At 44.9% G+C, this 72,089-nt stretch overlaps 1 protein-coding gene and 1 pseudogene across 2 annotated transcripts; one reads left to right on the top strand and one right to left on the bottom strand.

Annotated features, from left to right (window-relative positions):
• Positions 1–16,954: 16,954 nt before the first annotated feature.
• LOC122032521 (transmembrane protein 53-like) lies at positions 16,955–37,415 on the bottom strand. Of its 2 annotated transcripts, XM_042591826.1 has the most exons (6): positions 36,701–37,415; positions 35,872–35,974; positions 35,496–35,701; positions 17,800–17,881; positions 17,556–17,702; positions 16,955–17,464 (listed from the first exon to the last, which is right to left on the bottom strand). In XM_042591826.1, exons 1-5 carry the CDS (start codon positions 37,339–37,341, stop codon positions 17,694–17,696), a joined length of 1,041 nt encoding a protein of 346 aa, XP_042447760.1. In that variant the 5' UTR covers positions 37,342–37,415; the 3' UTR covers positions 16,955–17,464; positions 17,556–17,693. The 2 variants fall into 2 exon arrangements, with proteins under 2 accessions (XP_042447760.1, XP_042447759.1); XM_042591825.1 differs by having other exon boundaries at positions 17,556–17,881.
• A 27,551-nt stretch (positions 37,416–64,966) lies between these two features.
• Positions 64,967–67,270, top strand: LOC122032216 (annotated as a pseudogene).
• Positions 67,271–72,089: the final 4,819 nt, after the last annotated feature.

Here is a 72,089-nt window from a genome sequence, read left to right as displayed (position 1 = left end):
CACGCCCGTGTTCTCTGGCTCGCTCCGGTGCGTCGACAAACGCTGTTTTCGATCCGAAAGTTGTTCCTGTCAATACAAAACCAAACAAAGAGCAAATATCTGTACAAAAGAGTATATATAATGAATACATGATAAAAGAGGCGATCATACAAATAATATGCACGTATAAAGCAAGCGAATGTGTGTAAAAGCATGCATAAAATATCGTAATATTTACGCACATCAAGAGTACACTGACGGACGAGAAGGAAGCACACGACGGTTTCGAGAGATCAGAAGTCGGAGCGAAAGATTGCTCAAAGGCATGAAAATGGGTTCGGATGAGTCCTATTTCGGATGGCTGAAATCACCTAAGCGAACAGAGCTGGAGCGGAAGACCCTAGTCCAGGCGCTCAGATCACCTAGGTGCCCCCGAGGCGCCTCGGCCCGGGGGAGCTAGAACAGCACAATTCGGGCACTCAGAACCCTTCCGGATGCCCAAAATTGAAAGTTTATCGAAACACATATTGTCGGGATCCGGTGCGACGCGGATAAAATTTTATCCATGTCCAGACACCTGGAATCCTTCCAGGCGCCTCGATTAGGGCTATAAATATAGTCTTGATCCCAGAAGTTAAACAACAACACTTGTAATCAATTCTCTTTCAGTTTAGCTTTGTAATTGAGTGATTTAACTGCTGTAAGAGATTTCCCCGCCTGAAAGAGACTTTTAGTGAGCTTTACTTGTCTTGGATTAACAACTACCTATGTTGTAACCAAGTAAACTGTCTGCTTCTTTTTTTCTTTAATTTAGTTTCTTTTTATGTAAGTGTTTCTTAATTTAACTTGAAAAGATGAAAAATATTTGCCAAGAGACCAACACCGCAAATGGTCTTTCACACTAATAACTTTAGGCTTCAAACTCTCTACAATATCATCTAAGTTGATTGGTTGTTGGTTGGTTCCTAACCCACCTCCAACTCCAAGGACAGTCGGCTGAGATGTAATTGGAAAAATGATTGACTTTATATCTTCTAACTTTTTGTTCTCTATTGCAGGTGGAGCAGAACAAGAAACAGATTATGATTTCATAATGAGTTGAACACTATAAAAAAAAAATTGAACTACAAATAAGAATTTACATCAAGTGTCTCATTTACTCTAATAATGACAATAAAAAAATAAGTAAACTAACCTTGATAGATCCTCTCATGGTTGTTATAGTAGATTTATTTGTGCACTATGCAACATTGTGAGTTAATTTTCCACCAAGTTTATTATTACCTTTTGCATTCATTGCTTGTGCAACACCCACAGATTCTATAGACTGCATTATTTGGTTCATGTTAGACTTTATGCATAATGATTGAATAATATGAAATAGAGCTCTCACCTTTTTCTCTGACATTAGGGTATATTTTCTCTTATTCTGCAATGTTGGCTGAGAACCAATTGGAAAAGGAGGTGCTTGGAGTCCAAACATGTCATATTTTTCTTTATAATATAGCTTATCAAAGGCTAAGCCCTCTGTAACCTATCATTACATAAACATTGATAAAATAATACTAAAATTTTAAAAATTATTGTAAAGTAATATGACATTGATTTGCACCATTGTTTGTTCCACTTTTCTCATTTTTGACATCTTATGCTTTGCATTTGTGTTTTAAGAAGCTTCCAGATTCACTTTACAATTATCTTCATGCAATGTGCCCTGCAATTAAAAAAATCAATTAAACTCTGAGTGATCCTTAATTATTACAGAGGAGATCCTCTGCACCGCAAAATGCGGTGCAGAGGATGCTCCACCACCATGCATTGGTGGGAATACATGATCCTCACCTATAAAAAAGGTGGGGATCATACATCCCCACCAATGCATGGTGAGGGAGCATCCTCTGGACCACTTTTGTGGTCCAGAGGATCCCAGCTCTAATTATTATCATATTCCATACAGAATTGAAAGCACTACCTGATCACTTCCAACTTTACTATCAATGTCAAATATTCCACCCAAGTTCGTGTCTTGGACTGTAGCACATCCACACCTTTCATTGTTGGTTGTTCATTTTGCTGAGTTAACTATGCCCAACTGCTATTCATAGCTCTTATCTTCATGGGCAAAAATGAGAGTGTTCTTCCTGAGCTTGCATTGTAGGAGATCGGTGACTGATTTGAAGGGGGGTTGGATAGTTGGCACCCCTAAATCGATTGCTTCCTCCACTATGTTAGCTTGTGCAGCGGAATAATACAAATAAAACAAACAAGTTAAAAACTAAAGGAAAGAACAAGAAACCAAACCGCTAACACGTTTGTTTACGTGGTTCGGAGATAACTTGCTCCTACTCCACGGCATGTCCCCACCACAACTCCAACCAAGACCTCTTGGCACACAAAGATCTCTTGAGCACAAAAGACTACTAATTAGACTTTAACCAAGTCCAATTTCATCAACTATAACTAAGCTCCCAAGGTTTAGTTATATAGGTCTGGGTTGTTGAATTGCCACCAACGATCGATGCATGACCTTCAGAAATTCTACATCTAGCCTCTACGATGATAAGCATGATCTACATCGAGCAAGTGAATTAAACCGCGGGTACTCGCCAGTTCACTGATCAATGAATGCGTACAGAAACGCTACGATCTTACAAGAATACATTATAGTGTCAGCAGACGCCAATAAATCCTAGAACTAGAATTTTACCTCGAGTAAATAGCACCCGCATTCGTCCCCTCACCTTTATGAATCACTTGACGCTTCTTCTGGCCTTGACCTCCGCAAGCTTACTTCCTTGGCTCTCGTCCCTTGGATGCATGCGGCTCCCTAATGTCATCCTCTGGCACAAGTATGCGAGTCGATCACTAAAACATGCGAGGCACATAAACAAACGATACATGCAGTTGTCGTTGTTGCCATCAGATCACGCAGTAAAACTTAGAACCAGATTTACTCCCAATCTCAACTTGTACCCTCACCCTTATGACTCACGCTTCTTGTAGCCTTGACCTCTTGCCTTCAAGCCTCCTTTGGCTCCCCCCTGATGCATTGAAGCCCGGCCTCGTCCCAATGCCATCCTTGCGTCTATGCCTCAAGTCGCCTCGACCTCTTGCCTTGTCCACGGTCCCTCGAATGCTCCATCCTTTACCAAACCCGAAGTCATCAACCTTAGTCACATGTGTATCCTACAAACCTGCACAACTCAAATACACATATCAAATACAAGGGTGAACTTAACTTAAACCCTTTGCCCAAATACCAAAATACATGGTCACACGGACCATTGGGATTGCTCCAATAATCTCTCCCTTTTTGATATTTGACAATACGTTTAAGTTAGGGAAAATAATAGCAAATAAATATGCTAAAACAAATGAACTTACATACTTAAACCCTTTGCCTAAATACCAAAATACATGATCGCACGGACCATTGGGATTCCCCCTTTTTGATGTTTGACAATACGTTGAAGTTAGGGAAAACAATAGCAAATAAATATGCTAAAATAAATGGACTTACGTTGCCAAGGCTACACACTTGGACTTACACCACCGAAACGAAAATGCATCGTGCATTGGAACCTATGCCAAGGCTCCCCCTACACCTAGGCTCTCCATTGAGCTAGGAATTTTTCCACAGGAATTTTTAAGAACCTATCCCAAGTCTCCCCCTACGCAAAGGCACTAAGATTTTCCCAACTAAACCTTACTTCTCCCTCTTTGCCTAACATCCAAAAAGTTTTTGAACAATATCCCAATTATTGAAAACTTAACATCCAACTGACCCTAAACTCATGTATTTATCCCCCATGGATCCCATACATCTATACGAGCTGATCCGGTCAAAATCCAGTGTTGAAAACACTTTCAGACTGGTATCAGTCGACTGCCATTGTCGAAATGAGCTTACAGAGACATTCTGTGCTAAAAAATATTGTTACCAGTAGCAGTCGACTGCTAACTGTAACAATCGACTGGTACACTATTCATGTAAAAATCAACCTTTCTGAGCCAACTTCAGAAATATACCAGAAATTCTACAGATCTCCAAATATTCTCAAATTTTGTGGAGAGGTCTATTTTATCAATGTCTACTTGGAAAAAATATATATAAAAATATATTTATCACAAATCCCAAGATTGACACAAAATACAAAACTAGCTAAAAAGTTTAATTGAACATTGACCTAAAGTCCTAGTTTTGACTTCTTCTTAATGTATTTGCCCATACTAACCCATAATGCATCCCTAGCATTGGTTTATATGACATCTATACATCCAAAATCAATTATCATGCAATATGACCCCAATGTCATATTTCTTGCATGAAACACAACCCAATTGTGCTAAAACCCTAGGTTTGAGATTCAAGTCTGTTTCCAAATCACTTAGCGCATTCCATGACTCCCCTAGACTCCCAAGTAAAATCCACTTGAGATCCATTGGCCATGGGTCCCAAATTGACTCTTTGAGCTCCCCCTAGAGCTCTTAGCCTTAGCCACCTGCCTAGGTGACTCATCTACAATGGCTAGGCTACATCGGTGCACCTCCGGTGACACTTGGCCTACAAACCTAACTTTCTTAACTTTGGACACCTTGTCCTAAGTTAATTTCTCCTTACCTTTAAATGGATTTCCCTCGCCATTTATTGGTTTCTCCTTGCTATAGTCATATGCAACCCTAGCATAAGACTTTCCATTAGCATTGGAAACCCTAGATCGGTATCCTAGACCCGATATATTATTATTGGTCTTTGACTACCCAACATCATACCTAAATCCTTAGATCCAGCATTGAATCTTTCTAGGGTTTTCTCCAACTTATCAAGCTTTGCATTCAAAGCTTGATTTTCCCTTTCTAGGTTCCTAAACCTAGAGTCAACATATCCACCATGGACATTCCTAGACCTACCCATTTTTCTAGGCATATGTCTCCCCTTCTTGGGATTAGTACCTTGGGTCTCCTTAGGTCTACCATTTCTAGATTTATCATATATTGGTCTCCTAGGGTTTTGATCTACACTTACCCTATCCTATCATGATATTTAAATCCAAAATTTTGCATAGGCATATAATGATTAACATTATTTTTCCTAGCATGCAAGGAGGAATGAAAATTTGAATTGCATTTCAAATTAGGGTATACCTCCTTTACCCTTGAAGCTCCTCCTTGATTTGAGCCTCCATTCTTTCTCCACTTCTTCTCCTCCTTCTTCAAATGCGACAACTTTTTGATCTCTTTCTTCTTTGGGCATTTGGTGTGGTAATGACCCCGTTCATCACACGTGAAACACACTATGTGCTTTTTCTCCTTCTTCTTCCTATAACTCGAATTAGATTCAAAATAAATTGAATTAAGTTTAGGAGATACCTCTTTCTTACTAAATGGACATCTACTCTTGTAGTGCCCCTTTTCATTGCACCCGAAGCATACAATGTGGTCCTTTGACTTTGCTTTGGTGGAGGTGCTTGCTAGGTTGACGACTTCCAAGACCTTTTCTTCATCCTCTTTACTTGTCTTGGATTCTTCAACCATTGAGGATGTAGATGCTACCTCATCTTCCTTTTCCTCCTCAGATGTTGAGTGTGACTCAACTTCCGTTTGCTCCTCCTCAACTTGAGCAATTAAACTCATCTCCTTGGGTTCTTCTTCTTCTTGTGTAGGCATAGGTTCTTCCCATTGGACCTTCTTTATCTTGTTCCACAAATCATGGGCATTCTCATATTTACCTACACGACTCATCACGTGATTAGGTAAAATATCAATTAATATAGATATTACCTTGTCATTTGCCTTTGACCGTGAGGTTTGCTCCTCCGCCCAATGTCGTGGTCGAAGATTCTTCCCTTTCTTGTCCTTCGGGACTTCGAACGGGTCCTTGATCACTATCATGGTGTCCCAATCTGTGTCGAAGAAGACTTCCATCTTCATCATCTAAAATGCCAAGGCTTCCTCCTTCAAACTTTGGAGGTGCAATCAAGCCAGTCATCTTCTTGTATTTGCTCTTCTCGGCGATTAGTCCGGTGGCCTTGGCTCGATACCACTTAGGGGATCTGTTGAAGGGGAGATGGCACCCCAAATCGATTGCTTCCACATTATGTTAGCTTCAAATAAAACAAACAAGCTAAAGACTAAAGGAAAGAACAAGCAAACCGCTAACACATCTTTTACGTGGTTCGGAGATAACTTGCTCCTACTCCACGGCGTGAAGGTGGACGATCCTCAATTCAGTGGATTAGTCCGCGCAAACTAAACCCGCTAGCTCAACCTCCTTGTGGTGGAGGAACATTACCATAACTCCAACCAAGACCTCTTGGCACACAAAGATCTCTTGAGCACAAAAGACTACTAATTAGACTTTAACCAAGTCAATTTCGAACTATAACCAAGCTCCCAGGCTTGGTTATATAACCCACCTAACCCCGCCTCCGTTGCCAACATGCAATGACGCCTCTGGATGGAAATTCCAACTCGATCACATCATTCTGATACTCAATTGCTAACATAGCGATGATCCATACTAACCTAACGATAAAGCGATCACCGCATTCAATCGCACGTCGGCGCCCCACCTCATCCATGCAATCTGAACGCTGCGCATTTAAATGACAGATCAGTATAGCAGATATCTTAAACTAAAATCCAGAACTTTACCCGGTACAATCCTCACACCCCCCTCACCCTTATGACTCACTTGACTCAGCTCCTTTGCCTCCAAGTCTACTCCTCGGCCCCTCCTCGCATTCAAGCTGCTCGTCCCTCAATGTCATCCTCGCGTTCTGCCTTCACCTACCTTGTCCTTGCTACCTTGTCCACGGTCCCTTAGATGCTCCATCCTTCACTGAACCCAAAGTCATCAACCTGAGTCACATGTGTATCCTGCAAACCTGCACAACTCAAATGCACATATCAAATACAAGGGTGAACCTAACTTAAACCCTTTGCCCAAACACCAAAATACATTATCGCACGGACCATTGGGATTGCTCCAACATGCATGACCTCCTATTATAACCCACCCCTTTGCAAAATGTACACTTTCCAACCTACCCCTTTTTGCTTACTTTCATGGCCTTGTACCTACTCTCAAAGACTTTAGCTTGTGATACCCTTTGTAATTTCTTAGGTCGCCCTACATGTCTTTCATTTAATGGTGGCAAAGGGACAAATTAGCTAGATTTCTCCCATTCATGGCATCCATTAAGAAAGAGAATGTCATATTCATAGCATTGGATATATTTCTCAACACTATAACACTCATCCACAAAGTCCAATGACTCATTTCAGCGGCCCAAATAGCTGAAATGGCATGAATGCATGGCACCCTAGTCAAATCCCATATTTTGCAACCACAAGTTCTAACATCTAGGTTGACTGCATATTGTCACCATCACCACACCTCAAACAGCTCATCTTTAGACTTGTGTGGAGCACACAAGGTTGCTACTTGACAACTTTCCTTGATTTCTTGAAAATCCTCGAGCATATAGCATTATTCCCCCACTTAGACCTAACCCTATCTCGATTGTATTGCATCCTTTCCATCATTTGTAACCTCAAACTCTCAAACATTGATAGTGTAAAATACTGAAAAATGACGAATAATGATAAGGGAATTTTTAGAAATTTTTCTGGAATTTTTCGGAGACCGTATGGACGAGTCTACGGGGATAAATTTGGGAAAGTTCCCCTGCTCAAGACCGAAACCTTTGGTTGTCCTCGGCCAAGATCAGGGAACTCTTCTTCCTAACAAAACCCGCTGCCATGAGATCGCCACGGCCTACCTCTCTGAGGCTTGCTCGCACGCCTTCTTCCCTAGCACCGAGACGCATCTCCTTCCTCCTCCGGCCGTGCGAGCCTTGGGATGCGAGATCCCTTGCCGGCAAGGCACCATCTGTCCTCTGCCCTAGCTTCCCTCTCCATCACCCGACGCAATCTTTCCTCCTCATTTTCTTGCTCGGGTCGATCGCTACCGCCCTAGCACTATCGCCGGCCACCAGATTTGACCTAGTGCCGCTGTCCGTGTGCCCTAGTACAACCACTGATTCCTTCTTTCTATCTGGCTGTTGGCGATCTGGAGATAGGCGCTCTGCCCTAGTTTGTCAGGGTGTTTGATTGGGAAACAAAGGATGCGGTTGGCAGAGGGAAGTGTTGTTCTGTGTGATTTCTTGATTCCAGCAACAAGATCTTTGGCAGTGAATTGATAGAAGCATACTCAATTCGGGTAAGATTTTGTTGGTATTAGATTAATAGGGATTGGATTTCATGTTTCTAGTTTGGAAACTTGGTTTGTAAAGGGAATTGCTGATTAGGGTACTCATGTGGAGGTGGGCGGCTCTACCTAGCTCCGGCCAGCATATCCGACAGCAACTTCTCCGGCTACGATTCAATAGAGGAGGGCTAAATTGGGTAAGTTGTGCCATGGATTTATTACATTTAGTGTTGGTCTAGATTAAGTTGTTGTGATTGACTATGCTTTATAGCAACTCCTAACTGGATTGGATTAGTTGATTCAAAATTATTATGTTAGCAGGAAAAGAGTGGGCAACAGTATATCGTCTTTCGATGGTGAAACCCTTTCAGTCGTGAGCCACTATTAGCTATGACAAATTTGGTGAGTTTGTAGGATGATAGAGGTTCATGGATTGAGTTAAACTTAATTGGACTAACGAGAATAAATTCCTAATCTGATTAGGGATAAGTTAGCTATTTGGTTTATGATATATTTAGCTCACTAGTTCATATTTGACCTAGTTGTACCATGCGTTATGTGGTTGCAGGACTTTGATCCGAGACGATGTCTCGGCGAGGGATCTATTACGGATATGATCCTTTCTATTGGAGGCGGGTACCTCTTGACTTATCTTTTATGATATTGTCAATTGGATATGCATAGTATTTTATAGCTACAAGCAATGATCATGTTTGCCTTTGGTATGTCACGGTTTGATACCCATAGCATGTTCTATTTTGTCGCTTGTTATGTATCCATGTTTATACCTCGTGATTATTGCCATAAGTACCTTAGTTCCTAGAGTAAGTGACATACCATGCTTTATTGAGTTTAGGACTAGATTCTGGAATTTTATTATCTGGCTTTATATATATATCATATCCGTACCTGTAAGACCCCCTTTGCTTTGATTCATGTATATTGTTGGTACATATTTTATGGAGGTGGATATGTTCGTAACCTAGGTTGTTATACCATAGACACATAATGTATTCTATATTACATAGAATTATTACATTATATATATATATATATCGTCTGGTGGGATGTACATAGATCGCGCAGCATTGTCTGTATGCATGCTATCATCGTCGTTTCTCCATTGAGCATGCATACACCGGTGCGGTTGGTAGTGGCGCCGGACGCGCACGGTAGACTTGCGTGGCACGTCAGTCGGTGGTGGGTTTGGCGTTCTGTTGATTGCTCCATTGGTCGCATGAGGGTGAGCGAAGGCGCGTAGACATGACCTCCTCCGTCATGGTAATGGGATTTCGGCCTCCCATTTATGATTTCGGGTGAGAGTGTGTGGGAATCCGTCCGTCACTGATCGGTGAGGCGATCGTGTTGCGCATTCACAGCTCCCAACAATTACTACTCACACTCGGTCTGATTACCGATGAGACCGGGGTCAGCTGTAGCCACTCTAGCATGTCACAGCTTGTCTTACGTCCGACGACGGTGACATCATTTGCACGTGTGTCACTCTCGTCATTTCTAGTGGTCTTCCGATTGATTCGACTCGAACCACGTGTTCGTACCGGTTGTGCGCCCCGCCGCTTTCGAGTCATAAGTTTTTAGGCATGCCATATATTATGAATCTCTAGGCGAGGTCTATCACTTGGGTTAACTGCTACTCTTTTTCTGTCTTGTCCCCAGCATATGAACTTTACGCCAGTTAGTTTGGGAGGTTATCCCGATTCTTATAAGATATCTTCACTGGTCCCCATTTCTCGGGATAGCTGTCATTCACATCGTGTACTTTCTTCGTTTTGTCCGCCGTTTGGTGTCGCAGGGAATTAATGTATTTGTTTTGTCATTGCTGGGAGTTTCGTACGCATATATATGTTCCAGTATTTGTCGGTATGTTAATGTTCGGTATTAGTCTGAATATGTGACAGCTGCGTGGTTGTGTCCAATGTGCGCTATCGGTATTGCCATCACTCATTACGAATGTTTCTTGTGTCCGTACCTTGGATGAGGTGTCAGAGTGTGGGAGGTAACATGAGGCGTTTGTATCCTGTTCCCGGGCGTGTTAACAGTTTTCTTCGTTGGGAGTCGACAGTTGCAGGACTCACAGGACACAGCAGATAATCAGTGGTTGCCACAGCAGTTTCCACACAGTTAACATTATGTGATCTACCGCAATTTTGCTTCAAATTGTGAATGAGTTGTTGACTTGGCTGTTGCCCAAAAAGCCTTTCATAGAGGAAAACCCTAAAACCCAGCACTAGACCAATTAGCATGTAAATGTTTCGCACAAAAGCTATGTTCTACATTCGAGAATGTCATGTCACAAGCTTGAATTACTCCCTTTTGCTTATCAGACATGATGGTTTAGTTATGATCATCCACAATTCTGAGGTCTTGCTTTAAGTGAGATAAAAACCAACACCATGAATTTGTATTCTCACCCTTTGTCACAGTATATGCTATTGGATATATTCCATTATTTGAATATATCTCAATACCTATAAGCAATAACCCTGCATATTGTTCCTTTAAAAAGGTTCCGTCCAATCCAAGCCATGGCCTACAAGTTCTTATATAACTCTCTTTAACCCCACTAAAACAGACATACATTCGTTGAAATCTACCTTGGCCAGTCTTTGGATAGCAGAAGTCATCCTCCAGTTTAATAACAACAGTGCTTCCTGGGTTGCTTCTTTGAATTTCAATTGCATAATCATACAATTGACCATACTGACTTGAATCTAACCCCCTTACTATTGCCAATGCTTTCTTTTTTGCTCGGTAGCCTTGACTTTTGGACAAGAAAAACCTGTTTTCATGCATCACTTGATTTTTGAAATTTTTAGCATCTAATTTAGGGTTCATCCTAAACCTTTCTGAATACTTTAAAGCAATCCAACCTGATTTCACAGAGCTATTTCTATAAACATAAGGGCACTTGTGTTGAGATCTAAACATTATGATTTGTACATATCCACCCTCATCACCAATTTTAGATGCGTAGATCTCCCAATCACATGGTTCTTCAGCATTATTGACTTGGGTACATTTGGCTCTAGCTCGTGTTTTATCACTTTTAATAAAACTGAAAGTTCAACCCCTCGTAATGTTCCACACCCAAATTGTTTCTTTGAATTTCTTAATGGAGCTAAAGATCATCCCACTCTCTAATGGTGGATCAGTTGAGTGCAATCACGGGATATATGTGACATGTTTTTGTCGTTTCTTATTATCAAACCCCCATCTTCATCGCAATTGTCATCCTTTTTATTATCTCTAACATTTGCCCCACTAGAACCTCCTTTCCTCTCTACACCTACTACCTTCCTTCTCTCAATAGTTTTACCTACTGCCTATTCATCCTCATCATCATCGTAGCCAGAATCACATTCGTTCAGACCAATCTTTATCAAAACTCTCACTCTCACTCTCCTTTCCATCTAGCTCATTTGGGTCATATGTTGGATCAAGTGTCTCATCATATGGTTCATTAAACAACCCATCAATGTTTATAACCTCTACATACCATTCTAGTTCCCTCTTTGAACTACATGCATCCAAACATATTTGTCTTAATTTAGTATCACTCCCAACCATATGGAAATCATGTTCTTCTACTACTATATAATATTTTTTTATCCCCAAATACTCCCACAGTCTCAACTACGTAGTCTAACTCAGCAACACTAAAGTTTTTTTTATTGATATATCTGTGAAATTACTTACTTGCCCCCTTTGTAATATGAGACAGGATCATTTTCAAATGTTCCCCAGTAATGAATCTTGATGTTTACCAAATTATGACCATCACGTATAAACAATTGAATAGATGAAAAAAATAAAAACAAACTACATTAGACTCAAATTATGCAAATAATTTACAAATCAATGATTATGAGTTATTAAAATAACAAAGACATAGCAAAATCAATTTTAACCCTTTCATTTTTTATTATGAAAATTTAACCTCCAATACAAAATGTCTGCCCACTATTATTGTTCTACTATTTCTAGTCAAACCATATGCAATGTAGGACAAGGACCACATTAGAGCAGTAATGGAACCCAATGAATCATACAAATTCATTATACCTCACATGGGAAAAAATAATCAATAGGACCACATATTTATAGTCAGCCACCAATCTAATAACAGTGAAGTTATACAAATAAAAAATAAGACTATAGTGGAGTCTCGCCTGAAAAAAGGGGGAAAAGGACCACATAACATAGAATATTCAACAATAACAATATCTTAATATACACCCAAATAGGAAAAATCCCTAAAGCTTATCTTTTGAACTTGGGAAGACAACCCACAGACAACAACTGACCGTATATATTACACAAATCAAAATCATTTTTAAAACATTCAGAAATATAAGGTTACCTTGTTCTTGATGTTCTACTTCTTTGCCTTTTATTTCTTTCGTGCTTCATCCTGTCGACATTCCATTGTGAAGACAGTTTTGGTTTCAATATATCTGGGTTTCAAGATTTGCTTTTCAACTGATTTTCCCAGTCTTTGGACAACTTCAGTGGTGTCGTTAGGATTTACATTTGGAGGGATTTTCCATTGCAATTTTATTCTTTACATCAGAAAGAGTTTGGGTATAAATTCGTTTTTTTGTTTAAACTTAGTTCGGCATATGAAATTTTGTTTATCTCAAAAGCTCCACTCATATTTCTCTTTTTTCAACAAAAGCCCAAAAAACCATTGATTTGTTAATCAATCAACAAACACTGGTGGCTAGCCATGAAAAGGACCAAAAGCGCCAAAAACAACAAACACGCAAGGCAAAAATGCCAAACGTGAAAGAAAAATGACCAAAAGTGTTACCACCCCAAATATAAGGAACCAAAGTCGCAATCTTGATTAGTCATAGACTTTTTGCTTGTATTAACGAGTCTCTTGATTTGTTTGTTAAAACTTATTTTAATAATAGACGTGGAAAATATGAAAGTATGTAGGGAGAAAAGCTATATTAATTCTATATATATCAAATAATAGTCAATTACAAGAATATATACAACTTCTCAATACATAAAATAAGGAAACTATGACCTAATTTAATATGAATTAATTACATAGAATATATTTAGGAAACCACATTTAATTAAATTAATTTGGTCAATCAATCAAAATCATTTCGCCAATCAATTAGAATCATTTTTTTAATACTCCCCCTCAAGTTGGAGCGTGGGTGTCAAGAATGCCTAGCTTGTGAACAAGTGTGTGAAATGGAGATTCACCCAATGCCTTGGTGAATATGTCTGCGATCTGATTTTCACTTAGCACATAAGCAGTCTTAATTTCTCCTTTTTCAATTCGCTCGTGGACAATGTGACAGTCTATCTCAATGTGTTTTGTCCTTTCATGGAAAATCGGATTGGCAACGATGTGCATAGTTGCTTGATTATCACAATATAAAAGTACTGGCTGTTGATGATTAATGCCCAAATCTCGTAATAAGTACCTTAGCCAAGTTACTTCACAAGTAGTGGAAGTCATGGATCTATATTCTACCTTAGCTGAAGACTTAGACACAGTGGCTTGTTTCTTACTTTTCCATGAGATAAGAGTTTTTTCAAGAAAAATTCATCCCAGTGCAGACAAAACTTAAATCACCTTTTGAAGGAAAGAATAATCCTTGTCCTGGTGTACCTTTTAAATATCGATGCAATCGATGAACTGCATCAAGGTGAGGTTGTCTAGGTTCTTGCATAAATTGACTAAGAGTATTGACTGGAAATGAAATTTCTAGTCTTGTGATGGTTAAGTAGATCAACTTTCCTATCAATCGTCGATAATGCATCGGATCTTTGAGTAAGTTGCCATTATTTGAGGTGAGCTTCAAGGATTGTTCCATGGAAAACTTAGCAGATTTTGCACCAAGCAATCCTACTTCTTGAAGAAGATCGAGTGTGTATTTGCGTTGGTTGATGGAAATACCCATTGTAGAACGAGCTACTTCAATTCCAAGGAAATATTTTAACATTCCAAGGTCCTTCAATTTAAAGCAAGTTGCAAGAAAAGCTTTCACATTGTTGATGGCCTTTTGATCATTCCCTACTATAATCATATCATCAACATACAGCAAGATGATTGTAAAGGAATTTTCACACACCTGTGTGAAGAGTGAGTAATCAGCCCGTGATTGTTGGAAACCAAACTTGGTATTGGCAGAAAGAAACTTTTGAAACCATGATCTTGACGCTTGTTTTAATCCGTAAAGGGATTTATGAAGTCGACATACAAGTGACTCCCTCTGTCGACGAAAACCAGTGGGTGGTTGCATATAGACTTCTTCCGCAAGGTCACCATGTAAAAAAATGCATTCTGAACATCGATTTGGTGAAGGGTCCAACCACGAACAAATGCGATAGCTAGTATGCATCGAAGAGTGATGAGTTTTGCAACTAGAGCAAATGTTTCATTGTAATCAATACCTTCTCGTTGGGTGTATCCTTTGGCAACCAGACGAGTTTTATATCTTTCAACAGTACCATTAGAGTTGTACTTGATCTTGTATACCCATTTGCATCCAATGGAGCGATGTCCTGTGGGAAGAGGAACAAGGGACCAAGTTTTATTTGCTTCCAGTGCAGAAATTTCAGCATTCATCGCTTCAATCCATTTTTGATCTTTACAGGCCTGCTCATATGTTTCTGGCTCGACCAAGTGAGAAACATTATAGATGAAAGTACGGTGTGAAGGAGAAAGATTACAATATGACACATACCTTGATAATGGATGTTGAGTGCTGGATTTAACCAGAAGAGACGAGGTAGTGGCTGGCACATTATTTGGACTTGATATATTCGAAGGAATGGGATGATTTGTAATCTAGGAATCCATAACTGTGCGTATTAAAATGATTCTCTTGTAGCCAGAACAATTTGAGCGCTCTAATTCATAAATAGATTATGAATTAATTATTCACTAGTGAATTAATGATAGTTAGATTTTAGCTACAAATAGAGAGATAAAATAGTAATTTCACTTAGCTCTATTTGTAAAAAAAAAATAATTATATTGCCACATTAGCGTCCCTCTCATGACTGCTCCACGCCATTGAAAGGAAGTACAACAAGAACCCAAATTGGTAAATGCATAGGCGCAATTTCGAGTTTCAATGGAATAATCTAAATTAGATAATTAATTAAAGAGTTTTATTAATTTATCTAAATTCATTGGAACTTCAAATTATAGATCCAAGATTCCCAAATCATCTTTGTGTAATCACGATGGATACTCTTAAATAACTAATTTGATTAATTATTTATTCTCATAAAATTTATTAAATAATAAAAGTAATTATTATTTAAATCATAGGAATATTCTATTTGTAATTTGATTACAAATAAAATATAAAAGGAAGAAGAAATAATTTTAAAAATTTTAAAAATCAAATATTTGATAATTATATTATCAAAGGAAAATAAATAAAAGAACATCTCTCTCCCACCTCATAAAATACGTCTTCCTTTTTTTTTTGCATGAGAATTTTAATAAAAAAATTCTGTTATTAATTTATGAGAAAAGTTAAAAGAACTAGCGACACTTTTGTTCATCGATTAGGAAGATCGTGGTATTAAATTGATTCCGATGACCTGCGAATTTTAAATACGAACTCAGGATCAAAAGGTTTTTGGTAATATTTCTAATCTCTTTTGTAGAATGGTAAAATATATCATAATATTTACATGTTTAATTATAACATAATTTATAAAATTTTTATAATTAAATTAGATCGTTTGTTCCATCTTAATAAAATTATTTTGTTGTGAAAAAAAATTAAAATTCGTTTAATCTAATTTTTCATACTTTTCTTTGCCCATCAAATATTAAAATCCAACAGTAAGGTCTCCCAGAGAGAAAGGAAAAAATGATACAAAGCCCTTTTTGCGATGGCTTTGACAGGATTAACTAGAATCACTTGTGAGCTTTAATTACAAAACGAAAATTGCACCTTTTTATGTGATCAGATATGATTTGACATTTAGTTGAAAGCCATTTAGACTTGTGATGGAAAATAGACCCACAAACTTATTTAGTGAGAGATTGGTTTTCCTGTCCTTAAAATTTTCTATCCCTGTGCCTCATTTGTCATCCTACCCACAGCTAGTAGCCTCCGATAGCTGGCCGATCAAAATTATACCTTAGAGGAAAGGTGTGAATCCAGAGACATCACTGTCGGCGTGATCGGTACTTGAATTCGATCAGATCTGAGCAAGATTTTCTCTATCATCAATCTAAGTTCATGTTTAGATTTGACCGAATTCCAATGCCGATCGTACCGATAACAATCTCATTAGATTCACCTTCCTCCTAGGGTATAATTTTAATCGGACCGACGACTAACCAAAACTGGTGGCGACCGACAGGGGACTGCAGACGATGAGTAGGACATGAGGAGGGAATTTTAGAGAGGATCCTGTCTCATTCAGTGAGACTATAATGTAAAAGGCGAAAGAAAGAAAAGGACTTCCACCACAAAAGACCATTGATAAGGGAGAATAAGTATTTAAGTTGAGCGATTATTAAAATTAGCTCTTAATACTTCCATTCTGTCCCCCTATTCCCACCAAAGAAACAATAAAAGACGGGAAAATGGAAGAAAAAAGAATGACTGAACAAAATTTCACTACCTTATTTTTATCTTTATTTCCTTCCCATAGGAAACATGGTCTAAATTGGAACTTAACCCGTTTATTTGGACAGAAAGCAAGGAGACAAACTTACAAAATTATATATGAAACAATAAGCTATTGAGGATGGAAGCTATTCACAAATCAAAATGTTCCATTTTGTGATAGGAAAAAAAAATATATAAGAGTAGAAATGTTACTGCAAAATCCAGAATAACGGATACAACAATTTCAGTGCGAATTAAGCAGATCCCAAGTCCGCCAGTTGCAGCCTGCAAGACATGAGATATGCCTGACATATTGTGAATTGCAAGACGAGATACTACGGCTGCAAGCTTGAACCTGTGTTCACTGGCCATAGTTTCTTACAAATTTTGCTAGACATGAAACATGAATAGGAAAAACACACAAGTGTTCCAGCAAAATGAAACAGAAAGCTACAAGAGCAACATCATTTTTGTTCAATTCGTAATTGAAAATTCAAATTGCCAGCCACCAAAATTGGCGGGGAATAAGCAGGCGGAAATGAATTATACTTGCATTTTGAACAAGTTATCAATGAACATGCACTCAAATGTGCAAGGGCATTTATTCTTGAAATTGCTAACGGGGTTCAGAGCTGAAAATACACTGCAAAATAAAAGGTCGTAGCATATAAGTTTTATGTACGAAGATGGCACTTGACGAACCAAAAAAACAATCACATTAGATTGAAGACTACCTCTGCAAAGTTTGTGTTACTTGAGCTGCTGGACAGTCAAGTACATATGTAATATCTTGTAACTAGTTCAGACTACTGCAGAGTAACACTCTCTGAGAAACTCATTAATTTTGGTAGAATATACTTGTGGATAATTCCTTAGATGGTCTACATGTGGAGATAAACAAAAGTCAAATGCATGTACGATTCTTCCCAATGACTTCTGAGCCTGGATAAAGTTTTCCACTGATTTCGATGGAATTACCTTGTCAGCTGAACTATAAAGATATAGCTGAGGACAGGATGGCTGTTTGTTTGTCAATATGGAGATGATTTTTTTCAACCTCCTGCCAGAACACCATTTTGTTAAACAATAGACAGCAAGGAAAAATTCTTTTTGTGTTGATCTCATAGCATTTCAAGACATCCAACCATGTTAAACATTATTATTTTCACCAGAATATTCCAAACATATATTGCAAAATCAAAGAATGATATTAATATCATCAAATCACAAAAATAAATACCAGTCTGATAGGTTGGGTTGAATTGACAAGATTGGAATCAATTATGAAAACTGAGAAAAAAATTATTCAAAAAACATGATAGAAGAGAATGTGGCAGTCTGATACGGCTGGTAATGGGAGGCCCCCCAGAAGGAAAGGGGAGAAAAGTCAAGGCCATATGGCGGTCAAAAGTCAAGAGGATGTGGCAGTCAATAGTCAAGATAACTTGGCGGTCAAATAGTGAAGGCAGCAGGCAACAGGCATCGGGTTGTTGAGCAAGAGGGTGCCAAGTAGGCCGACGCACTTGCCGAGGCTTGTGCTTTCCGAAGAGAGGCTGCGCGCAGGCTATCTTGTCAGCTCCCGGTGCAAGGCCAGAACTCGCTCGACTGTAACGCTCCTGGCACCGTGTGAGGGCGTGCCCCGCATGGGAAAGGACACGGTCGTCTGGCAGGGAGTCATTCAAAGGATCGCTGCAGGTTTGGTTCGGCACGATGCTCGTGATCAAAGGACCTAGATGTGTCGTCGGTATCTAAGCCGTATCATCATGGACTCCAACTGTGAGTCTACACGATCGAGCTGATTGGTCTGGGAGGTACCGAGCAGCAGACCTGCGCCGAAAAGTTCCAAAGGGCGAAAGAAGTCTCAGCAGGTCGGTTTCGGTGTCGTAGCGTTTCGAAATATCCGCCAATCTCGTCACACTAAATACTGTAACTGAAAACCACCGATTGCAGATCCGGGAATCATAGGCCGGGATCCAGTATCGACCAACCCATACTCTCACACTAGAGGCTGGCTAAGGTCGGAAGAAGGCGTTTTCAGCAGAGGCAGAGCCGCGCAGACAGTCATGGACTGATGAGCTGAAAGCAAGAAAAGCGTGGAGAATCTCTAACGATCGCTGGCATAACATACCAAGCACGCGGTATGTGCTCTGTAATAAGACGCAAACAAGCAAGACCATTTTTGCAAGATGCGACTTCCGAAAACCATGTGCAAAACCATGGCATAGCGCGCGACGCGACAGGGTAAGATGCCTTCCATGCGACAATGGCGTAGTGGTGACGTTTTTCAGGATGCTGACCCAACGATCAGATGGCAGTGTAAAGAGGACGGGCACAGCAGTACGTGCATGCATGCGGCAGTGAGTACCTTTTCCCAGCACTCTTCCCTTGCTGTTCGCTTGCTACCGGGAAAGGACCCTCACCGCCGAGGGCCCGAAAGCGCCGTGAAGAGGATCGGTTCACTGGTCACAGTCCTTGGTCGGTCTAGCTCATCTCTCTATGCAGTGTATGTGCGAGTCGACAGGTAATCCTGTCTGTGGATCCTAGTCACGATTTCCGCTCCGGAACTCTTCTGCCAAGACCACCACACCACCTGACGATGCCGGTGGGGATCAGCGTCGTGCCTGGAAACGGTGACGACCGGGGGACTCAATGGCAGTTCAATAGGAGGATTAATGTCACCGAGCTACTTCAGCAGCTTCAGAAGAGGAGCGCCTAGCAGACGAGGTGCGAAAAACAAGGACGTTTTCTACGCAAGCGCATCTAAGAACGGCCGGCTCAAGCTCAGCAGGATCCCGAAGAAAGGAAGCAAGCAGAAGAACCCTGCACTTCATGCATACTTTTTCCGCATACTATCTATCTCGCCCGGCTCAGCCGGACATGTAGTCATGTGGTGCTCCCGGGCACATGTCGTCTACCTGAAAGATCACCAAGACGGGGATGGAGATGCTGATGCCTCTTTCTTGGGAAAGCGCATCGCGAGGGCGCGTAAGGCTATGAGCTCCTCACAGACCAGAATGAATACCGAGCATGGATATGCAAGGATGCAAGCGGACGACAGTTTATCTTTGTCTGCATAAGATGCGTGATAGTCACATTGCTCTATGCACCCAAACGTCCGGCAGTAGCATTCGTCTGATTTGAAGTGGTTCGAACAACCACCCTGTCGATAAACGGACGGATGGTGCGTGTTTCGCGGTATCAAAACGCCACCACCGGAGCCGGAGCCCTTGCGAGATGATCAGAGCGTTCCGGGAGCATCAACCGGGAGCTCAATCAATGTTTCGGATTCGGTCGGTGGTCAACGTAGTTGGACGGTTCGGTCGGTGTCCGATCGTATCACGATGCGCCTTTCACCAATCCTCGTATCGCGGATAATGATGGCCCTCCGCCACCTTCTCCCGGAACCGGACGCTGGCGACGTGAGAGCCATCTGGAAGAAGCTCGGAAGCTCGCTGACACGGTTCACGCGGGCTCAGAGCGTGCACGACAAGTAACCGAGACCGAGGAGGAAACACCCCTCGGCAGGTTCCATCTCTTCCAGCCCTTCGGCGGGCTGCTGCGCTGAGCGAGTCAAGGAGTCGCGACCAAGACGACGATGAGTACGCATATACTGACACGGACCGCCGCATACCAGGGGCTGTTGGCACACCGCTCAGGTCCGATCAGAGTCTACTTCCACCGATAGCCCATGACTCGCAGAGGCTCGCCTCAGCAGCAGAAAGTTGAGAGGTGGCTCGGAGTCACGCAATCAAATACAGATAATGACTCGTTGACCCGATCTGGCGCAACGCCGGTTTGGCCCACACTGTGAACGCCCAACAAGCCGGAAGACCAGAAATCTTGGGGCGGAGATGCTTGGCAGGCAAACGGCCTTGGCGAGACCAATTTGTTGTCCCAGATCCGTGAGGGCCCGACGTGCGCGGACTTAGCCGAGGGCGCAGTCGCAGTCAGAGTCAGTTCGTTGAATGATGCGCACGCACGCCGGAAAGACTCCAAGACAATATTAGCTTGGGGCAAGGGCAGACTGACCTAACCATCACGTCAAAGCGTTAACGTAAAGGTGGCCCCGTTCGCAGGATCTGCCAAATTCTGAGCCATCGCCATGTCATATTTTGTTCATGGGACGGGACGCGAGCTCAACCGACATGCCTTTGTCGTCCACAATGTCAGTTGAGCGCGTGGAGTGGCCGGTGGCTCTATTCCACGTGTCCACTCCAGTGCGTGTAACCCTTTATATTAGTTCCTCCTTTCTCACTGGATTCGTTAGAAGGGACATCGCGCCCATTTCAGTCTTTGCCTGGTGCGCGCCTGTCCTCATCATCTCAAGTTTTGCAGGTCGAGTGAGGCAGTCGAGTCGGGAAGCAAAGAGAAGAGCATGCAGTTTTGGTATATGAGGACTGCAGTGCCAGTACCTTTAAGCTCGTAGGGGGAGCAGTGTGCGTAGGAATGAGCGATGGGCATTGTAGGCGATCACTCCGGAGTGGAGAGTCGAAGATAGTCGGGCCAGGATGGCAATAGACTCACCGCTAAGAGCGCAGGTAAGAAGTCCGAGCACAAGGTAGATCGAACCCGAAGACACAACTGATGCCGCTAGCGGTAGGCGTGGATCGAGATCCTGTGATGTTCGATAAGTCGTGGAGCCCGCGAGCCCGTCGAAGCCCCGTAACGCCAAAAGGAGGTGCGGTGAGACGTAACAAGGAGCGTGCATTTACATGTGACTCCGATATGGAGGGGCCAGAGGCACAAGGACTTTGCGCGACGGATCGTGTGATCACGAGCTCCGCCGCTGATAGAGGATACGACGACAAGCCGATCCCGGCGCAGAACCAGAGCTGGCCACGGTATCGGGACTCGGGTAGACACTCTCTTTGTCATCAAAGTGAGCTACGAGCGTAGTGTTGTGGGTCCTGGACAGTTTTCGATACTACAGTCCCGATCCAGGCCAATAGGACAAGCCTAGGGAATATGAAGAGATACATATGGTCCTTGTCTTATTGTGCGACCCCTGTGAGCATGGGAGGGGATGAAGCTAACCCGATTCCTCACCGCATCCGCCGGATTTCCTCGTTAGCTCCCGATCGGCTTCTGCGCAGATGCTCAGGACCTCTAGAAGTGGTCGACGAGGCACCAAGTAAAGCAAGCTAAAGCAGGTCCAGTGCGTTGAGATGCAGCGGCCCTACTTGCCTTGAGGGCAAAGTGCAATACGCTTAGTCTGAAACCCTTTAGGTTTAGGTAAACAATGTATAGGACAGTGCAGGGGCCGTGTTAGCTTTTTCAATCTAGGTGTGTTTTGATCATCATCTAATGATGCTGTGAGCAGATGACTGGATTCTCAAACAGCGCCTCCGCAGTAATTATTTTTCCGATCCAGATTGACAAATCGTCCCGATCCGAAACAAGATTACAATGAGCTCTCACCACAAGCGCGTGCGTTTATCAATGGGCGTACGGGGAATGACCGAGCTATGATATCGATATCCGACGATCGCCGGTGATTTTCGATCGGTGTATCGGCTAGACTCGAGGAAGTGCGCGGAAGATTTATGAGATCGGATCATCAGCACAGGAATGAAACGTGTGCTAATATCTCCGCAGAGACATCTGTTGACATTGGTCGACTGGCTGTCGCTACACAAGTATGAGCTATGAGGCCTTAATGCAAGGCGTTCGCATTGGGCTAAGCAAAATAAGTAACTATTGGATTCTGGATTCATTTCGACAATTAACTCCACACCCATCGACTGCAGAGCGAACTAAAAGATGTGTTACAAGGAAGCCCATGAGAGAAGACGGAGAAAGATTTTAAAGAAGTCAGCCACCCACCAAGATTCCCGTCTGAAACGAAGAGAGTATAAACTGGCCTAAATGGCGACTACTGGGATCTATGACCCTATGAGACCTTCCTTATAGCTCGAGATCGATCAATCCATAATAAAAAATGCCTCAAAGTTCCATGTGTACACGCCTCCTACTGAACCAGGCAGCAGTAGGCCGTGCCGTGACAGACAGGCCGTTCTTATGTTATGATTCGAGATCAACAGAATGTCTTTCCGCACTCCTTCGAGCTCGCGCTCGCTCAAGTGTGGAAGCATCGCCTCATTGCAGGAATACATTTGGATGCCGAGGAAGGCTGCCCGTCTTGGGAAAGTGCTATCGTCGGCCTCGCCTTGAGAGGGCCCCACCAGGCTGACCTACGAGATTGTCGCACGCAGAACGATCACCGGCACCAGTTGTGACGCTTCTGATCTTGCTGAACTTCGAGAACTGGTCTTGCCCTTTTATTTGATGGACGAGACCTTCCCGGCTACGACGAGGCGGTTTCGTCTTGCGATAAGAGATTATTACTTAGTGGAAGCGGACGGCCAAATCGAAAGATCACGCGATCCAAATGGGAAGAACATCTGTTCAGATGACTTGCTTGCCTTGCACCCACATTAGTGCCTCGCTGGCGACACGGCACAGCACAATAATTCTTCAAGGGCCTAGCCTAATAATACAAAAATTGCGGTTCGCCCTGTGGCTTGTGGCTCACCGCATGCCGACGCAGGTGCATGTCGAGGTAGTGGTCTCTGATCGAGATCAGTGCGGTGCGGGGCTGGGGCTGAGTAAATGGCAGGCAACTCTTTGCCAGTGCTTCATGGATTTGTGAGCTGTCGTCGTGACGAACAACACAGAGCCTCAGCGCTTTTCCATTTATACGGCAATGGAGCAACCTGAGGTGACGGTGTGAGAAGATGTGAGATGAATTAAGTTGGAGGTCGGGTCTAGCTAGATTTCACTCTGTTGATGACGCGGAATATTGGAGCCTAGCGGCGATGGAGCTATAACGGACAAAGAGTGATCCTCGCTTTTTCGAAGAAGACCTAATGATCTCGAAGAGTTAGTGACAAGTGACACCGACCGCAATACACCACCTGAAGTAGAGTGGCATGAAGGGGGCAGCCTATTATCCAGGATGCTCAAGAATCTAGACAGGCACCTAGCCCAGGTGCCCAGAGTGCTATTTAACACGCATGTACTTATACGTCAACTTTGGGTATGGTGATCCGACCGGATCGGTTAGAAGCACGTATGATAGTTTCGAGTTCGAGAGAGACATGTCAAAAAGACATGCACATGTAACAATTTCGCTCGCCATGGTCGGTACTATGACTATTCTCAAAGACAAAATCCCAAAGCTAATGATTGTGATTCAAAGTACGGATGAGAGCCGACTGGAAGTCTCTACTTGCAACAACCGTCGCCGGCCCGCTTATAGCGACAGACGAGTGCTGAGCCCATAAAAATGAGGGCTCCTATAGACCGATCGAGTAGTCGACTTCTTGATGCCAGGGATGAGAAGCCTTAAAGCCGGCCGCCCATCGGCCCGGGACCGATGGTTCACCATCCTCAACTGCTTTCAGGCCCCGATTGTACAAACCTTCTCAGTTGTTGTCTCAAGAAGATATATTCGTACTTTCTCGAAGCCTCTAGATGAGCATGAATGCCGTAACCGCACCTGAGCAGCCTAGCCTCAGCGCGCCGAGATGCAGCTCATGCGCTTCATTTCACACTCCATGCGGTTCCTTCGCTCCGCCCGACATCAGTGCTTATTTGGCTTGACCCTTTCAAAGAAAGATGGCATAAAGCGGCAGAAGCTGGGCTTCCTGGCCAACACGGAGACTCTCCCCTGAGAGTTTTGCTTTGCACGACGACGGAGGGTGTGGAACGATTGGTTGGCACGACAGATCTCATACATGAGTCTAGATGGAAGAAACAACCTTCACCCTCACCGAGTGTAAATAACGGTGGAAGGTGAGAGAAAGTACTTACCGACTGAGAACCATCCATCTGGCTAACGGTGACAAAACCCATTCGATCCACCCCACCTGGGCAACTTGCACCATCGAGAGAAGGCCTGACGGATCACGCCATTGACCGCGGGCAGACTTGACGACTAGCAGCTGGATGGTGGTCTAACGCGTGGAGGAGGAAGGTTGAGAAGGGCGAAGGAAGGGCGGCCGAGTGCGAGCGGGAGCGGAACGCAGGCCTTCCGCCTGAACGGGCCTAGCAGCGCCTGGGCCGATTAGCGCTGAGCGGGTTTGACGATGTCACATCTCCGCGTGTAGCAGACGGAGATGTCCGGAGATCGTCCCACGGGGGGAGAGTCATCCACACAAAGCAAATGAAGTGATGTCGAGAGGCTGCCTCATGCGTAAGACAAGAAGGGCAATGTGTAGTATAAGCACAGAATGTAGTTAAAGTTAGTTAGTCGGGCGCCGCTCAGTGTGGCGCGGAAAGTGGGCTCAGTCAGTCGACGAGTCCGGATGAAGGAGGTCGGCGGGCCGGCCGGGCCTGAGCCGACGCGCTACGGCGACGGAACCGCTTGTTGACGGGCCCGACCGATGATCACGCCCGCTCTCAAGACGCTCGGCGACCACTGACGGGCGCACCCCGGCTCTCGCTCGACGAAGCGGAAGGTGTGAGGACACACATGAGGGTGGGGCGGGGTGGGACAGTCAGCGAGAATGCGTTGCCAAGAGAGGAACCAAGTCAAGGGGAGATAGTAGCCTCTATCCAAGATCGCTCCGTGCGAGCCTGTCATCATCGCAAGGCGTAGATGCACTTACACGATGCAAATCAGTGAGTAAGCGCGACACGAGAAGGTCATTCAGAAGTGATCGGGAAAGAGGCAGACTTACCTTACGCGCGCAGTGCGCAGTGGAGTAGAGGGCTCACCAAGAAAGAAAGAAAGTGGGTTCATTATAGCCTGTCTTATAGTTCGTGTGAATCTCCATTCCAAGGTGCAAGGTCAGCAGGGCTCCAGTCGTACCTGGGTTGTCTGTTGTCAACGGGTTGTCAGCGACTCGTCTACTGCTGGCGGTCTGTTTCTCGGAAACCGCTTAGCCAGCAGAGAAGAGGAGGAAAAAGATTTTGTAGCTGAGCATGGAGCCAATAAAGACCAGGGTGGAAACGTGAGCTTAACCGAGCGAGAGCAAAGGAAAATGTGAAGGTGTGAAACGGCGAAACCTACAGAAACCTTCGCGAGAGTATTCTGATTAAGGCCAGCATAAAATCTTTATGGAATGGGAGTTAATGTACTAAATCTTAGCAACACGCCTACAGAAGGATGAGGAGGCAGGGCGGACACAAATTGTTCAGTAAAGGTACAGAGCAGACGGCCAAGAGGGATGACTCAAGTTCACGCGGATGATGGGGTAGGGTAGTAGCAGTAAGAGCACTGTGGTCGTCCTCCATTTAGCTAAGGCGCGTGTCTGAGGTATTGCAGCCAACAAGGACCAGAAGAAGGACTCCGTTGCAAGCAAAAGGAGATCTCTCGTCAGATAGAAAGAACAAGGAAAGAAGAGGTGAAGAGAAGGATCTGAAGAAACTCCTCGAGAGGAAGCCCCGTAGACCGGGCGCCTGGGTGGCGGCGATCCTAAGGGAAGGCAAGAGGAAGAAGATACTTATAGGTACGGAGGAAGGATATTTTAAATGACACGTTAATAACGGTGGATGAGTGAGATACACGGAGCGCCACTACCGCTTGATGGACCGACATTATAGGAAGGCACACAGGCGCCCCAATGCAGAGGTAACTAGAAGAGAGAGTGAGAAAGAGGGAGAGGGAAGGGGGCACCTGGGCTCACCACACCGGTTCTGTCGCGCCCCTCAGTGAGGGCAAAAAGCCCCCCCAGGAAAGGTGGAAAAGTAAACGAGCAACTCACGCTTCATGGACGTGTGTCAAACATGCTCCTCAGTGACTGAAAGCTCTCCTTACTATGTAGAGAGCGGCGTGCGCAAGACAAAATAAGCAAGAGTGCCGGCAGCCCATTCACAGTCAAAGTTCAGCAGCGAATGAATGTACAATCACGGAAGGTTCTTGATCAACACAAAGAGGAGAACATTACAACACGCGCCATCATACATCGACATCCAGAAAAGTGGCCAGAATCAACGAAGGAACAACGGTCAGCTAACAGTGGCCCCGGCTGGGTTGCCCTGCACTACTTAGATCCATGGAGCAGCCGAGAACAAGCTTGAGTGCCGTGAGGCGCGGCGGCATCCATGGGAGGCCCAGTCGCAGAGAGGAGCCCGGAGGAAAAGTCCTCATCCGCTTGCTCAGAAGGGAAGGTTTCAAGCAATTCGCAATTCCACAGTTAAAGGTGTGTCCAAGAAGGTGGGTGCAAGAGTGGGGGTGAGAAACCTTGCTCAAAGCTGTCCAACACTCGGCTGTGACACGACTATCCAACCACAGCTGAGGAAAAAGAAAAGGAGGACATACAGAGGCCTCCATGAGGCCTCGCCCGACACCCCACGTACCTCCAAACAGCTCGACCGGGCAGGACCACCGACAAATGCGGCCTCGAGACACACCGCCTAGTGGCCGATAACTCCTTGAGTTGAGAGGAAGTTGGAGTCATGATCAAGAGAGATCCATGCTAGGGCAAGATTAGTGGCGTGCGGCCAAGATTCACATTTAGGCCCCCCATTTCAAAGAGCCTCACTCGAGCTGAAAGAAAGCATAGAGCCGCATGGCCACCACCTACTATTTTCTAGGAGGAGAGCATGCACCGCCATCCGATGCCATAATGGCGATGGCGCTGATGATGACGACGATCCGCTGAAGAAGGAGGACTCATCAGCCTTCCAAGCGCCTTGAAGTTCAAGCGGCTGGGCGAAGTGGCCCTTGGCACCCAGCGGATTCTTCTTGGGCCCATAAACCAGTCAAGCTGTGAGAGAGGAGAGAAACCGCAGAGTTCTTAAGAGCCTAACCAAGAAGACGTCTCGGCCCGCTGCTTCGCCTCTCTGGGCTGCGGTCCACGCGCACTTCTCGAAGTTTAGAAGTGAAAGGAAGTCCGAATTTAAGTCCGAAGGAGTTTAGAAGGAGCCGCGTATAGCTAGCTACTGAAAGAGCAATACCGCTCTGCTATCTCTGGATGCCTCCAAACCGTATCGAACTCTCCAGGCTGCTCTCCAGGCCGACCATCGGGCCGACGCGATTGAGGTAGCAAGTCCCGAAAATCAATTCTACTACCATAAGATAGATAGTCGGCAATGCAATGTGTGTGGCGGGTCCTCGAGGGAAGCCCAAGAAGCCTCCAAGGCCAAGTCCGCACGGCTCCATGTCCGCCCAGTTCAGCAGGCAGCGTTCATGTTGTGCATACGAACTCAGATAACGTACACGAGCGAAAGTTACGCGAAGGTTGGCGAGTTAGCTGAGCAGGGGGTCAGGAGGGGCGCACCTAAGCGGGTATATACTGATTGGCAAACAATAAGCCGAGTCAGTCAGTCAGGGTGAGGTTCCCTCCGTCGAGGAGGCCTCTCCTGCCAAGTTTGTCTCCGGTCGAGCCGTGTTCTGAGGACCCGTGGGGAAGAGATGCTCACCACCTGGCGTTGCTGCTGATTCAAGGAGAGATTGCGGCCAGGAAGGGCTCGTTCTCTGCCCTCTAGTAAGGAAGTTCAAGGCGTGGAGAGGGGTCTCTTGGCAGGTCAGCTGGGCGCGGTGATGGCTCGGCCAGCCACGGGTTGACTGCTTGACGAGGACTCCAGAAGGTCGCGGTGCTCACCCGAGTGCTCAATCAGGGCGCCCTCAGGTCCTGCGAGGCCGAAGCTCGGGACCTAACCCGCAACGCAAGAGACCGACCTTGCTCCTCATTCGGATTCGAGCTTGCAATAATCCAGAGTGTCCGGTGGTAGGCGAGCGCAAGTAAGGAGGATGGCAGCCACTACAAAAATAAGAAGAAAAAGCACCCCGCCCGCTAGCAGGTAGTAAAAAGATAACTTACCACGAAAGCACTGCATCCGCATCCGAAGGACTAAGTAGCAAAGGTAGTGCATCGCATCGCAGACAACAACCTTCTCAGGCTGTGCGCAGCAAAGTGTGTGGTTCATGGACATGCAGGAAGTCCCAGGGCGGCGCCGGAAGGCAGCCTAACTAGGGGACGGGAGAAAAAAAAGCGAGAGACACTTTATAAGAGAGGGTAGGTCAAAAAAAAAACTTATGGGTCTCCGCGTTGTCTCGCCGCTAGAAGAATGAGTGATGGAATAGTCTAGCGGTCAAGGGGATTTGATAACGCGCCTGCACAAGATGATGATGGTTCCGAACAGCTTCGGGGTGGATGCCACAATCACAATCAACCTTGAAAAAGGATGCAAAGGCGAAGACCACCTCAAGATTTGATCCAAAATCAAAACAAGATAACCCTTCTGGAGGAGGAAGAAGGGATGTTCATACCATAGAGGAGAGACTCGTACTGATGCCGGCGCAGCCCGGATGAAGTTGAAGCGGGATGAAATGAGAATCTGATGGTCTACTACTGAGATGAAGAAGAGTCCTACCCCATGATTACGAGGAGTAAGTAGTGAAGGAGGAAGACAAGAGAGGTCCGTGGGTCTGTATGAGATCCTGGACTGATCGTGACGACAGGAGATGAGCTAAGTCCAAAGTAGGACTCGCCTTAGGGTTTATAAAGCCATTCGTTCCAAAACATCGAGAGTCGTATCTGGGGCGAAAGTATCTGGTGTAACGTGCCCACCCCAACGTCGCCGTACGATTCGTCGGATGGAAAAGTACCAAGGATGCAAAATGAGCAAGAGAGGCGCAGCGGGCCGTGTCCTCATGCGAAGAAGCACATTAAAGATCGAGGCAAGTAATCAAGGCGCGGACTCTACAAAAGCATTCTTAAAGGCGAGGTTAGGCGGGGTTTTGTAGCTGCGAGTAAAGCCGGGGTCGAATATGCAGCGCGTAGTTTGCGAAACAGTTCTCGGTTCCCGACGATCCCTACCAAGAGAGAGAGCCCCCGAGCGCACAACAGGAGCGAAGCAGGGTGCCGGGTCACCTCAAGCACCGCGGTAAGTTTAAGGGCACTACGCCAGGTAAAGGCGCCCCTCCTCTTCTTAATTCTATCTGATGCAATTGGCAGAAAAGGAGGGATATGCCAATTGTTAATAAGCGCAATCAACTAAAGTAATCGAGTCGGCAACCGTAAAGAGACTCTGACTGAAGTCGGCAATAGATTTAAGAGAGACGAATGGCTATGGTTTGGGGTTCCATTCTGCCTTTGCCGCTCTGCATCTGCGCTGAGCCAACACATTCGCCACCGGCCTCGGGCCCGGTCGTCTCGCCCCGCAGTCCGACCGACCATCTCGACTAGTATTACCGTCGGTGATGCCACTGTCACCATCGCAGTCCCGACCGAGTCACAGCACCTGCGCATCGCCGCCGACATACCGCCTGCACTCTGATAGTGCATCTCTCTCACCTTCGCCCTCTCGGGCATAGCATGAAGCTCCAACCGCCCAACCGCGCCCCAGCCGGTCAGCTCTGCCTCGTATTATAAGTGGCCTTGCACACTCACGCACACGACGTGTTGAATTGCCCGCCCAGTGATAAGGTCTCCTTCGCACTCGTTTTATAAATCTGCTGACGGCTCCCATCCTGCGTCGTGCCCGGCCCCAAGATGTTAATTATAAAGTGAGCCTCAGGCTCACATGCACGTTCACATGCTTTAGGTCAAGGAAGCCTAAGGCTCAGGCTCTTGTAAAAGTGAGTCGAGAATCATAGTGAAACCACGACCTTCCTCAAGTGAGTTCCACTTGCACACACGGTCGGTGGTTCGAACAGAACTCCACCTCCTGCCGCCCCAGCAATTAAGTGAGACAGCTCCAGCGCGGCCAACACTCCCACGCAATTAAAAGCTCATGTTTAGAGTGATTACGAAAGAGTCCAGGTTTCTCTCATGACCGACCTTGTGCTTCGAGTCACGTCCCGGTCGGTAACCACCTTTAGGTTCCAGGGCCTGGAATCCCAAAGCAGTCCGGTAATCAACTCTAGTAGTTATAGTGGCGACCTACTTGGCCCATGCATGCGATTGAACGCCCACGTCGCTCAGCATCAATCCCTCGCTCATCCCATCCCAAACTGCACGGGTTATAGCTGAATTTCAGTTCGGCCACTGAGAGGTGAGCTTCCGGCTTTTAATCCCACGCCAACCACGTAGTCCCAGTCCGCCAAGCAGGACCACTTCACGACTCGGCCCAATTCCCTTCCGACCTTCCCGTCTTGAAAATTAAGTCGGCCAGTAGTGCCGGGTGATACCTCCGTAATCAAGCCCGTCCATGTAAGGTGAGTCTCCCGTCTGAGACGACCTTTATCGCCTCCCATGCCCGCTCCCCATGCGAATCCAAGGAGTCTCGCTCAACAGAATAGCACGGCCTTATAAGCAGACCTTCGTTGGCCCTACGAATATAAGAGCCCAGCCCTCTTGCCTGGGCGGTGGCGGCTTGTTGGTCACGAGATAAGTTATGTGGCGCCGCCTCTCACGCTCACCAAGACCACGCCCCCCGCCATTAGCATCGTCTCACTGAGAGCTCCCACGAGATATAAGAGTCCTCTCACGCCCAACAACACCTTTAGGCTCTCCACAGCCAATCAGTCGGGTAGCACGACGAATTGGAGTTATAAGTCAGCTCACGGCGACTTTTAACATTTAGGTTATATAGGTAAGTGACCGGCGCGCCGCCCACAGACTCGCACTTCCCGTGCCGGCCCCAATGACGAAATGGAAGCTTGGATACGTGAGCGATGTGTCAGTCGACATTTTAGGTGCACCGCTCCCTGGTCACGCGGCAGGTCATCTCAACCCAACGACCCAAACCTCGGCGAAGACCGACATCAACGCGCGACCTGAAATTGGCCTCACCTAACACAAGTACAAGGTGTGCCCACTGGCACGTAATCGGTTGCTCACGCCCGTGAGTCGGCTTTTCGCGTGAGCCTGGGACTATCACGTGACGCCACCTCACGTCTGGCACCCCCAGAAAGTGAGCGAGGTGCTCTCCGGCTCAGCCGCGAAATGTGGGAGCAAGAGAGCCTTGCCCAATATCCTGCAAGATGAGCGCTTTTTAGTTTGCCTAGTTCCGCGGCTCGCAAAGTTATGCGGGTGCTCCACCCCGGTCTCAAGTAAGTGAAGAGCCGCGCGCCCACCACGCGCTCACAGCGTGGGTCTCACACGCATGAAACGGTTGCCTTTAGGTCGCCCGGTTCAGCCTGCACTCGGCGAGCTGCACTCTCGCCCCCCGGTGTCGAGCCGGCCATGTGACCACGGCTGTCGGCGGCCGCGAGAATGAATGAGGTTATCCGCCCATTTTAGCTTTAAACACTCCGCCTTATCCTGAAGTAAGTGAGCCTCACCGTGAAACGACCTGTTCGACGAGTAGAGTATAAGCTCGTGCTCAGTAATCATAAGGGACGTGAGCAGGCACCTCGGCTCTTCAGGTCAAGAGGACCTCTGCTGGTGGCGTGCCCACCTTTGACCTTTCGGCCTCAGAGAATCTGCACGCCAACAACGACGCAGTCGCGCCCGATGATAAAAAATCAACCTCGAATCATGTGGCGAACCCGGCGTCCGCCTTACCACTCGCCCTCTGCCCTTACGCCTACGCCGGGGTTGCGCTTTCAAGGTTTTATAATCAGGTCGGCTATTCCTACACATTTAGCTTTATGCTGGTGCAATGCGAACAAAGAACAAGAAGCAGGCTGGGGACCACCATCTACCTACTACTAAAGTTATCCCATTGAATCAGTGTTTCACTCATCATATGTTTAATTTAAAGCTTTATATCGATCGCTTTTATTATTCAAATACATAAAACGTCATGGCTCATGACCACGACTAGGCTAGGTTGAATTTTAGTGCGAGATAGATTGACGGAGAAGATGTAAAGTAAGAAGCGCCCGAGCCTAGATCAGCCGTAAAGGACTGAAGGCAGAATGATGCCATGACAAGCTTTATGCATAGCTCATGAGCAGCGCAGAGCCAGAGAGATCGGCCTCGATCCACTCCTGACTGCCTCGGACATGGATGGAGAACGCAACTGCATGCTGACATCGCGAAGACGGTTCGTGGGGCTCGGGCTCTCAAAGCAACCATCCGCCAGGAGGAGTGAACGATACTTGTTGTTCGGGCGGGCGATCGGGTCGGTGCTGGACATGGAGAAGGATAACCTGTCCGTACAAGCGAGGCGAGTCGAGTGCACCGAGAGGTGGAGTTGGCGGCGGCTTGCTGCCGCATCTCCTTCGCCTCGCCTCCGTGCAATATGTCCATGCGATCGGGCCTACGTGTGGCGCGTCTGTGAAGAGTGTCATTCACGCGATCCTAGATCCTAGACACACGCTCGTCCTAGGACACACACGCCTGCGCTGACACACAGCGGTTGATCGGCATTTGGGAGGGTTGATCAACGGAGAGGAAGGAGAATGCATCCTGAGGAGGAAGCTCTCGGGCTGTGCGAGTGTTAGTAAAGTAAAGGAGAAATAGAAGCAAATGAAGATGGGTGAGTGGCAGCTCTTTATAAGAATGCGGGTCAAGTCAGTCAGTCAAGCAAAATGCAAGTTGACCGGCCACCGGACGAATGAAAGTATGTGAGAGCCTAGGCGGGCGAGGGTCATGGAGCCGAGGTGAGAGACGCAAAAGTCGACGCTGCGGCAGCCCGAAAAGGACGTAGAGATTGATCTTGAGGCTTGAAACACGAGCGTATAGAGAGGTCCGATGAGGTCCGGTGCGCCGGCAGGGCCGACCGCCGTAAACACGTCGTTCGACCGACTCTCACTACTCTACAGAGATAACGAGCGAAGGTCTAGATCGATCACGCCTGACTGCCTCTGTATGGCTGAGAAGTTACGTACATCAGATCGTCATCAGAGGATGATGGCAAGGGTGGCACTCAGGTAAAGTCTGAGGACAACACTGTCTGTGACCTCAATGTCAAATTGCGGTCCATAGGGCCAAGCCGAGCGCCAAGCGCCGAGACTGCATGCTGCTTGTTGAACAGCCAGTCAGAGAGAGAAACCACAGTGGCACCGGCCCGTGGACTGATGTATGCGACATACAGCAGGCAACCAGGTGTCCACTCATTGAACAAATCACAGGTAAGAGTCCACAATCCGCAGAGAATCTGGGCTTGTACGACGAGGCAGGTTCCGCAGTGCCAGGCGTGGGTGCAAGTGCCCACCAGGCCCGCGGTTGCAGTGTCCCGGTCCATGGTCAGATAGATAGTCGTCGAGTAATCAGGAGAAGGCGAAGGCTTGATCCAGACGCGCATAATCGATGCGTCATGACCTGACTGATGCTGGCCTCGGAGCAAGGCCTCCTGGGCAATTGCGAACCGAGCAAAGTCGTGAGCTGCGAGCAGAAATGACCGAGGCTATACTGTAAGGGCTCTGCGTACGGCTGGTTGTCTCCGCTGCAACTGCGTTGAGACCGATCGTCGAAATACAAAGTCCGAAGCATCGTCGATTCAAATTCAGTGCGGTCGGATTCGTCCGCGAGTAAACAGCCGCAGTCCGCGATCATTAGCCGCAGCGAGAGCCGCCCACGCCATCTATCGTGACACTTGAGAGTAGAGGCGACAAGGAAGGCCGTCTGAGTCCACAATGGATCTTGATGAGCTAGGCGGTCTTGGTGGTCGGCGGGTGCGGAGATCATGATCCGTGCTTGCGGAGGACGGCGTGGTGTTCCTAGATAACTGCATTACGCTACCTGCGTTGTCGTCACTCACAAAAAACCATCTTGAGGTTCCTAGTGCTCACACGACAAATAGCAACACGACAGTGTCCGGATTAGACGACAAAGCCCAATACTTAACGTTCGGCTGTGATGGCGGTGTTCCAGGAAGGACTGCCTGACAAAGGAAATCCTCGCGCAGCACGCGACACCCTCGCCTTTTCCACAACCGCTTCAAGAAGTACTATTTCTTCTTTCTTTTCTACTGGGGAAAGGACCTGACTGGAAAGGCCGAGTACCGATCCTGACTTTTCCCTGCTTTTGGCCTCTAACGGGAGGGGATTGTCCAGCAAGCAGTGTCCGTGAGCAGGCTACCACTGTGGAGCCGAATCACTGCACGGATTTCCCGCCAACGATCAGACCACTGCGATCATTCACCCAAATGACGATCAAATCCATCAAATCCAAAATAAATACGGTCTGATAGGTTGGGTTGAATTGACAAGATTGGAATCAATTATGAAAACTGAGAAAAAAATTATTCAAAAAACATGATAGAAGAGAAAATTTTGAGAAAAAAACACAGATTACAGAAAGAACATAAGAAATAACAGATTACGGGGAAAAACAGAAACAATTATACAGTACGATTTCCTTGAATACTTGTCAAAAAATATGATCTATAAAGTGTAAATTATCTTTGTTGATCTTAATAGTTGTTTAAAAGTATTTTTTATTGTTTATATACCTTCTTCTTTTCAACACATTCAATATTATTTTGTATATCTGTAGACATTTTATGTATTGGTTTCATATTTAGTTTTCTAACCAAACTTAAATATTTTGATAAGCTTATTATTTTGTTGATAAGTAAAATTGTTTTCATGTTTGTCAATATGCCATACTATCATCAAAGCTGTTTATCAATGAATAAGATTATGTTTACAAAGTAAGTCCTGACTTCTATTGGGCGACTGCATGAAGCTTTTTGGATGACTGCATGAAAACTTTCGTAATATTGCTAAAAGGCATGTAAAATGACTCAAAAAATGGTGATTTATTCATTGAAGAATAAGCTGAGAGAGCATACTTTTATGAGTTTATTCGATCTAGAAATAAATGGGCATATACAAAAGGAATATCAAAGAGAAGAAACCAAAACAAACATGAAAAACATGAAATACTTACAGGTTCACATCAGGCAGCACTAGAACTACAATGAAGAACTTCTCAAGAAGTGATAAGAGAAAAGTTTCCTTGAAAGAAAAATTATTGTCCTTATGCTCCAATCCACTGATAGTTACATCCATATTAGTTACTTCACCATTGGTAGAAGAATAAACCAAAGAGCTACGCTTTTTCAATAATGCAGCAGAAAATCCTGCAGCCCATATCTGCAAATTTACACTACCACTGGTCTAGTTTTGTGATTGTTTGGAAATAAATTATATACAAGCAATCAAACTAAAAAGTCTGCTTGTTTGACAAGCTCAAAGCTAAACTGAAAATAACTGCATAATGAATGCCAACCAACAAATATGGAGCAATATAGTGGTACACAAACCTGCGGACTTATCTCTGGGGCAGCTCCTGAGTCAACAATGCATCCTTTAATTTTCTGAACTATATCAGGTCGGTTTTGTAAATTCTCAAGTATGCTACCGTAACTGTAAACCAACAAAATAGTTTGTCTTACTTGATCAATGGTGCGCTTAAATGGGAAATAGGAAGGAAAAAAGAATGGAAAAATATGTTATCAATTTCTCTTGTTTAAGAGGGAGGAAAGAATTTAATTTCAACAAATTTCTTCATATTATTTTGGCCCAAATCAGGCAAAGTAAAGGAATGAAAGTCTTAAGTCTTTAATAAACACAACACGGGTAAGAAAGGTTATAGTCTTCATTTTGATACCATTAAGTAAGAAAGATGGGTGAAGATAGATGGAAGTAAGATAAGATGAATCTTGAAAGACATCACCAGTTAACATTAGCAAAAGCCCATCAAGTAAGCAAGATGGGTGGAGATAGATGGGAAGTACGATAGACGCACTAGTTAACATTAGCAAAAGCTAAAAGAAAGTGACATGCTACTTTCAAAGAGGTTATGAATCAAACAACAATGAAGAACATCATAAGGCCGTTTTTGTTTTTCGTTTTTTTACTTAGGCCAAAAGACAATCAAGAGCATTGGTGCAACTAGATATTGCCAAAAGACTAATTACTTCAAAAATTAATAATAAGAATAAACTGTACTTTGCATTAAATCTAGGGTGTAAGAGATATGGATTATAAATTGCCAATGCCTAAAAACAATCTCGATATAGCGTGATTTCTACAATCTTCAGTAAAAAAAGAAGAAAACATTGCATTATACAAGAGAAGAGAGTGGTTTACGTTAGCCAACCCGTATTGCTGAAGGAGTGAAAAAGAAGACACCGTTCCCTGCCGTCCTTCTCGGTCTCGGAGCACCAGGAAACCAGCTCTTGCGTGAAGCAGGCAATCTTCTCCTCCACTCTTCGACCCAAATCGAACCCCAACAGCTCCTTGACCGGTACGACGAACCTCACCGGCCTGATGCCCAGTGAGCTGTAAAGCATCGCGTACTTGTTCAGATGCTTTAGCTCCGCTCCTAGCCAGCCAAGCAGAACAACAGTCCAAATTGCCCCCTTTTCATTAGCAAACCCTGGATCTCCTCCTTCCGTGATTTTCTGGTCATTTTCCCAGCGGAAGGAACCTTCCTTGTAACCTGGACCGGAGACAACGGCCCGATCTTTGGAGTATATAGAACCGAAGAGACGGGAAAAGGAAAGGGAAGAAAATGGTGGCCGCGAACCAAAGGGTCCGTCAACTGCGCATTGGAAGGCGGGGCGGGAGCAACGAGGAAAGGCGATGGAAGGAATCGGAGAGCTAGAGACGAGCGGAAATCGAGGGTGGTTAGGGTTTGAAAGGGGGATCGAGAGAGCTGGGAGGGCGATTGTCCGGAGTTGCAGGTGGAAAGCAGCGGTGGAGCCGAGTAGCCGTGTGGAAGCTTCCATTTGGGAGCGACCGCGACCGGACGAGGGACGGGAACAACAAGAAAGATTCAGGGCGAAAAGAAATGAAATTAATAAATTAAAAAATATATCAAGTAAAGATGATTTATTTGCTCTCAGTGACTAGATCAGTAGGAAATAAATCATATAACTGCTCACCATTAACACACGTGGCCAAGAGATTAGTAAGACACGAGGAAATATACACTCAAATGTGTCAAGTTTTAATCCTACTAAATTATATGACAATATTTCATATTTCAATCATCGTATCATCACATCTTATCCCATTTTGAAGAGACTAAAAAATAAATGTGATATTTTACTGTAACAAAAGATGAATACATTTGTTCCAGTGTCCTTATCAACTTGTCCAATACGAAGGAGATAAATCACGGACGACTACTAACTTTTGAAATAGTGACTAGCACATAAGGGAGGTATTTACTTCGATTTTATCGAGATTCGAACCACAGATCTCATTATGGCAACATCTCATTGTGATGATATCTCACACATCATCAGTAGATATATAAATTATTGTACTTGCAAAGTGATTTTTTATATGGACAGATCAAGAGACCTAGTCAAAGCATACATAATACACTATAGAATTAAATATTTCTCTTAAATATTTATAATCTTTATGTTCACATTAGCGATCACATATTTTACTTCTCAAATACACCAAATTTCATAATCAAATATCCACTCAATTAAATATTCATAGATACCACCTACCAAATATCTCACTATCAAATATCTCAAATTTAATAATTAAATACTTCATCAATTAAATATTTACAAATCTCATCATCACTTTATTAATCTACATCTAATTTTATATTTAAATAAATTTAATTATACTTATCAATTTTTAATTTAATATAGTTCTGGATATTTTTATAATATATTTTATTTAATATTTATTTATATTTAAATAATTATTAAATTAAAAAATAGTAACAAAAGCTGCTGCAGCAGCTTGTTTAATTTTTTTAATTAAAAGTTACAATGAAGAGAAATCATTGAGCATAAATTTGTACATGATAATTAAAAAATAGTAATTTCCTCTCAAAATGGTGTGATGATTAAGATATAGAATATTATTATATTAAATATATTCTTCTTTATGCCTTTGAGTCTGATCTAAGGATAAATTGATGGAGAGTTGAGGATGAGTAAAGCATTATTTTTTTTACTTGCCACATAATGAAAATGTAATGAAAAATATTAAAAATGAGAGGATATTTTAAAAAAATATGCCTTCTAAATTTCCGCTCTAACTTAATTTTTCGCCGATTAATAATCATCTTTAGATATATTAGAGCGGGCATTGATACTGTCGATCTGTGCCGGTTAAAACAAAATAGAGCTTTAGTGTTAAAATATTTTTTATTAACATCATGATTTTCATTATTTAAAAATAAAATTTAAAAAAACTTCCTATATTTTTCATCCCAAAAATATTATTATTCTAATGTTAATTTTAAATTCATCTTAATAAAAAAATATAAATAGAACACTTTAATATTGAAATAATTTTATCGATATAGAATTATAGAAATATTATACTAATTTTTGACAAAATCATTATATATGTAGTTAAAACAAATATTTTGATATAGTTGAAATTACATTAATTTGGAGAAATTTAACCAACTTATATTAGTCTTAAGTAAATTTGATGTCCCTGTTCAATGGTGTGATGGTTAGCTTCTAGTTGGGCTGGTGGGAAACTTATTTTAGCAAATTTGATTATCATTATGCATTATCCTAGTTTTATAATTTATGGTTAAATAAGTTTATGGTTTTAGGCATGTTACAACTGTTTTTGTCAAAACTATCTATTATAATAATATTGGGAAAAAGGATATTTTCTAATTAAAAAAAGGTGAAATTCTTTTTTAATATTGATGTAAACAAAAATAAAGAAAATTTTTTAATATTGTTTATAATAATTTTGTTATGCTAATTTACTGATGAACTTGAACTATAGTTCGAATTTGGGAACATTCAAAATACGTACTCACTTGCATATTTATTAAAACACAAAATGTTGGAGAGAATTAAGATGAGAATCGTGATAGAGAGAAAGAGAATGAAGGATAATTCAATAAGATTTATTTCTTAATTTTTTTTTGATTGTTTATCAAATATAAAGTACAAGAACATATTTATTCATATCAAGAGATTAGACACATACAAAAAGCTCTTTAAGAGACACTGTTTTATAACTAGATGATAAGAATATGCTCTAAATGTTAAGAATATATTCTATGAATATATACTAGAGTTAGTGAATGAATATTATTCATTCATATATATATATATATATATATAAGTTTATTATTTTAACATTCCCCTTTAAACTTAAATTTTTGTTACTCTAAACTTTGCTCTTAATCTTGCAAAATCTTCAAATTTCAATGCTTTGATGAAAATATCAACAACTTGATCTTACGTCTTTACATATTTTAGTTGAACTTCATTTCTACTAATGCTTTCTCTCATAAAATGATACTTTGTATTTATATACTTGCTCCTGTCATGGGAAAAAGGATTCTTTTCGAAAGTAATATCTAACTTATTATCAATAAAAAATTTCATTACCTTCTTTTTGTGGTAAATGCATCATTTTCAATAATTTTCTTAACCATATATGGCATGACAAACACAAACAACAACAACTACATATTCTACTTTAGTATCTTCAATGCAAAATAGAAAATCAAAGTATTTTTTTATCATCAATATCTTCTCCCCAATTACTATCACTGTATCTACTTAACTTGTAAAAAATAAATTAATTGAATCATAATCCAAAGTTTCCTTAATATACCTCAATATCTTTTAGCAACTTTCATATGAAATTGAGTTGGGGACTCCATATAACTACTAAAACGTCCAACTTTATAAAGAATATCAGGTCTAGAACATGTCAAGTACCTCAAATTTTTTATAAGTTTTCTATATAATATTGGATTTACTTTCTTACCATCATTAAATCTGGACAACTTAACTCCACATTCAACAGGGGTGTCAACTAATTAACAATCTTTCATGCTAAATTCTTGTGAGATTTTATTTGTATATCTCTTTTGAAAAACAAATATACCATTATCACTATGTTTTAACTCAATGTCAAGATAATATAACATTATCTCAACATCTGTGATTTCAAATTTTGCAACTATGTCTTTCTTTAATTCATTAAACATTGTTGAATTGCTCCTTGTAAAAATGAGATCATCAATGTATAAATAAACAATTATCAAATCAACATTTTCCTTTTCTTTAACACAGAGATCATATTCATGTGGGCATTTTATGAAACTTTTAAAGTTAAAATATTGATCAATCTTGATGTACCAAGTTCTAAGGGTTTGTTTTAATATATATTAGAGTCTTCTTATACTTTAGAACCTTGTTTTCTTGTCTTTTGGCATTATATCCTAATGGTTGTTCTATATAACATCTTCCTCCAATTTGTCATTCAAGAAAGTTGACTTGAAATGTAACTTAAAAATATTCTATTTTCTTTATGCAACTAATGTATAATTAATTGAATAGTTTCTAAGCGATTTTTGAATAAAATCTAAAAATAAATCTATGAGGGTTTAGGTCCAAAGTGGACAATAACATACTATTATGGAAATATGCAAATTTCATTGGTCAACAATTCTTAATATGCAAAAAGACAAATACAAGCATTGATTTCATGAGTTTCAATATAAATATCATGCACACTTCTCATCTTTTAAGGTGTTTCAATTTGACTGTCATCATGGGGAGTAGGGGGTTGAGTTGTATTTTGTATTGGTACTATGGTGTCCTGCTCTTCTTCTCCAAAGTATGAAAGAAAATTATAAATTTTTTCTTCTTGGACTTCCTAATTCCAAGATGCTTCTTCAACAAATTCAACATCTCAACTTACCACTACTTAACCATTGTTTGGGTTGTATAACTTATAGCCTTTGGAATGTAAATTATATTCAATAAAGACATATTTAACACTTCAATCATCAAGCTTAGACCTCTCTTGTTGTAGTACTTGAGCATATGCAATGCTACCAAAAACTTGCAAATGTTTGACATTTAGGCTTTCTTCCATTCCAAGCCTCTTGGGGCATATTTAACATGCAGATGTTCAATGTCGGAGAGCGATTAGACAAGTAAACTTCACAATAAATAGCTTTGATCCAAAACTCCTTTGGCATATTTTTGTCTTTTAGCATGCATCTTGTCATGTTAAGAATGGTTCTATTCTTCCACTTGACTACTCCATTTTGTTGTAGCGATCTAGGACGTCAGATTCCGTAAGTTTCACAAAAATCATTGAACTCCTTGGAAGTGATTTGCCTCCTTGATCAAACCCAAAAGTTTTGATATTATATCCACTCACTTTTTCTATACGAGTCTTGAAATTTTAGAAAACACGAAAATCTTCTGATTTTTGCTTAAGAAATAAACTCATGTTTTTTTCCCAAAATCATCAATAAAGAGTAAAAAATATTTACTCTTACCAAGTGAAGGAAGATTGATTAGTCCACAGACATTTGTATGCACAAGTTCAAGTGGCTTTGTTGCTCTAGATGTTGCTTCATTTAAAAAACTCTTCCTAGCATCTTTACTAAGAAGACATGCTTTACATAAATGATTTAGATGATTGATCAGAGGCATACCTTTCACCATCTTCTTTTCTTCCATAGCCTTTAATTCTCCAAGGTTCAAATAAATGAATCGCATGTGTCATTATTATGCTTCATCTTACTCATTAGCCTTTAGACACTTTGCTTCAATTATCTTACTATTCAAAGTAAACATCCTATTCTTTTACATAGCAACCTTAGCATTTAGATCTCTAAGCCAAAGAGAGTTATTCTTCATAAGAATCTCACAACCCCTTTCAAGTAGTTGACCTAAGCTTATAATGTTACTCTTTAATTTTGGCACAAAGTAAACTTCTAATATTATTTTATGACTACCATCTTTAGAAGAAATGAGAATTGTACATTTTCCTTCAATATAAATTATTGAGAAGTCTCCAAAAGAAGCAATATCTTTACTTTCTCATCAAGATCTACAAATTTATCTTTGTACCCACACATACGATTGCTTCCATCATTATCCAAATATCATAAATTGTTATCACCTTTCTCTTCTTCCCTGATTTGTAGCAATAAAGTTGACTCTTCAATTTTTGATTGTCGACAACAAGATGAGTCTCTTCCCAAACATATTGACACATTTTATGGCAAGTGTAACATTCAATTTTAGACTTATCATACTTCCTTCGATTTGAACTTGGATAAAAGCCTTGTCTTTTTCATCTTGCTCTTCCATAGTATCTAGGTGATAATTGGCTTCTTTTTCTTGATTCAAGTTGTCTCTTTTTCCCCCACTTGGTCCATTTGTATGATCCTCTTTCTCGCCCATTAAATGACCCTCAAAAGTGTGTCCTTTTTCATCATTCTTTAGTGTAGCCTTGGCTTTGAGAACTTGGTCCAGTGGCTCTTCTTGTCTTCTCTTCATCATTTCTTCATGGGCTTGTAATGAGCCCTCCAATTCTTCAATAGCCATTGAATCTAAATCTTTTGTTTCCTCAATTACACACACAATATAATCAAATTTAGGAATTAAAGAACAAAAGACCTTTTCCACATGCGTACATCTTCTCTCTTGCCTCCATATCTCTTTAATTGGTTGATAATTATCTTCACCTGTGAATAATAATCCATGATGGATTTAGATTCTTTCATCTGCAATGCTTTAAAATCATGTCTTAATGATTGAAGTTTTACCTTTTGTTACTTTGTCAATACCTTGGAGAGCTTATGTCATTATCTCCCAAGCTTCTTTTGAAGTAGTAGCATCGGCCACCTTCTCGAACATGGAATCATCCAAACATTGATGGATGAAGTTGAGGACTTGTTGATCCTTCTTATGAGTGTGAGGGCATATTGATCCTTCTTCTTTGTCTTTGTCAAAGAGTCCTTCTCTACTTTAAGTAAATTATCTCCATTTTGAGGCTTCTCATAGCCTTTCTCTATGATCTCCCATAGATCTTGAGAACTAAGAAAGACTTTCATCCATATACACCATATCTCATAATTCTCCTTTATAAGACGAGAAGATTGAAAGGAAGAAGCTCCATTGTTGGCCATCACTTAAGCACTCCAACCTTGGCTCTGATACCTCTTTGTTAGAGAGAATAAAGACAAGAATCTTCATAGAGAGAAAGAGAATGGAGGATTGTAATGATCTAGAGCGCTAAACACGCAGAAAGAGCAGCAAAAAAATTAGCTAGATCCTTCCAGAAAATCCAGTCGAAGGAAAAAAAAAATCACATACTAAGTTTGTTAAAGGGAGTTATACCTTTGTTGTGTGCCCTTCGTAATCCTAGTAACAACTTTTCTTTGGATGTAGATCTCAGCGCGATCAAGTGGTCACGCCTCTACGGTATCCACACGAACATGTTTCATCTATCGCACAAACACGACTTAGGAGAAGAACCACCTTCTTGTGCTAGCAAGCAAGAGTGGTTTGACCAAGCATGAAGAAGGAGGAATAAGAAGGAGAAGCTTAAGAGTCACATTTTTCATCTCATAAAAAATTCAATCAAAGAAACCTATTTATATTCATCCAATGAATACCAAGGGGTTTTTTTTGTCTCTTTGTCTTCCTCTTAATGGATTGGATTATTATATTGGATTAACCATTAACCCAATAAGCCATTAATCCAATAAGCTAATGGGTTAGATTATTATATTGGATTAACCATTAACCTAATAAGCCATTAACCCAATAAACCTAATCATCTCATAATTGATTCTTAGGACTAATACTAACAATATCCCACTAGGACTTGTGCCAATCATTACAATGATAACACCAACACTTTAGATTAACCCTTTATTCTTTAAATCCTTACTATTTTAGTCAAACTAAGATACCCATCTTTAAACCAACATGTTCTTTATGTGTGATCCAATATGCTCTCGTAACGTTGGCAATGTATCTAAATCAATATTTTATATACAAAGCAATGAGTGACATCTAGCAATGCATCATTGCTACCCAAGTGACGAGAAAGTCGAGATCTGACTTCACCTTTTCGTGTCTATTATCTTGTATGACTCAATCCTTCTATCCTTGATATCTAGATTGATAAATGAGGCATAGAATATGTTATCTTCTTATCAATCTTTATGTCTCTTGATTTTTAAGTAGACACACTCAAACAAATAAGTTCAATATCTCATATTGACTCATTTGAGCATGACCATGCATTCTTGTATTCTACTAATTAAGGGGTCCACAAATATCGCTTCCATTATATGGAGGGATAAATCTCATCTACATCACTCACATCCCTCCACATAACTTATTACATACCCAGTGATCGACTTTATAGCCTACCTTGTTACAGGTGATGTTTATCGATGCCAAAGTACGCAACTCCTTATGTAGAGAACTATAGTGACTTTAAGTCTAAGGACTATTTATATCAATAGTCACATGAGAATGTTTATGACACTCATATAATGATCCATGAAATATTCTCATGGCGGGTCATTCAGTACATATTCTCTAATATATATCCATGTGTCAATCTGATATCTCATATCCATGACTTATGAGATTAAGTCATCCGTTGACTTAATCTGTTGCTCGAATCAAGGGTCAACTAACTGACGCGGGCTTCGCTGCTCCGGTGTCTTATGAATCAAGAAGTAAGGTGAGGGTGTCCCGGCCTCAAGCCAAAGCGGGAACAATAACAGAGAAGGTGGTCTCCGCATCAAGATTTCATCATGCCCCGGTGAAGAAGAAACGGGAGGCCTTATATAGACCTCCAAGAAGCCTGGTGCAACAATCAAGTAACCACCCGCTTTTGACCATGCCTGTGTGCATCCTCGTCAGAGCCCGTACTAGATATGATATGTCGGAAGATGTCCATGAGGCCATATCACATCAGATTAACCTTTCCATGATGTGACCGGCGAGTCCTCCATGATCTTGTACTATTTAACTCATGTAGACATGCTGGTATTTATATCCCATATCCCAGCCGAAAGATAGGCCTCGCCCTCTCGGCTTATCTTACGAACGCGACTCACCCGCTTCTATCGTTTAAAATGAAGATCCCGCCTTCGATCCTCCCACCGCTTTCGCTGCCTAAACCCAACCGGATGGGTTATGTCTAGCTCCACAACTTACTCAAATCGGTATTGGCCAGCGCTTGGCACTCTTCATCGGCCCCTCAAGTCGAGACCCTTCAAAATGGGTCCCCATATTCTATCACGGATCCTTGCCTTCCTTCAAGTCTAGTCGAGTGAAGTCCAGGTCACTATATGTGTGGAAGCAGCCGCCGCCTTCGTAACTTATAATATCCCAGGGTCGTTTTAAGCGTCAAATTCAAAATTGCTCGCTTTCATTCCCATGGTTCTTGTCGCCAACATGGATGTTTGCTTGTTCAGATCTTCTAATCACATTAATCTTTCCAGCGTCGGGCACGCGTTGTATGTACGGGCGCATTTAACGCCTCGCGCATGTAGCCACGCGGCTCTCGCGTCGTATGATGATCCGCATACGTGATCACCGGGTCATTTTAAACTGACGGCCAGATGACCGTCTTCCACCACCGCATCCACGACCAAGATCTGACCTGACGAGGCTGACCAAATAAAGCCCTCGTCCTCGCGCCCTCACCGTGATTTCGCGTCGAAGTTCTTCGCATTTGGCCGAAGGTGTCCACACCGCCGCCATTCTACCGTCCTCGCCTGTTGGTCTCTTTGGTGATCCTTCTGTCCACCTTCCTCCAAGCTTCTTCTCCCTTCTCACAAGATCTTCCGCCATTTCGCCCCCTTTCGCTTCCCTTCGATTCTTCTTTCGCTTCTCCGAGACGGCAAGCTCCTCATCTGGCTGCTGGTATTCTCTTGGCACCACCAAATGGAGAATCGATTTGATGAGGAGGGTGCTCATGCCTTGTTCTACGAATTCTCGATAACTACGAAATAGTCAGACGAGCCGACCGGACTTCCATGAGCCGACCACATGACAACTGCTTTTAGACCAATTCGTGGCCTTAGATTTCCTACCCATCCTTTATTTTAGAGGTTTGTAACTATTTTGCATCCTCGCCTACCAACTTAGCCGAATTCCTTTCATTCTTGGTCGAGGATGGTCGCCCTTCAATGCACGATCCCTCTCGACCTAAAATATTCCACTTCTTCTTCTACCCCAAACAATCCGGAAATGGGACTTTATTTCAAAGTAATAGGCTTCAATTTTTTTGATAATATGTCACCTCCAACAAACACTGAAGGAGCTTTTTATCCTACTCCCGAGCCAGCTTTTATTCCGAACCAATGGCGCATCACAAGGCCGACTACACCGAGCTCATGAAGTTCGTGTACAATCCAACCTATCTTCATGTGCGAACTGTTGTCCGTCACGATACAAGATCGATCACCGTCACCAAGGGGGTGTCAGATATTTTGATTGCTCCCTGCTCGCAAATCTCCCCGTCCGCATTTAGTAAGGATTTCACTTTCTTAGCCTTTTTGTCTAATTAATTTTAATTTCAATGCCTGACGGTCAAAATGTGTAGCCGCTCATAGCAATTTGACTGGCGACTGTTAAATGGTTGGACTTGATGGCATGCTCACGAGCCGGCTCGAAAGCGCGTCATTCGCGAAAGCACGGGATGGAATGCACGTCTTGCCGGCCTAGTGGGGAGGTTGATGTCCTTCGTGTGCAGGGAGTTCGCTGAAGAGACTTCGCGTACAGAAGGGACCACCTTGGCCTCGCCTCCAGTCCGTAACGACAATAGGATTTCTCTCCGGCTCTTCCCGGACTAGGGAGTCCCGTCTTTCGGGCGAAACTTCGCGCAATAGGGAGTCATTCGGCGTCTTAACCAGCAGTACGGCCTCACCAAGGCCATCAGGTTATCAAGCCTTCGTCTGCATCGGTAGCGGCGGCCGTGACAGCCTTAAAGGTTTCAAGGCAGTTCTTTCGGCCATTGAGGTTGCAGCATTGGCGATCAGCGATAACGACGACGTCCACGTTCCGTTCGAGACGCCTTCCAGAGTCTTCGGCTCGTGCGCAAAGACTCTTCCATTTGTGGCTTGGGCTCGAGGAGGATCTACTCGGAATTCATCCTGGGCAAGATGTCTGTGCTTGCTACGGAATATTGGTGAAACCACCAACTCTAGGTTGCTTCTCCTCGGCTCTGACCTCGACTCCGGCCCGACACCGGGGCCGGTATCCCGGATGAGGGCCATCCGTTCTACGTGAAGAAGACAAGCCTGGCAAGAGCCCGAGATCCGGACAAATGACAGTCCTATCGCCATGTCGAAGCACGGCCCTAGATAGGCCATGCCTAAGAAGCTCAGTCGTGCCGAAGCGTACAAGGCGAGATGGACTCTTGAAGGTGTGAATACCTAACCGCGGCCAAGGCACTCGAAATATAAGGAGGAGGCCAGTTAGTCTGGCTAGCTGCTGCGCAGCGCGTATCGCCAATACCTCCGCTCTGGGCGCTTTTGGCTGAAGGCGTCTCGACCTTCCTCGTGGGTCGTCGAGGTCACTTCAGTGCTTTTCTAAGAGGGGCATCATCTTCTGCCGACTCACGAGCAGCATATTCTCGGTAGGCACATGATTGTGCGATTGCACCGGACGATAATTTAATTTTGAGGATCGAGTGAGGTGGTTATTTGGCATTTTGTACTACATATCATTTCCGCTCTACATGATGATGTAAATTTTATACGCAGACGCGTAGCATTAATTTTTTTTTTGAACGATGCCTTTCTTCCTACTACTACTCCCATAATATTCTTACATCGCTTGTTTAACGTTGATGCTTAGAAGTCGGTATGTCTCGCTTTCTTCACGCACACCCGCCGGGTCTTGCATATAAATCCGGCGGACCCTGCTTGCGTATCACTGACACCTCTGCGTGGAAGTCGACAAGCAATGTCGGACCAACCCTGAATATTTTAATATTTGTAGTTTCAACGTTCTTATACTATGACGTCGTGTAGTATTTATATTTAATCGCGCGACTTGATTTTAACACGCATTTGTTCTTTTTTATAGGTAGACCCGTTTTATTTTTAGCCGCGGGGCCGTCCTCGTTTTAACAGGTTTGGCTATAGCACCGCTTTTCGCGCGGCGATCGGCTGCGACTGTTTATAGACTCGTGCGTAGGATCAGGCATGTGGCCCGATACCTCGTTATCGGGGCGAGCGGTTAAATGACACCACATACCGTTATGGTTATTGCGGAGCACCAGCTCGACGCGTAGCAGCGCAGCGCACGTGGTTTTAGGCCTCAAGTCGTGGTCCTCGGTTTATGTTTAACGCACATTGACGTCTGCAATTAGTCTTATATTATAGTCTAGTTTCTGAACTGTTTTAAGCCGTCAATGCTCTTTAACTACCACGTGTCTTAGCAGAGTCAGCTTGTTTCACAGCTTGCATTTACGTCCGTTGAGTTTACGTATAGGTCTGTTATAAGTCGGTCGCTTAACGGCTCTACTGCGCTCAGCTGATTTGGCCATCTATATAAGCAGCTGCGCTAACGGCTTCGGGTGCTCTCGGTATATTAATTTACTGGGCACCTGCTTAATAGAATACGCGACTCGGAACGGATCGAAAACGTTCAGAAACGGGCGCTCGACCTTCCACACCGGTAGTAAAGGCGAAGTACGACTGATATCGATGGGTCACCTCAAATAAGGGACCAGGGCCAGAAATCAAGGCGCGGACGTCAGAAGTAATCAGAGCCGTCAAGGACAGCGCCGCGCGCTTGACGTTCGCTCGCCGCTACAGCAGGATGACATTTGGCGTACCCGGTACTAAATGTGCTGGTCTACGCTGTGCCGTATATCTTAGGGGTGGTCTGCCGCCTCCATCGAACATGCTCGGTACGTTGTGGCGTGCGGGAAAGGTGTCGGTAAGGCCTTCTCCCGACAAGTGCACATCTGGTGGTATGTAGGCTGGTTGCGCACCTCCGGTCGCCAAGTGTGGCAGATCCTCTCTTCTCCATATATAAGAGTTACTTAGAAAGTATTCGCGTACCACTTTCACCACCACTTTCCACGACGGCCGTGGGAGGACCGGAGGCGCCGCACGCGGGGCACCTCCTCGAGTCGGGCACTCGAGATCGCGGGTTCACTCGACAAAGGCGAGACCGTCTCTACCGACTGCTCGCCTACTCGAAGGAATGCGTAAGCGGCGTGGGAGCGCTGAGAGCGGAACGTCCGCAAGAAGCGGCGTATTGCCACGTCGGCTCTTCTTAGTTCCTCGGATATGGTCCGTGTATGTATTTCTTAGGTCCCTTGCCCACAGTGGTAGCTGATTCGGTTATAAGGCTCGATGGGGCGTTGTGGGCAAAGCCGGCGTCGTCTCCCGATATATCCGAGCCACAGCTCGATGAAAGGACACTTGAGCCTGCTTGCCAGCTCGATGGCGACGCGACGGCCGATCGAGGAGGTTATTAGATCCGGCTGAGGCTCCGATGACAAGGCTGGCCTGCGAGCCGCCCGTCCGGAGTTTATACCTCAACCGGGCTTCGATGGAGGCGACCGAAACGACTCCGATTCGGGAGGTATACTCACGCTCGTGGCGAAAACGCAAGTATTTATATCCGGCTCGAAGAGAAGGCTTCCGGAGAGTTGATATCTCCCATGCCACCGAAACGGCGATCGGCCCGTGCTCGATGGACGCGACGCTGAATCGAGTTTACGCCCCGTTTACATGGAGCGGCAGAGCCACTGTGTTTAGGGGTAACAGGCCTCGTCAAACCGATGGCCGTCGGTAGAAACCCAGCCACCACGCGTGGCGGGAGGTTTATATCAGCTAAAACCGCGCTCGATGTGGCGAAGGTACGATCTACTAAAACCCGACGTCGCCGGACGTCGATGATTAAGGGGAGGTTTAACCCGTAGGGATCGGGAGCGCTCCCGATGGCCAGCGTTAGCACATGATGTGACACAGCGGCTCAGAGGCGAGAGCCCGACATCGAGCCGACCCGCTCGCACGAGCAGCAGCCGACGCGCCGTACGCTCGAAAGTGCCAGCGGGCTCGAGTGCCGGAAAACCTCACGTGACGGCGACGATCGAAACGGAGGTGCCTCAATGAACCAAGGCAGGCGTGTGATGCCAGCGCGGTAGGAGGTTTATCGCTGGTCCCGTCGTAACCAGAACCCGGTGCCTCAAGAGCCGCCTCTAGCCGTAGTCCGATCGAGAGATAAAAACCACAGGCTCAATGCCGGCCGGGCCATCGGTGGACACGGCTCGGGGAGGTTTACATCCGAGGCCCCCATGAGGCGAAACCGTGAAACCACAGGCTCGATCACAGGCGATCGCTCCCCTCCGAGTATCCATGGATTTAAGTTTATATCGCCCTATCAGGAGGTTTATATCGTGGCGATAATGATCAATGATGTGGCGACCGATCGGTTCACCGCCGGGCGTTCGGTAGTTAAATCAAACCGGGCGACGTGCTCGATGACTCCCGATCGGGCCCCGATCATTTAGCATCCGAGTGACATGGCCAGGCCACGGGCTCTCGGGCGAAAGGCACCGTGCGAGCCGCTTCCGCCCGTAAAGGCCCGTTTACATGAAGCCGCCGATGATCGCGTGATCGGTTGAGGCAAGGTATGCCACTGTGCCATGGCGAGAGCCCCAGACTGCCGGGAGAGTTATACCTCAGCCCCGACCCCGAGTCCACAAAACCCGGGCAAAACCTAGCCGGGGAGGTTTATATCCGGTGTGCCCCACGACGCCGCGGCCACAGTAGGGAGGTCGGCGAGCTCCATGAGGTGGTCGATTCCCGACCGAGGTATATCACAACCGTCTGTGCGAGGATGACTAAGAGACGGCCGACATATAACTCTTACGAGATAGACTCCCCGTTTAGCGTTGGGCGATCGGGGAAGCAGCACAATTTTCGTTTAGTCCAGGCGGACCCACGCGTCGTAGGTGCGAGTCGAGGGGCTACATCGAAATTGAATTGCCGGATCCGAGGCAGCCAAAACTGGCTCCGCCTGCAGTAGCCTGTGCCAGTTTGGCTACTAACGTGGAGCGGGAGGTAACCGACTACCGAGGTACGTACTCAGCCCTGGTTCGGCAGGCGAGTACCGCCCCGAGATTGTGTAGTACATTTAGGACGTACGAGCTTTTAGGTGCGTGCATTTGAGTCAAGGCTGTGAGGCTGCGAGCTGCAGGCTAGCGCGTCGAGTCGGCCACACATTTAGTGTACACTGTGAGGCGAGCTGAGGCTCCGCGGTATTTCAAGGCAGTGCAGGCGAGTGGGCTGACCGGTTACCGTACCCTCACTTGGTGATACGCGAGCCGCCTGATCGGCCGGTGTGCACATTAGCAAGACTACCTGGAGGATTATATATGACAAGCTCGTGCATTTGCTGTGTAGTCTCACTTGAACCGAAGCCAGGCAAGTCAGCAAATCGTGCTTAAAAATTGAGATTGAATGAGAGTGACTTATACCTCAGGGCGATGCAAGGTCGCGGGGCGCGGACGCCTATAAACCCCGGCAGAAGACCTGGACCAGCCATATCAAATCATTCTATTCTTATATCACTGCTCGCTCCGAAAGATCACCAAGCCCGAAAGATCAGAGCTGCCGGTTGAGTTTATATCCCCACGTGTTTATATAAAACAGCGACGGCTGGAAAACATGTCCGGACGTATATCATCTACATCTATACTACATGGGTCGAAAGAGTAGCTACGACTATGCCAGCACCACGTCGTCCACACACAGTGCCGACGTCGACCTCCCCAGATCGAGTCAGTGTTGGCTCGTGCCAGTATCGTGTAATGTTCCGACCCGGCGGCAGAGCACTGGTGATCGGCGTCTGCCAGCAACCCGCCGTACCGCCGGCAGGCATCGGCGTCTCGACCGCCTTGGCGTCACTATCCCACCGATGCTTGCGTATGCGTCCGCCGCGACCTGCGCGTCGGCCGCGGCGGTCCCGTCGTCAAATACTACGACGTTTCGACGCCATCGTCCCCGACTTAAGATGCACTCTCACCACGATCGGGTGACGCGATCCCTTACCATTTGACGTCCATCGGCCGCAAGTCATGGTCTCGGCACAAGTCGAGCCCCGCTGCGGTATTCATGCACCGATGCAGCCCGCGCACTTCCGTGAAATCGCAGCAGATCTTTGCGCGGACGCCACGATCTATCCGATCAGCTGACATCATTCTGCTTTCATCTTCTTGTCTTGTGACGCGCATAGAGATGTTTTGTGCCTCTTGAGCGTACGAAAGCAGGTTTTCGGTTTGGCTCATCCCACGTGTGCTTGATGGTCATCTTGTCATACGGTCATTGCACGCTTTCGATCCTAGCTTATTGCGTTCGTTAGCTCGGCACCGAGATTATCAAGTTCAGCGTCACAGTCTGCCGTGTGGTATCGTCACACATTTCGATCGTCGGCAAGCGTCCGGACCGTCCATTCGGCTTGGAGTCGACATCAGATCGATCCACAGGTAGGTCGTTGTTCAACATGCCCACCATCATCACCGATCTCGACGCGGGGCGGCATCACTATTCCACCGACCATGTTCTGGTGGCGGCTCTATCTCCTGGCAGCTGGTCAAATGCCAAGATCATCATCATATTCTCCCTGCGTTTGTGATTGTCTCTCTACTTCGATCGATCCGATTTCTTTTCGATACCATAGCGCTTGATCGTATACCGATCGTCATCTCGATCGTCGGTGATTAAGATATCTTCACTCATCAGTGATTACTGGTCATGCGCATTGTCATGCTATCTTTATGACACCATTATTATAGCGATGCGGATATTATATTGTTGTTTGGCGGACATCGCGGCGGCTCTTATCGTCGATCGATGTCCGCTCCTTTGAGGGGGCTGCATCGACATGAGAGGAGAGGGAGAGGGATTAGAAAAGAAGCATGGCATCGGGGTTGCAGGTTAGGAAGGGGGTCTTCGCAGAGGAACAGTATGGAGAGCGGCCAGGGACACGAGTTCAGTGGATTTCGTCGACTCTCTCTCTTCACGGCTCCATGCTCATGGCGCCTCCCCTTCTCCCTCCAAGGCCTACGTCGGCGCGGCCGCGGCCGGGCCTGGCGACCGCGGCGGAGCCGGTGGCCCTCGCCCCCTACGAGGCGAGCCCCGACGGCGCGGAGCCCGGCGGGAGCGCCGCCGACCTCGTCCTCGACCTCTCGGACAGCCCCGCGGACCTCAGCGACCCTACTGGCCTAGAGGCGGCCCTACCTATGAAGGATGTGGTCTGGCGGTCTGTTACTGATGTCCTGCTGTCTACATTCCTACGGCCTATCGCGTTGTCTCACCTGCTCATTCGATTCCTACTGTCTCTCTGATCGCCGATCACTGACGTCAGTAGTGCCTGCACATGCTCATCTGGCACCTCTCCTGATCGTCCTGCCCAGGCATCCACCCTTCCTGTCACGCAGACTCGCGACCGCAGCGACCCTGACTCGGTCGGTTTCAACACCACCTTCCATCGTGACCATCACTCGAAACCCGTGGGCAATGATGCTCTCGAAACTTTTTATTTCTATTATAGGATTTATACGCATGCGGGATCTACCTCTCGGGACGGACAAGAGGTTGGCATTGCTGGTAGGAAGGAGGACTGAGCGATCTGGTGAGAGCCCGAGGATCACAACCTGGCGGCCACGACGTCAGACGTGGGTCTGTTCCGGACAGGACGCACTGTCAACTCGTAACCTCAGCTTCGAGCGCCCTTGTAACTTCTGCCGCGCTGAATTCTTTGCTGTTCGTGCTTTGTGCGGCGAGAGGATGATAATGGGAGGCCTTCACTTATTGCTGGCGATAATAATCCATATGCTTAGAAGAACGGCGTACTTCCGACTCATCGAGTAGTCCGACGAGCTTTGCAGCATTTTTGCCTCTGGATAATTTATCTCCCAGGATCGAGCGACTCCATTTACCTCTCGCACCTCGCACCATTTAACTCTCCTAATTGAAGCCAGTGCTCGCCTTCGATGCCTTATATTTGTTCTCTTGATTCTTCATTTCCATAAGATATTAGTTGAAAAATATAGATGATTTACATTGGCACCTCTCACTCTGCCGCCGGTTGGTAAAAGGTATGTTGGTAAAATTTGGTGGTCGCCTCCAGTTCTAACGCTGGTGATCATCCCGAAATATCTGGCAAAACCATGATGATTTTCAAGGGAACGAGACTTTGGGCAGGAGACCTTGCGTTGTCCGGCATCGTGAGCGATTTCGAACAGGTGGCCCGCCAGGCTGCACAGGATGATCGATGGATGACGATGGCTCATGTAGCGGATTCAGCATCAGAGAGCGCGCAGGATCTTAGCAGCTCTAAATGCCGAAAAAGTCAACTCCATATTCCAGCTCGCGGTTGCCTTCGCTGTTGCCTTTGGCTCGGGACTCCATGGATGAAGGAGGTCCTGACGTACACGACGATGAAAAGAAAGGCCTCGTTCTTCCCTTAGAGTTCGGGATGACCCATAACGCCTTCCCCGACTCATGAACTTCCTCCCAAGTGGGTTAGGCAGCTGCGTTGGCCATCCAACCGCTATGCTGCTCGCCTTGGACCTCAGTCGTAGCGTCTAAATCATTCCATCGCCACTGTGGTTAGCCGTTGAATTAGGTAATCTGAGGACCTCGTGTTGCAGGATGAATCGAAGGATTGGTGATCACTTCGTACCCATCTGCAGGTTTAACTACTTCCACCCATTTGCGCCAGTCGACGGTAGGGCATGGAGGGCCGATGACATATCCATTCATCATTCCGTGTCTGAGCGTGACGCTGTTACTACCCGGGAAGAACGGCATGACAGCATGAATCTTGTCGGCCGGTCTGTCTGAAAGATCTAGCTATCCCAGCTGCTCTTGCACCCGGATGGGATGATTATGCCATGGCGCAAAGTCTATGTGGTGGGAAGCTTATTACATGCACCCAGGATATGGTATCCTCAGAAAACCTATGTAGGCCTCGTACACATGGCAATAAAGTCTGATAAAGTCCAATGCAATGCTCGGCATGTCATTCGGATGTAGTTTCTCTTCTCACGCTTTATTCATGGTGCAGCAGGAATTCTATCATCATAGTTCCTCCGATCGGCTCTCCGCAGCGGTGCCATCCTTGTTAGTCCGTCGAGCCAAGTATTTTTCAGTGCTGCCGGCTGACATTAATGTCAGAGGTAGTTTGGCTGGTAACGCGTTGCTTGGGGATCTTCAAAAGCGTACCTGAAGCTTGCTTGCGTAGTGAAGCTGGAACCATATTTGACATTGACATTTCCGAATAGAAAGAGAAGTTCGAAAGTCCACTGGTACCCGAATAGTCTCCATATAGTGTCCTGCATAGAGAGCCTCATCTCTCGCTGTAGCTTTGTATGGTGAGTCATCCGCTTCGTTGGGTTGATATATCAGGTGAGTCAGCCTTTACTTGTCTATAAATGGGCGCTCCGATTTGCGCGGTCAGGATCCGACCAGTGGGTGGGTACGCCGATGCTATTGGAAATTCGAATTCAAATTCTGATAGCGAGCCGGTCTTGATGGTCGTCCAGGGCTTAAGGTGGTCCGAGGGTAGTGGAGTAAGCGGAATGATGGTCAAGGTCGGCCAAGGTCGGTTGGCAGGGCTGGGAACGATCCTGTGTATTCAGCGGTGTGCGAGCAGCTCTCTGCATCTTAAATGGCTTAACGGCGCGCAGCCCCTGGCAGCGCTCGAGTCTGCAGAGTGCTTGATATGGTGAATGAAACAATATACAAAGTTGACTCACATCTAATAGGCTTTAAGTCTTCATAATGTCTTCATTCTCCGATAATCATGGCACATCACATTCATCATCCTTAGTGTTAGCGAGCAGGAGATCTGAAGAATGGAAGCTCCGTCGGGTTTTGGAGATGAATACTCGGACAATGCAGATTATCCCCGTAGTAGGTCCAGCGCTTCTTGTGTTTAGAGAGGCATGTCTAGCTCACCGGCTGAGGTTGGCGGGTTGGCTGGTGCTTTCTCGACCTATATCCCGAAATCCCTTTGTTCGAGCACTTTTGGGATTTAGCTGACTCATGGCGATCGTTGGAAGGTTTCTTCCGTGTCCTTGAAGAGATCTGCCGATCGGACGGATTTGATAAGAATATCGTCCACATAGACTTCCCTTGAACACCTTGTTCATCAAGCGTTGGTAATGTGGCCCGAGATATTTTCAGCGGCATCCGGCGGCAGCGGCACATTATGCAATGCACCCGGTTCTAATAAGGCTTTTCTCTTGATCTTCCAGACATGCTGACGCGTGCATGATGAGGCGTCAACATGCAAATTAATTCGCGAACCTACCGGGGTCCACATTCCAAATGATGATCTATGAGGATAAAGTCCTTAGGGCATGCTTTGTCAAATCACACGAAAGTCATCGAGATTTCACCCTTGGGGAGACCGCTGCCAAATACCATACCAATTAGCCTTGGCACACGAGGCGTTTCCGGCATTCCTCGCCATCTCTTGCCTATCCCTGAAATAAACACAAACCAAACCTGAAATTTCGCCTGCTCAATTCAGGAGCTTCTTCGGATTGGACATTCCAATCTCTAGGTTTGGTGAAACCGGAGAGCCCGCATAGACGAAGATATCATGGGATTTCTGCTGGAGACATTGCAGGTCCTTGTCGTCCTCTCCAGGATAGCCTGAGTAGGGGGTCGGGTCTCATACTTCCTTCTCTTTCTTAAATTAAAGAGGTGGCTGGTGATGCATTTACCTCGATTGAGTGTGCCTTGTAGAAGCGAGTTGATTCGCCTGGGACCATCTCGGTATCCAAGCTGCTTGCTACGCGCCTATTGCGATCACCCCAGTGCTTCTCCTTTGTCTTGACGGGACTCTGGATCGATGGCACGGCCCGGGACCTTGGCTTGATCAGATCGTCTAAATGTGTAGATGATATGGGATGGAGTCCCACCACCACATTGCTGTCGCCCCGTCGCTGCGAAAGGCCGGTTTCCTCTATCGGAGATAGCGGGTATGACCGCGCCGTGGCAAGTGGTGCGCGAGCGTTACGTCAGCAACCTACCGATCAATTTACGCGGCTGCACCGATCGAGCAGCCTTGAATATAATAATCACCGTTGAGCGAGCTCTCCATGTGTCGACAGCACGAACAGTGTAGTGTTTGCTAATTACCGGCTATACACGGTAGTGGTGAGCGGCGTGAGGCAAGGGCGCGAACGCGTGGGGAACAGTGCAAGGCGTTCTACGCCTATTCATCCAAGTCTCACGGTAGTGGTTCGTTGGTCTCAAAGATGCATGTTTGCCGCAGGGGGTCGGCTTAGCTTGGTTGAGAGTTCCCCGCCGTGGCGAGAATAATATTAATCGCCGCAAAGAAGTATTGCGCCTCTTCTTTCGAGACGCCGTGAGATTCCCAGACTCTAGCGGCGCGATTCTCGATCGTGCGGGGTGATGTCGATGGCGAAATTCAAATTGACGTCGACTTCATGCTTCATGTCCTTTCTCTCTGTCGATGGGAGGGGCCATCGGTCGTTCACCGTCGTCGGCAGATTGGCACTGAGGGCAGATTGTAGGATTGGCTAGGCTAAGGCAGACTTGACAATCCTGCAGTGGCCTGTGTCTGTGGCAGGTAAACATGTGTCCAACACCTCTTTTTTGGCCGTGTAGACGCATCGCACATCGGTCGTGCGACGGCGTCGTTCTTGCTTGACGGGGTCTGTCTCGACTAGCAATGAGATGCCTGGTTGCTGCTGTGGGTACAGGCTCTCTTCCATTATAAAGCGCAATCATCGTTCGGATTAGATTTCTCTCGATCGCGGGCGAAGTTGACGAAGAAGAGTCCCCGTCCACAGCCAGTGAGCATTCATCATCATGTGATGTGTCGTAGATATCCATCGCCACTTGGTGAATGCGCTGGATGTAGGCTCGAGATTCTCAACTCTTGCTGTGGCAACAGGCGATATTGTCAGCGCATGGCACTCGCTCTTAGGTTGCCAGTCGGTGGTGGATGCTGAAGGAGTTCGGAGGAAGGCCGTTGGAGGGAATCGAGAAGAAGCCTAGCTAGCGATGGATCCGTCGCACCTCGAGAGAACCCTTGGTTGGGCGGTTGGAAGGCGCCGACACTACTCCACGTATATTGGGAGGGCGCGAGGCTGCATAGTTATCAAACTCAGGATCGGCTGGTCGTTGGACCACGATCGGAGGCGTGAAGGTTGGCAGTAGAAAGGTCTGAGGAATAACCTCCGGAATTGATTGATCGGCTGGGAGATGAGTCGAAACCACTGTCACATCACATTATTGCTCGAGAGCGCTTCATAGATAGGGCGGAGAGCGAGATAAGGCCCATGGAATGCAACGGTGGCAGTGCTTCTGCGCGCCACCTACCACCGACGACAGAGAGATTGTTTTGCTATCGGCTTCGGTGATGCTTTTTTTTTTGCTCCATAAGTTTGCGCCTCGGAACTCAGGCCGATCGAGTTCTTGTTGAAAGTGTCACGGCGGTTGTCCGACCTCGTCCATGCCGGTGCCCACTGGTAAATTTGATCTGTTGAATCGTGGCGGGCGGATCGCGCGGCTCATCGTCCTCGAGTGCGGGTGAACTGCGCAAGCGAGCTGCAGAGGGTGTCCGTGACCCTCGACCCTCTCAAGCAGAATAATAAGGAAAGAGATCGAGAGTTTCGTACCTACCTTTTACCCGGTGAAAAATGGGCCTAAGATCACAACAACTGGGCACATCATCATCAGCCACATTTGGTGGGTCCATCGCCATGTCCATAATGGATGGATATCGGGAAGATGTATGAGCCATCATGAGTACGCTCAGATGTGGCAGCAGCTTTCCCATCCGTGGCGGCGCATGCGTATATGAGACGTCGATGGCCTATAAGCCTCGCCGATATCATCGGCAGAGCCGGGCCCCTCGGCAAGGGCCTGGGCTTGCGAGCTACGACCGCTCGCAGACGTTTCCGACGTACCATCCGTTGCATTTGGGGCTGAGTTTCATCTTGGCGGCAGCAAGCATCTGGCTACTTCTTCGCCCTCCGCTTAGCTTGGATGAGTATATGTCTAGTTCACACCGTTTACGGACTTTTTCTGTGATAACCGGCCGCTTCGGCGCAATACCGCCATCTTCCAATTATACGCGGCGGTTCTGGTGAGACCCTTCAAAAAATGGGTCCCCCATTCTTACCGCCGGATCACATACTAATTTTAACACATTAATATTATCCTTGTATATTAATGCTTCACTAGGAAGAGTTAAGAGTAGTGCCTATATATATTCACAAGCTCCCACTATCAATTCAACTAATTGATATACTGTAGACTAGAACCACTACGCTAGAATATTATTATACTTATTCATTTGGTATTGAACTAAAATAAATATAATAACTAACTTTGTCTGTTATTAATTAATAAACTAGAATATAAAAATACCCTATCAATCATCTCCTAATTGGTAATAGGGCTAATTCTAACAATATCCTTAGTTACTAGTGTCAATCACTGATCTCATCTATCGATCTGCAATATTAGTATTGGTCGGTACTTGCTTTGGTCTCGCGGATCGGATCTCTCATGACGATGATCGAAACGGAGCTGCTATAGTATCTAATACTCATCACCAACATTTAAGTAAAATATATCATGACTACGATATGGATGGATCGGTAAATTTAGATATCACAATGTATGATATCCACTTTTGGGCCCAAGCCTAAGCTCCGAAGCATGGTTTTGCCTTTCGGGCTTTGGCCACGCCCCAGTGCTCGTACAAATATCTTATCTTATAAACCCATGATCTTTCTCATGTGTTTTCTGCCAATGATTGTGGTTGCAACCTGCTTGTAAACTTGAATGACCAACTCAGACAAGGACCATGAGGCCCAGAGATGATCCATCCACACACCACCAGGGTCTTCCTGCACACTGGCCCATTTTGCCCAACCCTTTTCCATTCTTGCTGCCAACATACATGACCACGCACTGGTATGTGTCCTCTTTAACATCCCGGCCCCTTTTTTTCAGAGTCGTAATGTAGCTCCTCAAGATACTCAAGTACGCAGGCAGTATAGTCTAGCTATCTACAAGAGTGCTTGTACCAGTCTGTGGGGCCAAAGAGGGAAGAATGACGCAAAATAAGAATACCTTTCTTCAAACTTTCAACTTTTAAAATTATACAACAATAATAAAGAAAAATAAAATAAAAGTAAATAACATAAAAACTCGATTTATTTAAAACTGTATTTGTTCACATCTTTTCGGTATTCCTAAGTTCATTAATATGCATTTACTGATCTATATATAAAGTTAACTTTAAATAATTAGGTTATAGTTGATTGATTAATTTCCACAGCTCTGGGGCCTTTATAGCTCATGAAATCTTATCAGAGGTTCAAGGTGTCTCAAAGGTTGGTTGAGGCACCTCATAGTCGGAGGGACAAAGCTCTATCAGCTGGCAAATGGTCATGAAGTGAATGAAAGTGAGGCCTCTGCGCCTTTGCCTAGAGGTGGATGTGTCGGGGTAGGTGAGTGCCTTGGCACTCGATCAATGTCGAGAGCGCATATGATATAAATCTTCAACGCATGGTATAAATAGCTTCGACGCCTTTTTTTAATGATCTCCGGCTTGGGTGATTTGTACAAAAGGGGCTCTATAGACCTAATTTGCCTGCCTTCTCCAGACTTGGCGTTGGTTTCTCCTCCTTGTCATAACGCACTCTTCAACGAACGTGTCGACGATTACTCTAGCCAGTAGCCCGAGCTTGTGAGCTTGCGCTCTTGTTGGCCTTCTCTCCTTCCGCTGGTTCCGCACCACCTTTTCCCAGCCTTCGACACTCTTCCCCTAAGGCCTCGCAAGGACACAATATCGGGGGTGGATTTGGATCGACCTAATCTAATCCAATGGTTGATTGATCATAATCAACATGATCTGCTTTGAATCTCCCTTTTGCAATTTCGTATTCCCTCTCCCTAATCCTTCACACACATTATTATGAATTACTAAACAAAATAGTTCGTAATGATAAATAAATTTGGAATAAGAAGAAAAGTAAGTTTTATAATTTAAGTAAAACATTAAACTGTACTAGACCCCCCCCTCTCCTTCGACAACCCCTCCTGACATAATAAATTGATCTCTCAAGGGTTTGGAAGTTATGTTTTTATCTCTATTTCTCTCGAAAAATTAATCTATCTTAGTTTTACTTAGAAGAAATTTTTAAAAAGAATTAAATAAGTTTTTTAAAAAATAAATTATTATAATTAAATTAAAATCATTAAAAAATGATTTTAAAAATCCTAAATTTCAAAATGATTTAAAAAAAATTTTTAAATTTAATGAACAAACAAATTTTTTTAGGGAAAAAAATTTTGAAGAATTTTAAAAAATGTTTGAAAAACTTTAAAAGCATTATTTAATTCTAATTTTAATGCTTTAACAAGTTAATTAAACATTTTATTTTGATATTTTTGGCTTCGGGGTCATCCGGTTAGAGGCACGCTCGACACAACACTCAGAGACGACAACCTCATAGAAATTTTAACGTTTTTTAGCTCTAACTAAAAATTAAACTAGAAGTATTTTGGTATATAGTTCCTTCTACTAGATTTTTAAGAACTTGGGTATAAATACATACATAACTTTTGGGAACTTTTCTAAGTTGACCCTGATATTTTCTATTCAATTTTTCATAAATTTTAATTTTTGATTTTGAAAATTGGCATGCGAATTTCAATTTCGAATTTCACTAATTCGAATCAATCATTAATTAATTTCAAATATCATCATATTTCTGAGGCATTTTGTTTTGCTAAGCTGTTTAATTTAATTCAACATTTCTTTTAATTTTGCTAGATCTTTCATAAGCACTTTTGATAAATTCAAAGAACCTTAATAGTTGATGCTACCACGGTAGCTTCGCTAGCTAGCTGATCCTCTCCTCCCTTCATTATCTATGCTTATATCAGGCCTAGTTTCTTGAAAAAGATGGTCACCATCGAATCTGCTAGATCACGAGAGGCTTTACTTTCGATGAAGATTCATCCGTGTTGAGCTGGACCAGGCTGAGCGTCGGTCTTGAGACTCGCTAGACTTCTCCTGTCTTTCCTTGCTCTCTGCTTTATGCTCTAAATTAAATTGATATGTAGCCCAGATGTGTCATGATGATGTATGATCAATTTATTAGTTTACATTTATTCAACTTCCTTACCATAATGCCACTGACTTGAGGAGATCGCGCCCAGTCGAGATCAACTCGCCTCGAGGGCACAACATTGAGACTTGACTTCTCTTTAGGTTGCACTTGATTCGTGAAGTTCAATGTAGTAGAATAAACTTTCTAAAGTTCGAAAGTCCTTAGAGAGTAGTAACCATCTAAGGAAGCCCACTTGATTCTTGGAGCTTGAGTGCATGAGGAGAAATACCCTTCAAGAGATGTCAGACGATTGAGTTATCAACTCTCACCTTGGAGCGCTACACACCTACCTCTCATGAGCGTAGGAGATAGATCCGGGAGATGGTGAATTTGTCGTCAGGATTCGCATCACTATCTTATGGCTGCTGTGCGAGGTGCCTGCCATTGCTCAATTTCGTGTCTTACGGAGTCAGGCTGCAGTAGCTTAGTCCCACTTACCTGCCAGTAAGACATGGCTGTGTGGAGGTGGAACTCCATCTTTCGTTGACCTTGACTTGCTGTGTTTTTCAGGTCAGATATTTTCCTTGTCTTGGGGGCTCTGAAACCATATTTATAATAAGAAAATATCAAACTCAATCTTAAAGAATACCTCTTACATATGTCGCTTCCAGCGAAGTCAAATTCGTCAATTCGAAGATGAATGAATGCTTGTTTTCCACCATTGTCTTGATCTTGTGTGCACTTAGTCCTCTAGTCAATGAATTTGTCCCGACCGTGCAACCAAGCGGCACGGCAGAGTGAAATCAAATAAGAATACCTCCTCGAGACTTTCAACCTAAAATTATAACAAACAATAAAAAATAAAATAAAGTAGAATAAGTAAAGAAGAATTTTAACACAACTTGATGGTACAAGAGATGCGGGTCAGAAGATCGCTGGACTATCCAAGCTAGAAAAGTACATTTTAAGCTGATGAAACTCCTTTCTAGAAGGTACAAGCTAGAGGAAACTTTCGAGTTGATTGATTATAGTTGCTAGAAATTGTTCTGGGGCCTTTAGTTGAGAGCTCACAGAAATAATATCACCGGCGCCCACGTATAGGAGAGCGCCCAAGAGGTGTGTCAAGCGGCTCCCGAGCGATGCGGACCTCATTGCGGTGGTTGAGCGATCGCAGTGCGGCCTCGCTTGGTTGCGCGACCAAGGCCCCCGCAGCGGTGACCCAGGGTGATTGGCCTTGATGTTGAGGCTGCGATATAGTATTGAGGCCGCTATGCGCTGACGTGGTATATAGCTAGCAGGCCTCTCTCTCATTTAAATATTCTTCTCTTTTCCTTTATGGGTAATGAATCTAATCGGCCATGCGGTTTGACCGATCACACCTAATGGGTTCGAATTTCTAATTTGACCTTCCTTACCTTCTACGGCCGCATGCATAATGATATATTTGACGGTCTAATAAAAATGGACTATAAAAATAATTTTGTATTTTGATAAATATAATAAATGTCGATGAGTGAACTATTGATGAGTTGACATGGATACCAAGTTGATCGTCAATTGCATAATTATAACGAAGATGGGTGAAGAGATCCTCCAAGCCTGGACAGAAGAAGACGAAATAAAGAGAGTTATAATGATGATTATGGGTTTCTCGGCGCAGCTACTCCGATACTTAAGTTAAAGAACATTGAAAAAGTAGAGTAGTAACTAGGGTTTTGATGTGTGTGTACCTGCACCCATAGAGGCAAATCACCTTTTGTAAGATGACGGTTGATGCTTTCTCGTGTCCCGAGATTTATACTGTTATTTTTTTCTTAAAATAATTTGAGATTTATATGATTATTATTTTTTTTTATGAAAAAATTTGAAATTTATGCAATGATTACTTTTTTTTGTTTTTAATAATCGAAGATTCTACGTCGATATATTAAGAAGACAAGCGTAAAAAAAAAAATAATAAAATAAAATGGGAATGTCAGAGTTGGAGAGCAGAGGAGTCGAGAGACCCCAAAAAAATGAGTCCTAAGAGTCAGGCACCACGTTGCAGCATAACGGAGACCGGGTCGACCCAATTTCTCCCGGCTGCAACTGTAAGACTGTCAATCTCCCTTGTTGACGTGGCATCCTCTTTATTATCCTCAATCCAATCTTAGATATTACAAAATCTGACTACGTGATTCATTAAATTATCATTTTGGTTAAGCAGCGGGGCACAAAGTGACGGCAATTTATTAGTCAAAGTTAGCGTTAACTCATAGCACCGATGAAGTTATCGATAGCAGTAGTTGGACACTGGACAGATATGCAATAAGTGGGATGGAAAGAAAGATGGGTAACACGTGATCGAATCGTTTGTTCTGGCAACTTTATCACTTTGGTGGATAGGGATTTCATTTATTTGTGTTCTTCATCGTCTTGCTAGCTGTTATTTCAGTGACATTTGATCAAAGAAGGATGAATGCAACCACCAGAAACTAAGTTTGGAAATTAAAGCAGTATAATTGTTTTAATAATGGTCAGTTATTATAATTTTATTGTGCGTTTGCCGATTATTATAAATTTCCAGTTTTCCGCCATTGTTCCACAGCGAGCTCAGCTGACCCATGGCGCAACAGGTCAACCTAACCCCCTTCAACAGTCCCAGTCCGCTCCTCGCCCACCAGTATAACCATTCGCCGGGGCTGGACGCAGCCTATGGCTGCGCCGACGACCCGTGCCGGTTTGTCCTCACCTTCACCGATCTCTCGTACAGCGTTAAGAGGCCCAAGAGGTTCCTCTTCTTCCGGCGCGGTGCGGAGGATGCGCTCCCGGCGACGAGGGTGCTTTTGGACTCTGTGTCCGGGGAGGTGGGGACGGGGGAGATATTGGCGGTGCTAGGGGCGAGCGGGTCAGGGAAGACCACACTCATCGACGCGCTGGCGAACCGGATCGAGAGGTCCAGCCTCCGAGGAACCATCGCGCTGAACGGCGAGAAGCTCGAGGGGCGGCTTCTCAAGGTGATCTCCGCCTACGTGATGCAGGACGACCTCCTCTACCCGATGCTCACCGTGGAGGAGACGTTGATGTTCTCCGCCGAGTTCCGCCTGCCGCGTTCCGTCTCCAAGTCCAAGAAGAAGGAGCGCGTGCAGGCGCTGATCGACCAGCTCGATCTCCGCTCCGCCGCCAAGACTATCATCGGCGATGAGGGCCGCCGCGGCGTGTCAGGAGGGGAGCGCCGCCGTGTCTCCATCGGGTTCAACATCGACCACGACCAGGCTGTTGCCCGCGCGATTGGCCGTCACCGATCCTTGCGCGCTGACCAGCGGGCGCACCGTCTCCAGCGCGCTGTTGGCGTCGATGGCGCGCAGGCGGATGATCTCGGTGACATAGGCGTTGCGGTTCGCGCCCGCCGACCCGATCCGGCTGGGCTGCGACAACCTCATCTTCCTCTCTCGCGGCCAGACGGTGTACAGAGGACCGCCCCACGGCCTCGCCGACTTCTTGACCGTGGTCGGGAGCCCTGTTCCGGAGGGCGGCAACCCGGCCGAGTTCGCCCTGGACCTCGTGCGCGAGCTGGAGGACACGGCCCCCGACGGCGCCATGCGCCTCGTCACCCTCAATTCCTTGAATCATCACCACGCGGGACCGGCAGAACCGTGCTTCCCACTACAGGTGGCCGTTAGGAACAGCATCGCTAGCGGAAAACTGGTGTCCGGAGCGATGATGTACGCCGGTGCCGCCCCTGCTTCGTACGCGAACCCGGTGTGGGTTGAGGTGGCAGCGATCACCAGGAGGGCGCTGGTGAACATGTGGCGGATGCCGGAGATTTTAGCATTCCGAATCGGAGACATGGCCGTCACCGGCTTCCTCCTCGCGACCATCTTCTGGCGGCTCCGGGACACGCCTGAGGCCGTTCGCGAGAGAGTCGGCTTCATCGCCATCACCATCACCACCATATTCTTCACTAGCGCCGACACCCTGGCTGTCTTCATCCAAGAAAAGAACATCTACGTGCGGGAGACGGCCTTCAACGCCTACCGCCGCTCCTCCTACGTCCTCTCCAACGCCGTCATTACCTTCTTTCCCCTTGTCTTCCTCGCCATCACCTTGGTGTCGATCATCTACTTCGCCGTGGGGTTGGCCGGAGGCATTCACGGGTTCTTCTTCTTCTTCATGACCATCTTGGCCACCTTCTGGGCCGCCAGCGGGTTCGTGACTTTCATCTCCGGCGTCCTATCGCATGTGGTGCTGGGTTACACCATCTCGGCGGCGGTCTTCTCCTACTTCCTGCTGCTCAGTGGCTTTTTCATCAACCGGAATCGGATACCGCGCTACTGGATTTGGCTCCACTACATTTCGCTGGTCAAATACCCGTACGAGGCGCTGATGCAGAACGAGTTCAGCTACGGCCTGTCCAAATGCTTCTCCCGGGGAGTGCAGATGTTCGATGGGACGGCGATGGGGAGCTTGCCGCAGGCGAAGAAAGAGGAAGTTCTGGCTGCGATCGGGCAAGCTCTGGGGACTAACATTGGCGACGACACATGCATCATCACAGGGTCTGATGTGCTGCAGTGGCAGAAAGTTGATCAGCTCGACAAGTGGAATTGTGTGTTGGTGATCGTGGCTTGGGGATTCTTCTTTAGGCTGCTCTTTTACCTCAGTCTGTTGTGGGGAAGCAGGAGGAAGAGGAAGTAACAGAGGTAGTAAAAGGAACAGAGAAAACGGGAAATAAGACCTAGGCATCTTAATTATCTTTCATCTAAAAATTCATTAAACCATACTTAGTGGAAAATTAATGCATGGTGCAGCTTGCAATAAATGCTCGATGAAGCCGGCATTGGTTGCTTCTTGTCTCTGCCCACCCGTGTTTAGAAAACCGGATCGGATCCGCTGGTCAGACTGTTTGAATCGTGAATCGGCTCTTGGTCCGATTCGGTTACCTATTAAAATCGAAAAAATAAAAAAATCAGCTAAAATCGATCAAAACTATTTAAAATTGGTCAAAATCATTTAAAATCGATCAAAATCGTAAGTTTAATAAGATTGAAATATGATTTTTAATTATTGAAGTATGATTTATATAAATATATATATATAACAGTTGAATCATCGATTCAATCGGTCAAACCTTAAAAATCTCGATCGGATAATCTCACCGGTTCAATGATTCGATCTAATTTTCAAAACATTGTTGTCCACCCCCCACCCTATTCCTCCCGGCCTTTCTGACTAAAGTGTGTGCGCTACTTTGCCCTCGCAATTAAGGCAGTAGTTGAGTGGACGGAGAATTACTGATCGATGAGTAAGAGAGTGAACGAGTATAATGACATCACCATGTTCACTATCTAATTTCCAAAGAGGCGTGAGGTAAAGCAACGACTTCCCGCAACTTTCGACTTGTTGACTGGTACAGGAGAGTTTTCAACTCCATCACAGTCACGTCAGGTTCCAACAATTCTATCAAACGATGAACAAGAGAAAAATAACAATTGAGCTCAATGACAAACGAGAGATTGATCAAGAAGGATAGATTCAAATGATCATTGTTCCGGCCAAAGTACTTTGGATGGTCAAGCCATCAATCAACGGACAAGCTATGGTGTGAGTGCTCCGAAGATTGCCGATGAAAGCTTCCAAAAAAAGAATTAGATTGACCGAGGGACGAATTCTGAGGTCACTCTGACGCTCAGGATTAACATGAGATGAATCTAGTGGAGTAAACTTAGCTTTTTTTTTTTTTCAAGAGCGCTTATATGATCATCTAAAGAGCATCTTCACGTCAGCAAAAATATCATCATTGTAGGGCCCAAAAAGGAAATCAGATCCGACAGTTGTTTGTTGCTTTCCCATTCACATAGTGCCACGTGTTAATTAGGGGAGCATTTAAGGGATCTGGTCTAACAACCTCATAACTGTCAAGTTATTCTCAGGATGTCGTGTGATATGGGATATTATAAGTGGATCTGGATATGACATGCCAAAATCACAGATGATGGCAACAAAGGAAAGGTAGACTGCACCACAGTGATGGCTAGAGGACGTCTTAACTCTTCTACTCTTGAGATCGAAAGGCAGGATAATTGCTCTTGCGCTATGCTAAAGCCTTGATGCATGACGTGAGCTCGAGAATGTCGATTCGCAATGAGCAAGAGCCTTTTAAAAGCTAGATGAGGTTCTATCTATCAAGGCCAGGGCTTACGCTCGGTATTCGACTGAGGATATTCGTGAGAAGGACGAGAGGATGTTAATCGTTTATTATAAACATGGCTCAAAATGAGCCTAAAGAGTCTTAAGGGCAAACGAGGCGAAAGTTAATGACTCAGCGCTTTAAAGCCAGGCTAGCCAGCAGCGAGCAATCAGCCAGCACAGAGCGCAGTCGAGTTTAATTTAGGTGCCTTAGCTTTATAGAGCTCTATGGGCCAGCAGGGGTCAAAAGGCGAGAGAGGCAGGCCAATGAGCTCATGAAGAGCTCGAGCGATTAGCTGCTAAAGGACTGATCGATCGATTTAAATTGTGATGAATGGTCTTATTTGTGAGGTGACCGCTGGTGCCTGTGAGCTCGAGCTCGTCCTTGTGGTAGGGCGAATAATACTGATCACTACTAGTACTCGTTCATCGCAACCACAGACTCACGGTTCGCCCTAGCCGTAGAGAGACCTGCCTCATGTAAGACATCTATTATATATCCGATCATTCGTCATCCGAGTTTAGGATATCCCGACATTTACCAAATACCGGATACAAGCCCAAAGAAGTAAAGCCTTCTCTCGTAAATCCTCAAGTCGCCTGGTCCACATCGGGTTCCGCTTCTTTTCACATATGCACCTCCGTAATAGATAGGGATCCAGATGTGATCAAAAAGGCAAGTCTTGCAGATAATTATCTGAGACAGTTAAATCTCAACCCGTTTCTGACTCGGTTCCATTTCTGGCATGTTACGGTTCGACCGCCGTTAGTTAGGACGGACGACCTAGAGGGAGTTGCATATAGTAACCCCACATCTAGTAGCACTTAACCAGACATCGTATTATATCGGTGGGGCTCGAAGATCACCAGTAGCAAGAATCTATAGCAAATATACCGAGTCGATTTAAATCCGAAATAACTCTGTAACATGGTTAGATAATCATAACAACTGTCAAAATAACAGCCATTTGACCAAAGAATATTCCTCTATTATATGATTCATTCCATAGAATCTTCTTTAAAGGTGACTTTACACTTTCCATCAATCGATACTATGACAATATATTTCTTCAGCATGCTTATTAATAGCGTAAGTTATAAAGAGATACACGTATAGATATGGAAGATTCCTCGAATGGTGAGTGTACATCTCCCAAGTTGTATGTCTTCCATACACGACAACCTCTGACACTCGTATCTATCACCTCATGATTGCGGCGGAGGTTATGAGGTGTTATATAAAGGGAGGTCGTCCTGGTTGGCTAGATACACCGCCTTACAATGAGTCTTACTTACTGCATGCAATTTACTATTCTTCGTGCATCCTCACCCAGGTCATTAGTGCGATTTGGTAATCGGAGAGCCTACACTAAGGACCCCTTCCACGGTTTTGGGCACTAACATCTTGTTTGCTCTCTTTGGTGTCTTGTGAGAGAATAAGATGTTGATGCGATAGCTAGGTCAAGAGTTGACACAGTTATTAAGCTTGAAAAGAGCTCAGCTTGAGTTTTGATGTTTGGATTTCAATGTTTTGACAATACATGAGGCCGACAATACATGGAGATTGCGAGGTGCAATCGATGCATTTAGGAGATTGTTGGTACAATTCTCCTCTGATCGAGGATTGACCGGTTAGATGAAAAGAATCAAATGAGTCAAGACTAGCCGGATGCCAGTTGAAGTCTTGGTGAGTGAAGCTGGGCGGTTGAAATCCACGATGGTGAAGCCCGGGTGAAAGCCCCCATATGAGTGAAGAGCTAGATGAAAGTCACGGTGAGGTGAAGCCGAGGCGGATGAGAGAATCTGATGAATGAGCTAGGCGAGTGAGAATCTGATGGTGAAGCGGGAGCCGAGGGGAAAAGGCGCGATGAGTGAGCGGGGCGGTGGAAAGACACAGGTAGGTAAAACTATGCCGCAATCCGGATGGGTCCAAGGGTAGCAGGGACATGCGGTGGAAGGAAAGTCAAGTGGGTAATGGAGGACCCAGACACTTGGCGGATGGTGAAGTCCAAGTGGGTCCAAGGTTGACCGGGACACTTGGCATGAGGGAGAAAAAGAAGTCTAGATGGGTCAAAGTTGATCGAACATGGCGGTGGTAAGTCCGATAGGGAGTTGGCATGGAACTGAAAGTTCGGGAATGAACTTTTCGAGAAGGTCATAACATTTGACTCGGATATCAGAATGAGGTGATCTCGGATGCGAAACGAAGCCCATTTCAAGCTCTACACAATTTTCTACTTGCCAATCGATTGGGAGGATTTAATCAATTGGTTGACATGATTTTGTGCAGAAGAAAGGTGGATCGATTAGTGTCGGTGAAACTTCTAATCGATTGATCGTCGATTTGGAAATTCCCAGTGAGCAGTGAAACTTGAATCAATGGAACGATGATTGAATCTCAATCGATCGGTCAATCGATTAGGGCTGGAAAATTGCACGATGTACAGAAATCGCATGAGACATGTTGATTGATTGGGCAGTGATTCATGCAATTTCAAGAAGGCGGAGAGGCACTGGATGGTGATCAAAACCTCCCCAATGGATTAGGAAACGTTCAATCGATTGGGATCGACCGTTAATTTTGAGTTATATTCGTTCTTTTACGCACCGCGACTTCCATTCTCTCTTCAGCAAGATCTGCAATGAAGACCACGAGTTTCTCGCTCTCGGCCCGAGATCTTGACTCTTGGAGACAAGTGTGAAATTACACTTCCAAGGAGTTCAGAAGGCAACAACAAGCAACAAGTAAGCAAGAATAAAGCTCTTTACTTGTATCTTTTGTATTTTCTTCTTCGTGAGTTGTATTTGTTAATGGGTTTATCACCAAAAGGCTTCTCACTTCCGGTGATTACCGTAAATGAGTATTTTATAGTGGAGGTGCTCGTGTGGCAGATCGCGTTGGATAGTCACCTCTTCAAATTTGGATACTAAGTAAATCCTTGTGTTAGCGTTGTATTTTTGTTTCTTGTACATTACATTTGCACATCATCACCAAGAAGCTGACTCTGACCTTGGCGATGAGCTATTCATTTTGACCCTAACAAGTGGTATCGGAGGCGACGTCACTCTTCACGAAATCATCCTTTGGAAGGGGCAGCAAAGGCTAGAAGGGTGAAGAGTTCAGATAAAATTCATCAAGTCGAAAGAATTCATCAAAACCGACTTGGACGGAATTAGAGACGGACTGCGGATTCGACACAAAGTGCCTCCATAGTTTACAATGATGAGCTTCGATTCTTGGGAATCAAGGATCAAAAATTTTCTACTTATGATGGAGATAGAGCAATGGTTTACTACAATGGAAGACTTGAATCGAAAATTGAAAAGCGAATCCTCAAGAAGAAGGTAAATAAGTCAAGAGCAAATCCAAAGGTGCGGGGCAAATGACAAGGTAACCAAATTGGTTGGTTTATTGCCTAGCACAATTCTATGCAAA

The sequence above is a fragment of the Zingiber officinale genome, chromosome 11A (genome assembly GCF_018446385.1).
Source record: "Zingiber officinale cultivar Zhangliang chromosome 11A, Zo_v1.1, whole genome shotgun sequence".
Lineage (NCBI taxonomy): Eukaryota > Viridiplantae > Streptophyta > Magnoliopsida > Zingiberales > Zingiberaceae > Zingiber > Zingiber officinale.
The sequence above is the reverse complement of the archived record's forward strand: the minus strand, read 5'-3'. Positions and strand labels throughout refer to the sequence as shown.

Coding starts and splice junctions, on each gene's coding strand:
- LOC122032521 (XM_042591825.1), bottom strand. CDS start 37,341: ATGGAAGCTTCCACACGGCTACTCGGCTCCACCGCTGCTTTCCACCTG. Junction 35,702..35,871: donor CCCCAGAGATAAGTCCGCAG/GTTTGTGTACCA, acceptor GTAAATTTGCAG/ATATGGGCTGCAGGATTTTC. Junction 17,882..35,495: donor GTGCTGCCTGATGTGAACCT/GTAAGTATTTCA, acceptor GTGTTCTGGCAG/GAGGTTGAAAAAAATCATCT.